This window comes from Juglans microcarpa x Juglans regia, chromosome 3S (assembly GCF_004785595.1).
Source record: "Juglans microcarpa x Juglans regia isolate MS1-56 chromosome 3S, Jm3101_v1.0, whole genome shotgun sequence".
In the NCBI taxonomy this organism is placed as follows: Eukaryota; Viridiplantae; Streptophyta; class Magnoliopsida; order Fagales; family Juglandaceae; genus Juglans; species Juglans microcarpa x Juglans regia.
The window spans coordinates 8,507,559-8,579,647 of record NC_054599.1 but is presented as its reverse complement, the minus strand read 5'-3'; the positions used below and the strand labels follow the sequence as shown (position 1 = coordinate 8,579,647).

The window sequence follows — 72,089 nt, the reverse complement described above, 5'->3', positions numbered from 1 at the left end:
TTTAAGAATAGAGTGGACCAGCATGCTGATCCATTCCAGAATTCATAACCCCTGGTTATGCATGGGGGACTTTAACGAGGTTATATTCCAAGAGGAGTACTTTGGCTCCAACATATGCCCCTTTAAGCAAATGGAAGATTTTAGACTGGCCTTATCAGACTGTGGACTTATGGATATTGGTTTCGAAGGATCAAAATTTACTTGGTGCAATAAAAGGAAGGGGATTGAATTCACTAAATGTCGATTGGATAGAGCCCTATCCAATGTTGAATGGCTTAACCTCTTTGACTCTAATAAGGTCCTAGTTCTTCCTGTACAATGCTCTGACCACAACCCCTTGTCTATTCATTGCTCAAATTCTACTCAAGATGAATCCTCTATTCACAGAATATTCAGATATGAAGTGGCTTGGGGTAAAAGAGAATGGTGCACTGAACTTATTAAAGCTACATGGATACAGAAACCACATCAGGCTTCCAAACTTGATGATACTCAAGGTGGATTGAAGGCATGCAGGGATAAACTCAAGATTTGGAGTAAGGAGGCATTTAGACAACAGAAGAGGCTTCTAAACTACAAGAGAGAACAATTGAGAATTTTACAAGAATCCAATGCTGGCCAGTTTAATAGTCAAATCAATGTTCTTCAGAATGAGATAGATGGGTATCTCGAAGAAGAAGATCTGAAATGGAGGCAAAGAGCTAAACAACGGTGGCTTAAGGATGGAGACAGGAACACTAAATACTTCCATAAGTGTGCATCTCAAAGGAAACAGTTGAACAGAATCAAACATATAAAAAATGGTAACGGAATTGTGACCTTCAATAAGGATGAGATTGCAAGGACCTTCCAAGAATATTACCAAAGCCTTTTCTCTTCCTCTAAACCAAGCAACATCGAGGCAGCCTTGAATAATTTCCCTCCCTCAGTCACTACAGAAATGAATTGCTCCCTTGCTAGTCCTTTCTCTGAACAGGAAGTGGAATTTGCAATTAAAAACATGAATCCCCTCAGATCTCCTGGTCCAGATGGATTTCCAGCTGCTTTTTACCATCAACACTGGTCATCAATAGGCAAGGAAGTGACAGATGCAGTCTTAGAAGTGTTACAAACCAGACAGGGCTTTAAAGATATTAATCAAACTTTTATATCCTTTATCCCCAAGAAGAAGTGCCCACAATCTGCTTTAGATTACAGACCAATCAGTCTCTGCAATGTCTTCTACAAAATCATCTCTAAAGTAATTGCAAACAGACTCAAACTGATTTTACCTAATCTCATTTCACTCACCTAAAGTGCTTTTGTGTCAGAAAGATTGATCTCAGATAATGTAATTGTTGCATATGAGTTGCTGCATTCCATGCAATCAAGGCTAAAAGGGAAGCATAATGGCTATATGGCCCTTAAGCTCGACATGAGCAAAGCATATGATCGAGTGGAATGGGATTTTTTGAGTAAAATTATGAGGAAAATGGGCTTTGAAAGTGAATGGGTAGACTTGGTGATGCAGTGTGTTACCACTGTCAACTACTCTATCCTTGTTAATGGTGTACCCCAAGCAGAATTTACTCCTTCCAGAGGCATTAGGCAGGGAGATCCTTTATCTCCCTACCTATTCATCATCTGTTCTGAATTCCTCAGCCATAGCTTAAATCAAGCTGAGATGCAGGGAATTATCTCTGGGATTCCAGCTGCTCGAGGATCCTTTCATGTGAACCACCTTTTCTTCGCAGATGACAACTTGGTATTTTGCAGATCTAATCCAGATGAATGGTGTAGACTACAACAGGTATTAAGCAGTTATGAAAAAGTTTCAGGTCAGAGACTTAACCTTGAAAAAACCTCCATCTTCTTCAGCAGGAACACCAAAGTTGAGGTCCAACAAGCAATCCTTCAACAGTCAAGAATCAAAGCTTTAGGATCCTTTGATAAATATTTGGGATTACCATCATATGTGGGAAGGAACAGAATAAAGGCCTTTCATTCAATACTTGATAGGGTCAAAGCCAAGATTACTAATTGGAAGAGTAACCTGCTGTCCCAAGCTGGGAAGGAGACCCTCCTTAAATCTGTGCTGCAATCAATCCCAACTTATAGTATGGGGATATTCAAACTCCCTAAAGCAATTCTTAGAAAACTCAATCAGCTCCTACAATCCTTCTGGTGGGGTCAAAGCAACCACAGGTCCAAAATACATTGGCTGAGCTGGCAGAAACTAGGGAAATCCAAGCAGAAAGGGGGTTTGGAATTTAGGGACTTTGAACATTTTAATTTAGCTTTACTGGCGAAACAAGGTTGGAGGATCATACAGAACCCTCATTCCCTTGCAGCTCAGGTTCTCAAAGCTAAATACTTCCCTACCTCGGATTTTCTATCAACCAAATCAAGACCTCAAGATTCCTATGTGTGGAAGAGTTTCCTTCTAGCCAGACCAGTAATTAAGGCAGGTTTGATTTGGAAAGTTGGTAATGGAAGAAAAATCAAAATTTGGCAGGATCAATGGCTGCCATGCCCATCTACTTTTAAAGTGCAATCTCCTATCCATATTCTAGAGGCTAAAGCCCAAGTTGCTGAGCTCATTAACCCAGTTACCATGCAATGGAATCTATCTCTCATTTATAACATATTCTCTGTCTCTGAAGCAAAATTAATTAGCCAGATCCCTATTAGCCCTTGCAGGAGTCAAGATATGCTGACATGGAGGTGCTCGAGCAATGGAAAATTTTCTGTAAGGAGTGCTTATCACCTTCAAGGCTCTTTGATAGAAGACAGAGTGGGGCAATCTTCAGCTCAAAGTTCAAGCTCGAGATTTTGGAACAAAGTTTGGGGTATCCAAGCACCTCAAGCGATAAAATCTTTCCTCTGGAGAGCTGCTTGTGAGTCCCTTCCCACTAAGCTGAATTTGCATAAAAGAAAGATAGTAGATTCACCCCTCTGTCCAATCTGCTCTTTAAACCCAGAATCAGTCTCTCATGCTATTTGGTCTTGTGGTGCTTCAATGGATGTATGGTCTATGAGTTCAAAAAGAATTCAGAAATCAAGCCTGCATGAAGGATCTTTTAAAGATATTCTATCATTTTTATTGGATCACTTTTCTCCATTGGAATTCATAGAATTTGCTGTTACTGCAAAAATCATTTGAAGTAGGAGGAATAATTGGCTCTTTGAACAGCAATTCCAATCCCCTTATCAGTTATCAAATCTTATCCTATCAGAACTGAGTTCTATTAAATTGTGGATTGAGAATGGTACTCAACAGAAAGTAACCCAAGCTGCTAGAGTTAACAGATGGATTGCTCCACCATTAGATATGTTCAAAGCCAACTGGGATGCTGCCATTGATAAAATCAATTCAAGGGTGGGGATTGGTGTAATTGTTAGGAACTCAGAAGGAGCTGTTATGGCATCCTTATGTTCTTTGATGGACCTGTTCCCAGATCCACTTCTTGGTGAGGCCATAGCAGCTCGAAGAGCCTCTTCCTTCTGTGCAGATCTGGGTTTTCAGCATGTCATACTCGAAGGTGACTCTTTGCTGGTGGTGAAGGCAATCCAAATCAAGGAAGATAGTTGGAGTGATTCTGGCCTTGTCGTTAGAGATATTAAGATTTTGCTTTCTAAGTTCCTCTCTTGGTCTGTCTTACACGTCCATAAGGAAGTTAATGTAATTGCACATCACTTGGCAAAATTTGCTCTTAGTTGCCAAGAGGATTGCATAATGATTGAGGACTGTCCCCCTTGTATCAAGCAACTACTATGATGAATGAAATAGTTTATTTTCAAAAAAAAAAAATGTGATATGCTTGTTCATGCATACACGGCATTTCATACGTCACATGTCTTATGTAAGGAAAAGCACGTCTTAAGTCTTATGTCACATGCATTTAGGTAAATGATATTTTTAAAAGTCAAGTACAGGTTTTATCATGACCCCAAATGCTAGGACGAGAGAATATCTTAGTGAAACTACTATGTCCATTCTGGAGTACTTAAGAATAGAGTGGTAATCTCTAGGTCGACAAAGAACCGTCAGCATGCCTCAAATGGATCTTTTTTTAAAAGATGTCAGAGAGAGGTAGCACTTAATGCTAGTGGGTGTCATGACTAAGGCAAATAACTCGGTGAAGTATTCACCATAGTGTACGCATCGTTGGTTATGCAGTAACTAGTAGGAACATGCGGTGCATAGGGGAGCCATAATGTGTCCACCATATGTTATATGAAAGAACAAAGCCATGAGATCACATGAAATGATATGATATGAATGTGTAAAGATCAACATGAAAATGATGTCAAAGATGTTTCTCTAAAAAGTCTAAGGATCTCTGTCTCATGTTTTGAAGAAGGTCAAGTTGCATAATTCAAGTTTTATGTCAAGTACATGTCCATACATGCATTTCATGATCTACCATTGTATGTTTATGTTAACTGTTGTATGTTGTATGTTTACTTGCTGAGATTTCTCGAAATCTCATTGTGGTAGTTTTCACTACCATTCTCCACCCGGAATGGTAAAAGTTGTAATAGGGCATGAAGAAATCCCTCATGGGGAAGTGCAAGAGCTCGGTACTCTCAATAGTCAAGGAGACACCAAAGAGCATTGAGAACTCATTGGAGCCCTCCTTGGTTGATAGACTAAAGGCCGCCGACCAGTTTATTATCGAGGTTTTGCAGCCCTTCGAGGAGCTGAGAAGGTTGCTTAATCAGGGTAAGGACAATTGGAAAAAAAAAAAAAAAAAAAAAAAGGTAGCCCTGCTATTTTGGAAAGGGACCATGTTGCTTGTTCTAGGAAAATTATTAAAGTTTAAGCTTTTTTGGAATGGTCTCTTGTTTTGGGAATCAATACTTACATTTTGGGAGACAATGAATATATTATCTGGTACTTTTGAAAAGCATGTTATGTTAAGACAATGTTTGGGCTATGTTTAGTTTACAATATCATGTGCTAATGCAACTGCTTTAGGTGTTACTTAGTTTTACACGAACTTTACAACATTTTTTGCTACGATATTTATTGCATACTGTTAGTATAGATAGGTGCATTGCATCTTATATGTCATATACGAGGGGTATGTAGCCTTGTGTTGCTTGTCCCAACGCTTCAGTCACTGTCTAATCCCAAGCGAGGGTTAGGGGCGTCATAAGTAGAATATGCTATAATACAAAAAGGATACTCATGGTGAAGGCGTGGGAGCTACCTTAGTACTTCCATTTCTTAATCAAAATGCATAATTTCATGTTCATGTCATTTTTTAGTTCATGTCAATTTTTAGTCCATGTCATTTTTCAAGTTATGTCAGCACAAGTCATGCTATTTTTCAATTCATGCCATGCATCATTCATGTTCACATTAGATTTCATGTCTTTTTACTGTCATGCATGCATATGTAAACTACTAGTTTAAGTTAGTTGTTAAATTGATGAAATTTGTAATCAAATCTCACTTGATAGTCTCAACTACCATTTCTCCAAGAATGGTAGATCATGTGTCAAGATCTGGAGAACCAGCAGAGGATCATTTGGACAAGATCAATTAGACCGCGACACGACAACGAGGAGCTCATCACGTTGATGCTCCAATTTTTAGAAAAGGTTATGAGTATCTTGGCCGAGTTGTCCAAGCTACATATTGGGCTAGCCTAGTAATTACATCCATTTAATTATGTACTTAAGGAGCGCTATTGCCAGTACTCATATTCTTACAGACATTTTGGACAAGTACTGTAACTTTTGAACGTCAGTTATTATATGATTATGAAGTATGCTTACATTATTTTGGGATATGTCATATTTGGTGCAAAATATTGCTCAAGAAAAAAAAATTATATGTTGCGAATGTTGCATATTGCTAGATGCGTGCTAGGTGCATTGCATCTTTATCTATCATAAACAAGGGCAGGTAACTGTGTGTTGTATGTCCCGATGCTTCATAATGCACCAAATCCCCAGCGAAAATCTGAGGATGTCACAATTATTAACCCAAGATTGAATATAACTGAGCCATAATTATATGAAGAATACATCAAATAATCAAGCATTTATCAATATGCTCATTCTTTTATCTTTATCTTGTCTTATCCCAAATTTACACATTTATCACTATTGATTATTCATAGTATTCTGTAACCAACACGCATGAGAGTTGTGCGCCCTTTACTCCCTAGGGTTGTCCTCTCACAAGATTTAGTGGCATGTTACCTTGGGGTATGCATCCCCCCAAAGACTACATCCACACCATTGGATGTATTGTGATGTCCTATAATCAGATCTGGAACCAATCTAAAAACCGGAACATCTCTAGTTGAGTCTTTTAATTATAAAAAATTGGTCAACCTTGTCTCCATAATTCCACCAGACTGCTATGGGGACATGTTTAGAGCAATGTCATTTGTGAGAGTATATAACTTGTTATAAAGACATACCTGAAGTAGTGCCTTTTGTATTTTCAATTTAATGATGGATGGAAAAAGGGACACAAGCTTGCCAATTTTACCATTTTCTATTATTCAAAAATTAGCAAACAGATGCGATAATGAAAAATAATTACCATCACAAAAACAATTAATATTTCAGCAATTAGTCCATAATCCAAAAAAAAATCGGCAATAAGTGATTAGTCGGATCCATAATATAATAACAAATAATGAATAAATAATCCACATACTTGTTCATAGGACTCGTATTGTTCCCTCTTGCATTGATCAGTAAAATTTAACTGTAACGCCCCGTTCTCAGAAGTCCGGAGAGTTAGCTCTTGTAACCTAAAACCATTTACCATAACATATTAATATACTCCAAATTCCCCATAAAAGAAAACCAATTCATTTATCCAAACCAAATATATATGTTCCTCCATCAGGACACCAACTACAAACCTCACTGAAATAATTTAAAAACTCCACAAAGACTCGGAAACATCCATGACTCAAAATATCCAAAATAACATAAAATCATAAACCTACTAAATAAGACTCTCCAATAAATATTTGTACCCCTTTGGCACTTACTCCTTTATGATCATCAAACCTTTGTTGACACTTCCTACCCTTGATTTCAGCTGAGACATCAAAAATTATATGAAAAATATTGTGGAGATAAGGAGTGAGTTATCAATAGCTCAATAAGCAGAAAACATATACTAGTATGTAAATATGAGCATTTACAGAATTTGGAATACAGAGCAAAACATTTACTTTCATAACACAGAATTAGAATATTTGTTTTCAGAATGCGTAATCAAAACATGTTATCAAAATATCAGAGCGAAACTTTCATGAAACTTTCTTATTCAAAAATCCTTTGGCATATCAAAATCTAAAACATCATCTTCATATCATATCAGAGCATCACATCGAGACATATACCATGTTTAAGCCTCATGTTAGGGTTATAAACTACCATTACACACATGGCGGAGCCGTATCCCATTTTTAACCTCAATAGTAGGGTTATAAATCACAATTATACCCGTGACGGGGTCATATGCCACTATTATACCCATGGCAGGGCCTTAACGGAGACAAACAGAGGCAACATTGGAACTAGATCATAATTAGATACAGAATCAGACATTCATGCCAAGGTTTTCAGATGATACATCATATCAAAACAAAGTACTGAACAAAATCAGATCATTTGACATATTCAAAAATAATTTCAACACATCTTCGCATCACATGAACAAATTTTTCATAAATTTCATATTCGTTCTTTTTGCATAATTCAGTAAACAGCATGCTAAAAACAATAAGATCATGTGTACTCCAGTCATGACAGAAAATACTTTCTTCTTATACAGATTTCATGAGTATGCAGAACAATTATCTGAGGTTTTTTTCAGGTTTCTTTTTAAAACAAACATGCACATTTTCAAAATCAACATCGTTTCATTTTTTTTATGCAAAGTCTAGTATCGAAACCCTGCTTACTTAGACTTCTTAGCTTTTCAGATATTTTCCTCAATAATGTCAAACAAATATAAATTGTCACCTATAAAATAATTAGTTATTTCCGTAAATTTTCAATCGAACACGTATCCCGATATTTAAACCTTAAATGCTAAAAATTGTCCTATTTTAATTCATCAAAACCTAAAATTCTCATAACCCTAAAATGCCATCATCTTCCAAATCCATCAATATCCACTTAATATACTTAATCTAATTTTAACATAAACCCCAATCCATTTAAGAAATCGAACCTAACTCACCTAAAATAATGAAAAGTTGTTCTAATAAAATATTACCTGGCCAAAAATAATTTAGAACCCGAGCCCAACCAAAAAACATTTAACTTCAAAATAACTTAACGTAACACACTAAAAAATAAAAATGGGGTCCAGTAGAAAACAAGTCCATGTGGCCCTAAGTAAAGACAACCCACTTTTAAAACCCTCATGTTTGGTTTTACAACTAAGAGGGCAAAATTATAATTTCATAAACAACCTCATACTTCAAAGATATGCCTTGCAGGAAGCCAACATACTTGTTCATATTTTGAAACCTATGAAAACACAAAGTGGGTTATATGGCCAAGGCATACCGAGAGGGACGGAGGCGCGACGAAGCTGGGGTGTGGTGGACAGTGGTGATCGCGACAGTGGAGCACTGAGAGAAAGAGAAAGAGAGAGAGAGAGAGAGAGAGAGAGAGAGTGTGTGTGTGTGTGTGTGTGTGTGTGTGTGTGAGTGGGTGATGAGAGAGAGAGAATCCAAGAGAAAATGGAGGGAATGGATCGTCATGGCTTATCGGGAGAGACACGGCAGACCTGGGGTGGCACGATTGGCGTCTTCTGCTTCATTGTGAATCTCGAGCCTGAACCAACCTGGCAACATCATGGTTACTTTCCTCTGTTTTGGGGAGTTAAAAACATGGGACATGCAGTGGTCTTGAATAGTGGCTTGATGGTGTAGGGGCAGCGGGGTGGAGGAGTTCTTGGTTGTACGGAGGCTGAGTAGCTGAAGGGGGGTTGCAGCGTGGTGGTTGGGTGGAGTTTATGACGTGGGAGAGAGAGTCCTCATGCTGCTGGGGTGGTGAAAGGGTGGTTCACGGCTTGGTAGTTATGCCTTTTTGTGGAGAAAGAGGCTCACGGTGATGGTGGTTTGAGGGTTGGCAGTGGGGTTAGTGGATTCCATCTTATAGGGGTGATCTTGGCATGTGGGGGTGGTGTGCAAGAAAGGTATAGAGATGGCTTTAGGTGGCGTCATCTTGAGGCTCACTTGACATCTTGCAACCTCTTGGTAGGAGGTTTGTTTTCTGAAACCTATGAGGAAGGCGGCAACCCTAATTTGTAAAACTAATGAACAACTTGCTTACATAAATATATATCTATGTATACGAAACTATTGCAGTGAATGTAGTGAGAAGGAACGTGCATGGTGTGGTGAACGTGGAAAATGGACAGGGTGAAACCATGTATGTAAAGGAGTCTGTGGGGGGTTGTGCATGAACTTGTAAATATAAAGTGTTGCCGTTTATCCTAGCAGAAACAAATGTGCATGCAGAAGACAACGGACATGCATGCCTTGAGGGGCGATACCAGATCTCATGGGTTTGGGCTTTTAGCCCATTTCAAAAATTTGGGCCATGTTTCGTAGTGAACAAAAAAATTAATAAATGGGTTCTTCCTTGAATTTTGGGCCTTGACTCATCCTTAAAAAATATATACTTGTTCCATAAATTTTTCTCGACCTATAAAAAGATTTTCCATCCGATCTAAAAATATTTAAGGAAATTACTAAAATAGCAAGCCATTTAAAAAAAATTCAATATCCGCCATAATACAATTTGGACCACAACCAATATAAAAAATAATAATAATACTCAAAAATTAATTGGGCTCTTCATATGTATAAATCCAAAAATAAAAATTTTAGAAAATGGCTTGTTGCTAGACCCGAGCGTTACATTAAATTTCATTGAGCGTTTCCCTCTTTTTCTTTCTTTTTCTCTTATCCTCGCTTATTGGTACTTTGCCTGTTTCTCACTTTTCACCCTTACTTACACTATTTATTTCCTTGTTGTTTCTCTCTTTTTACTCTTCACTTTGTGTTTTCTCTCTTTTCACTGATTCTTACTATTGAAGTAAGAGTAAAGTCGGCAAAGTTGACTCATGTTACTCTAGTGTCTAGTTTGACATCCTAAGAATTGGTTGAATCCACTATTTTTGTTATTTCCCCCAGACTCTCTCTCTTCACACAGTCCCTTATCCACACTCACAATCCTCGTGTTGTTAATCATCTTCAGTTTCCAAGCAAGTTGCTCGAGATTCTTGGTGAGAATGCTTGGCGCTTACAAGCAATATGCTCAGTCATTCCGAGCAAGTATGCCTCATAATGCTCGATCTTTCCGTGCTTGACATCTTCTAAGCAAGCATGGCTTTTTCCAGCCATTATGCATGGGGTTTTCGAGCACTCCCTAAACCTGAGCTCCGACGTGGCATTTTATACATAAAAATAAAAATACTAAATTCTAGAAATGAAAATTTATAGAATAATTATTATATATCTATATTCATGTTATTAGTTTTAAAATAATATTTAAGATGTGATTTTAATCAAGTCGGTTAATAGGCATTTATTTATTAATTTTAAATCATTTTCAAGGTATTACAATTCCCCCACCATTATAAAAAAAATTACATCCCTGAAATTTAAAATAACAAGGATAGAATATTGGCATTACCTAGTAGTTTAAATAAGTGTGGATAAATCTTTCGTATTTCATTTTCTAGTTCCTAGGTTGCCTCCTCAATTGTGTGACTTCTCCATAGGACCTTGACTATCGAAATCTTTTTATTTCTCAGTTGCTGCTCTTTGAAATATAGTATTTCCATAGGGTGTTACTTTCAAGCAAAATGTGATACTCAATCAAGGGTTCATACTCAATGATATGTGTGGGGTCGTGGACATATTTCCTTAACATGAATATGTGGAATATGTTATGGACCTTGGATAAATTTGGGGGTAAGGCTATATGGTAGGCTAGTTGTCCTACTTTTCCCAATATTTCAAATGGTCCTATGAACCTTGGGCTTAGCTTTCCCTTTACTCTAAATTGCATAATGCCTTTCATTAGTGTTATTTTGATAAAAACTCTCCCCCGATGTCAAGTTCTAGATCTCAATGTCTATTAATCGCTCTTTGACCAGTTGGACCTTCTTGTTGGTTTGTTAGATGATTTCTGGTCCAAAAATGCTTCGCTCACCTACTTCGTCCCAGTAGAGAGTTTGTAACATCATCTCGTCCTTTTATGGCTTGTAAAGCTAAAAGAACCAAATGCTACTACCCTTTAAACATACATTCTTTGTGCCACACAAAAGATTCCATAAATAAAATTTTCACTTACTTTATTAAAAAAATCTCTAAAAATAAACATTTATTCCATCATTTATTCCATAACACTTATTTAAAAGAAAATAGTCTATCTTGTGATATGCATTGCGAGAATATAAATATTTTAAATGTAAAGGTAAAGTCAAAATCCTCTCTTAAAGCCCCGAGCCTCATTGTAAATGTTGCCTTCCAAGATAACTTCCTCCTCCACAGCATCCTCAAAATGTTCCTGGCCTAGGTGGGTAAGACATTAAAAATAACTAAAATGAGCTGAATACTCAATAAGAACCACATTATGCAATAAACATAACCTATAAGTATAGGGTTTTCAATTAAAAAATCATCATTCTTTAAGAAAGAACTTACCTTTAAGCATACATAAAGCATTTATAAAGAAAATAAAACCTTCTTTTGCTCAACCTCAATCATTAATCATTTGTTACCTTAATTTCATTCTTGGTTGCCGTTTACACATTATTAAACCCCATGTGTTAGGTTTTACCCGTCGCTAGCGGTATAGAATCGAATTTTAGGAATGGATCATCACTAGGTGCACCACCGCTTTCTAACGTTTCCATCCATCGAACCTCATGGGACTGTCTTTATATGGCCAGTTCATTAACCTCATCAAACACATGCAGTCATACCACTCATTTTCTTTTCTTTACATTAACCTGGTCTTACATTTCCTTCTTTAAAATAAGTAGTCGTACTATATAGTATTCAGTCATACATTAGTCATGAAATTATAAAAATCATATAACATTGTTCATCATAAATAGGTTTCATGAAAATGAACTATCAATGAAAGGCTTATACATATTATAATTTTTTATAAAACATTTACTACATATATACTTTTAGAAAAAAAAAAACTTTATAGTATATCAGTGTGTAGAAGAACATGATCATAGTCACTTACCTTGGTCCTTATGAAATTTAGGCTAATCATGCGTGTCACCAAATATTTACACAACCTATAATAGTTTAGGCAGTAGTGTAAGTTTTCTTAAAATTATGTGCAATATGCTACACGTGTGGTTCCTCAGGATATCAAGGTCCCTTGGCTGTCACTATTCCTCGCTTACTTTGCTTGCCTATCACAATATTTACTCGGTACAATGCTCACCAATTGTTGGCTTGTTCGATATAGTGTTAATCATTCAATACTTGCTCGGTTTAGTGCTTGTGAGCAATACTTTGCTCAATTTTAGGGTAATGTGTGTTGGTTGATCCTAGTCCCATAACTCTTTCTTCTTTCGGTTTATACTAATATGCGATGATATGTTTATGGTTTTTAATGCATCTAGTGAAGGAATGAGTGTTTTACTTAAGGCCAACCAAAACACATAAGGAAAAAAGGGGAGGCCTTAGGGTTTGTAACCCTAGTTTCGCATGGCTTGAGGGCAGTTTAAGAGGTACTCCAACAAGCCTAGGTGGCTGGGACATGTAGTGGATGTGGTTAAGACATGGTGTCATGATGGTAGTGTTGGTGGTGTGCTCGGCCAGTGTGTGAGTGCTCAGGTATGTAGTGGTTCAACTTGTTGCATGTGTGTGTGAGGGAAAACAAGTAGACTTAACGGTGGTAGTGGGATAGCACAAGGCATGGGAGGTTGGTTTATGGTGGCCAAATGAGTGAGTTGCAAAGGGTACAAGGGTGCAACGCAACTTGGATAGTAAAGTGGGTATGCTGACTTCTAGGGTCCAATATATAAGGACAGAGGACGCTTTCAGACATCAACAAGGCTGAGGTCAAGCTATGGGCCTGCAAGAAATTTGTTAGGTAAATTTCTTTAGACCTTAGAAATATCGTAAGATTCCAATAGGATTTCACGAATCAAGTGATCGATTGGGTTTTAGTTCATTAGCATAGTCGGATTCCGATCTATTATGGCAACAGAGTTGTCTTTTTATTTAATTAAGGCACTTAAGAGTAGATTTTCGTGAAAAAAAAATTGCACCTCTAGACTCATAAGAATATTTAGGATTTTATGGTGCAATAAAAAGTTTTGAGATTTTTTGAGTGGATAGTAACACCAGGGAGAATGCCATTAGGCAACTAATTTGAACACCTGTCTAATCACCATGTAGGATGTCCAAATCTACTTAAGATTACTATAATTACTTTTTAGTTCGACATATAGCACAATCATAGCCACTCATATAAATAGTGTTAGGAATATGTCAAGTGGAGGACAAATGTGATGAAATGGAATGTGATCCAACCTCTTACACCAAATACTATTCCATCCAACCAAAACATTATTTGGTCAACCAAAAGAGGGTTTCAACCCTAATGAAACCTAAAACTATTGGAATCCAACCGATATCCTAAATCACATGTGATGCCCGAAACCATAAACTTGGTTTCCAAACGATAAACCACTCAATCTTAATTAAGTGTTTTATCACTTGGTTAAATCACTTCCTCATGAAATTAGCCACTCAATACACACTCATATACCTTAATCACTCCCTTACATCTAGGTAATTTTATTTAACCAAGAAAAGTTTGATTTGAACCAAGCATTGACCAAATCCCTAACTAGACCCCAAACTAAGTACATTTCAGGTAGGCCCCAAAAAGTGGCTTAATGAGAAGTCAAAGCACCACATATCTCACCACACCCACTTGGCTAGACTGTAGCAGATTTGCAGTTGCACTTTGCAGCCCCTTTCTTCCCCCCCCCCCCCCCCCCCCCCACACACAAGCAACCTCTCCCAATAAAGTGTCATAACTTAACCCCTAAGTCAGCCCCTCCTATACACCCCATGACCCTCAAAATTTCATTCCACACTTTGCCACTTTCACTTGTTTTTCTAGAGCAAACCAAGAGAGAGTTGAGAGGCAATTTTTCTGGGCAGTTTGGTTCTTGCATTCCAAGCCCTTTGTGAGTATTTCCTATGGCTAAGTCCTCTTGTATTTTGTTCTCTATTAAGTCTAGTTTATTTGGGTGTGTGTTGGAGAATTTGCCATGGAGTTTTGGTAGGTGAAAGTTTGGTTTGATGATGAAAGGTATAGGTGTTGACATTTTTTATGTTTGTGTGAAACTTTGAAAGGTTTGTGGAGATTTTGGTGAAATTATGGGTATATCTTGCCATGGTGGAGTTTTAACATGTTTATATGAAAATTAGGATTGGATTCAAAGTATGTTAGTGTTTTTATAAAAGAGTTATGCATGATTACAAAGTGATAGAAACCGATTGGCTCAAAACAGTTTCTGTTTTGGAATAGTTTGTGATTTTGGCTCTAGAAACTTGATCTTATGGGTTTGATTTTTGTATATGATGTTTTTTGGAGAATAACGGTTTAGATCTTTGTTAGAATTATGTTGAACATGCAAGAGTTCAGTTTAAGCTCAATCTAGAGGCTTTTGGGTATAATGATTTGTTGTTATGAAAGTTTTCCATGACATGCTAGCGTTAATGCGTAGATCTAGTTGGGACTTGAATGTCAGGTATATGATTGTAAGACCTCAAGTTTTATTGTATAAAATCAAGGATCTAGTCACTTTGTTTCAAGTCCAAAGCATGCTACACTCAGTTTCTTGGTCTTTGTGCAAATTAGTTGTGTTGAGTTGTATTTTTAGGTTTTTGGTTGTTTAGTCAAGCATGATATCACTTAGATTTGAATGATGAGCATGTTAGGAGAGCGTTTGTTGACTTTTGGAGTCCTTGGATTTGATTTGGAAGTGTTAGATCAAGAACATCAAGAGTTGGTTTATTTGACCTTATCTTGATGTTTTGGCATTTTCTTTGGTGTAGTGAGTTAGATTTTCATGAAACATGTAAATTTATATCTTAGCATGATTTTAGAACCAAGGGTGAGATTTTTTAAAGTTGATAAGATTGGTTTAAGCATGGTATTATGTTGGATGGCCAAATAGCAACAAACATTTGGTTTTTGACGAGTGTTTCAGCTTAAGCATGTTTCTCATAGTTGTGTTTTAAATTTTTCTTAGTTTATATTTGGATTTAGGACAAAACTTAAATGAGGAATGTAAATTTTGATAAATTTTAGAGTTTGTATGCAAAATCCTTATTTTAGGGGTAAAAGTATAATTTCTCACAAGTAGAAGGGTAACTTTACAAGTTTAGCCCTAAGTTGGTAAGTTTTAGTTTTATAAGAATATAGTGAGATATTCTAACCTTAGAAGACAGTTCACACTCATTTTCGTTTCGCTTTACGTTATGCGACATAACTATAAGGTAGCTTCTAACTTACTCTGTGTTGTTAAGTATGTGTGGTGGTAAAAATTTATATTCGTGTTTATTATGCTTATTATAAATTGTTATAGTATGCCATGCTATGTCTTTCATTACTGTACATGTTATCTGTTACATGCCAAGAAATGTCATGCCATATGTTACATGTTTATTTGTTACATACCATAAATGCAAGTCACATGCATTGTGTATGTCATTAGATATTTTTCAAGTCATTTTTAATAAATCATGGTAATCCCATGATATAAGACTATATACTATCATAGTAACCCCATGAGACAAGACCCTCGTGGTAACCCTTGAAACAAGAAATTTTCATGTTAATTCTATATGTGTCATGTTCTCTTTTATGTCAAATCATGTCATTTTTAGAGTCATGTCATGCATGCTCAAGTCCATGCTATGAAGCATACATTTCATTTACTGTCATGCATGCCTATCTATACTGTTGGTAGCTTAGGAGCTTTACTTGTTGAGATTTTGTATATATCACTTGGTAGTCTCAACTATCATTTTTCGAAATAGTAGAAACTATGGCAAGGACCAATGGAACCAAACTAGACGAGGATAAGATTAGGGTGGCCAAAACCAAGTGGTACAGAGTTCACTATGGACAAGTGTTTCCAGCTGATAGACTTTAAAATGGAGATTATCATTCCTTTAGTGAGTGGTATTGAAGGAATTTTGAGGGGGAATCTTGAGCCCTAATGGATGCCATATTGTGAAGAGTTTCTCACCGTTGAGAATCGCTTTGTATTAGGTAACCATTTTATGAAAGTCAATTCAATGCTATTGATGAGATTGTGGAAATTATGGAACATACAAGATAAGGAATAGGATCTCAGAATATGTACAAAGTATTTATCTTTTTAGGTTCAAGTGGGTCATTGTTTTAGGAACCCTACTTTTGTTTATGAATGATCTAACTTAGGGTAGGTTTGGGGGATGGGATGAGACACAAAATTCTCATCTCATCTCATCTCATCATTACACATTTTTCAAATCTCCATACAAAATATAATAAACAATTCAACTTTTTCAAATCTCAATTCACCTTTTTCAAATCCCAATACAATAATAATATTAAAATATAATATTTTAAACTCTCAAACAAAACACAAAATTCTCATCTCACCCCCCAAACCTACCGTTAGTCTTTTAAACAAATTATGTGATTATTGGTTTATGTGAATATGATGGAGTTATGATTATGTTTTGGGATATGGTGTTCTGGTATATTGTGTATTGCAAAAAAAAATATGCGTTACGTTTATTGTATAATGTTATATGCATGCTATGTGCATTGCATATTTAATTGTTATGAACAGGGGTATGTAATTTTGTGTTGCATGTCCTGATGCTTCCTGCAAATCCCAAACGGAGTTTGTGGACGTCAAACTATAAATAGAAGTTTTGTAGGGTGAAAGTCCAAGGGGAATGAGACTTCTAGTGTTGTGACCTAGTAAGGCATCAGAATTGGACTTGAAGTGCCAACCTAGGATTTTTTATTGGGTTAGGAGTTATGAATTGGATAGGAGTTATGATTGGGTTATGAGTTGCGATACAAGTAGGTTTTTGTCCTAATCTAGATGGCTTACTTCGGTGGACTCCCAATTGGCTTTGGCGAGCATAGTGCTTGGGCTTCCTTGCCCTCTCTTGGCCTTAGCAAACTCAGGCCTAGTGAACTTGGCCTAATTGCTTAGGTTTATTCAATTTTTTATTTCTAGAAATGCAAACCCTAATTCTAATATATCTAACTTTCCTAATTTAGAAACTTAAAGATTCAAGGTGTTACAAAGGTGTGCAACATCTTTTTCCCGTACAGAGCCTCGTATGGAGTTATGCCTATGCTGGAACGGAAGCTATTATTGTAGGCAAGCTCTGCCTATTGTAGGTGAGTGATCCAATTCCCTTCTAGATCTAGGATGCAAGCTCTTAGCAAATCTTCCAATATTTGGTTAGTTCGTTCAAATTAGTTGTCCTTTCTATGGACAAATTGTGCAATCTCCCTCTTCATGTTATTCAACCAGAAACTCAATTTTAAGTCTCGATACATTTTTGTACTTCTACTGAATAAACAGATTGATGGGCTTCATCCAGAATGGTCTTCTTCATCTCTTCATCGTTAAGGATGCAAATCCTTCGTCTGTATGTTAAGATTTTCTTCTCTGAGAGTTGGAAATCTCTATTCCCTTCCTTGTTCTGGAGCACTATTGTTCCTTGTGTTGCTTGCCGAGGGCTACATTTAACTTGTGTGTACAACTAGAAGAGATTAGGCGTAAAAATTACGTATGCCTAGATGTAACAACTAGGTGGAACCGAAGTTTTAAATTTTGTTCCATACGAACCATAATGATTGAAATATTTCGTGCTAGAATAATTGTTGGTATAAGGTATCCCATGTTTCGTCCTGGCTAGGATTTTGGCCTATTTTGGCTATTCTGGCCTAATTTTGGTATATTGGCCAAAATTGACATCTCAGTCAGGTCTTAAAAATGGCATGTGACGCTTCCAACCTCCGCTTGAGATGGAATGGAAACTTAGAGCATCGGGATATGTAATACAATGTTACATACTCTCGTTCATGACTGTTAATATGCAATGAATCTTATAAATGCATCTAGTAGTATGCAATTGATGGTCCCTAAACTCTATCACAAGTGTACGAGTCGTGACAAGTAGAGCAGCGCAAAAAGAATATCATTTCGACAAGAAGTAAATTCAAGTACCAATTTATAAAATTTACTATATTACTTAGACAATCTCAAATTGATGTGACTGATTGCTAATTCTTAACCTGAAAAATCAAATATGAAAGGTTCCTTATGACTTGAATTTCATCAATTGAATTCCTTTAATGAGTTTAAACCTGGTTGCTTGCATTAATGTTTTGCTAATTACAATGACCGAATTTCCACTTTTATGTGATATACTCTTTCAAGATATAACACCTATACCTATATTAATCCTATGTCTATTGTCATGATCACATAAATTAATATAAATTCATTATGCTCTATGGAATTCTTGAATGTAGGTCAGAATGGTGTGTATTTATTTCTAAACTACAATGCCAAGGTTTGATGAATTTACGAACTAATATTAAATTTCAACTTTTGTTACTTTATTCAACATCTTAAGCATACAATTCATGGCCAGTAAATTACAAGAATGGAAATTGAAATCATCTAATTGCAATTAACAAATGGTATTCAATACAATCATACTCAAATCATATCCAAAATTTAATGACTACATCATAGCCCTAGAATAAGAAAACTAGCAAATCATAACTAATAATACAATTTAATTATTTTTCAAACATAAATTCGAATTCAACATTCTTAATAATAATTCAGTAACTAAAAATTAGAGAAAGAAAAAAGAACTCTATAATTGTAGAAAATCGTGAGTTCCGCTCTTCCTCTCTGAAATTTCAACTCCTCCTTCAACCCTTATTTTTTTCCTTAATTCCTATAGTTTTTAACGTCAACTTCCCTCCTTTTTTCTTTTTCAACTTCAGTATATTTGACAAGTAATATCTGCAGGCTATCCAATCAATTCATATTCGATTCTCCTTTCAATTTTTTTTTTTTAAAAAAGATTTTCACCATATCTGTTGCTGAAATTCAGAATTCTCAGTTGATTTTATTACCCAACTTCCAGTTAGATTTAGAGCATCAAAACGACATATTTTGGAGTTGGGCCTTTCACAAAACCTTTAGATCTCGTTCTTAGATTTCCAATGCAGCTAAGATTGCTTTATTCTAAATTATAAAACTCTAGATACAGACCGAAAATTGAAATAGTGTCTAGGATACAATAAACTTTTGGACAGATTCAGACTTCTCTGTTTCTGCTAAGTTTCGAACTTCAAAATGGCAGAAATGGATTTGGAACTCTTCATAAAAGTTTTAGACCTATATCTTAGCTTTCCACAAGCCAAACAACACTTGAAACCGAGATCTTTAGCTCCAGTTAGAACCCAAAAAATGAATAGTGTTCTGTTTTGACTAATCTAGCCCAACTAGGATTTTCTCTCTAGGCCTATCCCAAATTTTGCATTTTCACATTGCCCAATTTCAACCTAATTCAATAATTAACCTCTTGCAAAAAACTAAAATTTTCCAATAATTAAATAAATGTAAAAGACACAAAAAATTCTAGACAAACAAGCTTAGAAACATACAAAACACCTTGAATCAAAACAATTAGGACTAAAAAAAAAATATGAAATAAATTCCAACATCAGCAATAACCACAACGGAATAAGGGTGACTAAATAAAACTTATGTCAGAATAAACTAAAACATCCTAATTTCATTCATAACCATCATTAGTTCAAATCATAATGTAGCAAAATCTTAGTACAATTATTCTTTTTAAGAAGTCTCTATGGCTAAATCAGCTGCTTCATGCGTTCTGAAGCACAAAGAGTTAGAGTTATAAACATCAAGATGAGGTCCAATATTTTTTCGAGATTCGGCTCCTCTTCAATCAATTGGGTCCACTGGTCCATTTGGTCCATCTTTATCAAGTCCTGACACAACTTCTATCATTCCACGATGGTGGGTCCACAAGGGGTGAGATTTACTTGAAATCTCAGTAAGTTAGACAACCAACATACACAAAGATAAATTATGCATGATGAATGATAAATATGAAATGGATACGATGTAGAAAAAAGTTAGTATATGTCTCCCATTCAGATTCCTCAACATTTTCAGAAAACTGAGACACACATTTTCTTACAAATAACATTTTTCACTTCAACTGTCAAAAACATAATTTCATTATAACGTTTCATCATTATTAGCAATTCTCATTTAATCATAACATTAACATCATAACGTATGGTATCGTCACAGTTCCCCTTATGCATTACGAGTACCTGCTAGTGACCGTAGTACAACTCATGTTGAAATACTTGAACATTGTACTAAGATTATACTACCTTCATGTTACATAGACCCAAGTAGTATATAATGCAATAGTAAGATAGACCCAAGTAGATTATCATACCTTTATATCAAAACTTCATGTTACATAGACCCAAGTAGTATACAACGCAATAAAATCAAGATGCAAGTGTTTTAGTGATCCAAGAAGACACAATATATGCCACCATATATCACTGCTGACTCAATCCATGCAAACCAATGTTCAAGTACTTCTAATCATATAACTCTATGTAAATTGCAAAAGGCTCAACATTCAACAATCTCAACAATGTAAATGTAAAGGGCTTAACAACAATGGACTATAAACTATAAAGGAAATATTATAACATAAACACCAAATGGCTCAATAACTCACCATTGGCAAGGTCAGTAGAGAGATAGAGAGGGGGGGCTTGAATCTGAGATTTTAACGATGGGGACAACCATGAGATAATGCTTAGAGAGATGGAGACGACACGAAGAGGGTGGTGTGAATCTGAGATCGAAAGATTGAGGATTGACTCGCTTGAGAAGACCAAGAGAGACAGTGAGGCTGACGTCGACAATCGTGAGAGGCTTGCTGTGAGCAATCAGAGACAACGTCAGTGAGACAAATAAATGAGAGAGGGAGACTAAGGGAGGTGGGAGAGCAGTGAGGGGGGCGACGTGAATCTGAGATGTAAATGGGTTATGGTTTTTTTTTTTTTAGGTTTAAGGTTATAAGTATAATTTTGGCTCCTTAAACGAGTTGATAATGGGTCAAAGTGGGTTGACAAGTTATCAACCTGTTTAGCAATTGTATCTTAACGGGTCAATCAGTTATAACCAAAATCCGTTAACATCAAATCCAAACCCACTAATTTTGTGTTGTTTTCATGTTGGGTTCACAGGTCATGTCACATATTGCAACCCCTACTTAAGAGAAGAATCTCGTACGAATCATTGATTGGAAAGAGCAAAGATTGCGATATAAAGCCATACCATTGGTGAAGGTGCAGTGGGGAGATGTGGGAAATAAAGAGTTCACTTGGCAAAGTAAGCAGGTCATGCGAGAGCAATTTTTGCATTTATTTGATCTATAGTAGATGTAATGCCCAACGCAAGGGTGATTGGTACAATTTCAAAATGAAGGTGTGTTTATAAATAAGCCTTCAACTTATTCTCTTCAAACACATAATTAAAAACTTGTAGAAGCACAAACATGGTGAAAGAGATGAGAACCGCCCGTAAGGCAGCAATGCCACCCAAAATAATGCACCGATTCTTAGAGAAAGACGAGAGAGAGAGAGAGAGATAAGAGGTGCAACAAAAGAGGTTAGAGGAAGAGCGTCGCCGAGACAAAGAAAGTACTCAGAAGACTATAGCCCTAATAACGAAGATGCTGCAACACGACGGCACCACCGTGGCACAACAAGGGGATAAACAAATGGTGCCGAAATGTGACAAGCAATATGAGGACAACGGTAAGGATTCCCTAATGCCTTATAAGACCGAACCTAGCAAGGAAGCTAGAATCCGAGAGAACACAACCAGCGGGCAGCGGAAAACCCTTATCGAATTCCGAAGATGAAATTCCTTATAAAGAGGGGAAGATGTGAGGATCCCACCAATGCAAGGGGACATACCACCAATGTGGTTGAGTGGGAAGAAATATGAGAAACACTCCAATAGTTGATGAACAAAATTGATGCGGGTGCTACAAAGTGTAGCTAATCCAACATATGGATGAGCAAACACCATGTAGATAGCCTGACATATATGCCCCAGAGCGAGGTGGAGATGAGTGTCTCGCCCCATGGTAGGCGAGCTAGAAAAATCGCTCGCTATGCAAGCGAGAACGTGGAGCTGAAGAAGCTGGTGTCTCTGATGAGACAAGAGCTACTCGCCAAAGGCGAGCAACAGTCTAGGAGAGACCAGATCGAGTATGGGAGCTTTCTGAAATAGCATGGAAGAAGCTTAGAAGAGTAACATTGTTGTACGCAGAAGCCCACATTCCACTTGAAATGTCACATCCAGAGTGGGTCTGCTAAAGAGGTTACGACGCAAGAAGTTATATCATCTAAACCCAGAGGTATGGCTCAACGCCACATGGAAGACCTTCATTCAAGAATGGACTGAGGAGTTGGCAGGCTGTAGGGAAGTGCAGCCATGCCCTGGCCATCTGTCTCTGTCATCCTACACTGCGACAGTCAAGGCCAATGACTCCTATTCAAGTATACCTAAAGTCAGAAGGATGTCTGATAGTCCATCCTTATTATGGATTTAGATATGAGATAAAATCTCACTTTTAAGATCTTAGACATTTAAGTCGTGGAGTCAAAACCTTTAAAAGGAGCAAGGAAGGAGCGATGCAACTAAGTAGCGAGCCCGATGCTATGAGGTAGGTTAGTTTCTAAGACAGGAATGGAGAATGTGGGGTGAATGTTGTATGTAAGAAGCATTTACATTTTTTGTAACCTTTCCCTTTCTGAACATGAATAAGTTTGCTCTTAATCATTATGTTTATCTTATGTTCATTTCCTATTTTTCGAGACTTTGAATGTGTTTACTATTTTTCACTAAGTCATGATCCTAGTGTGAATATCTATATCTTTGTGTGAGAAATGTGTACCGTATGTCAATAATCATAGGATAGGACGAAGTTACTCGGACCAATCTTGCGAGACATCATCACGAGCTTCAAATGGATAGAGGATCCCCTATAAATGATTGGAGTGGGGCAGTATCATATTAGTCTCACCTGATAGTCGGGATTTTTTTTCCAATTGTTTGTTGGAAGATGAATATAAGGGTATTACTTGCCTTATATGGGCGGGTACTACTCTCCCCAAACCCTACCTTTACCTGAACAGGGTGTCATTTTTGGGCCAAGCCTTGCCCCTGCATTTCCAAATCCTCGTCTATCCTCACTGTTTCGGTAAGCAAATTGGCATCACCATCGCCTCACCACCCCTCCAACAACAAAAATTTACAAAAACTAGCATATCCAACAAAGAAGTCTCACCATAACAAGCAACAATCTTTCGAGCATCGACAATCAACCTAAAGCATCTCAAATACAAAACAATCAACAAAAAAATCGCAGATCTAATCAACGGGTTGGCGCCTTTGCCTGATGGTCCCTAGACTCTACCACAAGAGCATGGGTCATGACAAATAGAACACGACAAAAATAGTTTCATTTCCACAAGAAGGAGATTCAAGTACCAATTTGTAAAATTTCCTATATTATTTAGACGATCCCAAATTAATGTGACTGACTGCAAATTCTTAACTTGAAAAATCAAATATGAAAGGTTCCTAGGGCTTGGATTTCATCATTTGAATTCCTTCAATGAGTTTAAATCTGGTTGTTTGCATTAATGTTTTGCTAATTATAATGACCAAATTCCCTTTTTTATGTAGTATTCTATTTCAAGGTATAACACCTATACCTATATTAATCCTATGTCTATTGTCGTGATCACATAAATTAATATAAATTCATTATGCTCTATGGAATTCTTGAATGTAGGTCACAAGGGTGTGTATTTGTTTCTAAGCTACACTATCACGGTTTAATGAATTCACGAACTAATATTGAATTTTAACTTTCGTTACTTCATTCAACATCTTAAACATGCAATTCATGGCCAGTAAATTACAAGAATGAAAACCAAAATCACCCAATTGTAATTAACAAAGGGTATTCAATACAACTATACTAAAATCATATCCAAAACTCAATGTCTACATCCTAGCCCTAATTGCAACTAAAAATTAGAGAAAGAAAAAAAAAACTCTGTAATTGCATAAATCGTGAGTTTCGTTCTTCCTTTCTTAATTATAGCTCCTCCTTCAATCATTCTATTATTTTCTTTATTGGTCTTTTTTTTTTTAGACTTCTCTCAATACGCAGCTAGTTAGAAGTTTTGCACCCTTTGGTCTCATCTATTTTTAATTTTAAAATATTTTTGCTATGTGCCATCTAATTAGAAAACCTGTCGTCCATATCTACAGCTGAAAATTGAATCAACTCAAAACCAATTCTCCTTTCAAATTTTAAAACAGATTTCCCCTATATTTGCTATTGAAAATCTGGAATTCTTGGCTGACCGACTTCCAGCTGGATTTAGAGTATCAAAACGACACATTGGAGTTTGGTCCTTCACAAAAGTTTTAGATCTCGTTATCAGCTTTCCAACTCACTTGAGCTTGCTTTATTCTGACTTCTAATACTCCAGATACAGGCTGAAAACCGAAATAGGGTCTGGGCTACAGTAAAATTTTGGACAGATTCGGACTTCTCCGTTTCTACCAAGTTTTGAACTTAAAAATGGTAGAACTGAGTTTTGGACTCTTCATAAAAGTTTTAGGCCTACGTCTTAATTGGAATGCTAAAAAAAAGCTGAAACTGAGGTTTGTAGCTCCAATTAAAACCCAAAAGCCGAACAACATTCTGATTTGACTAGACCAGACCAACTAGGCTTTGCTCTTTAGGCCTAACCCAAATTCTGACTCTTCACATCACCCAATTTCAATCTAATTCAATAATTAGACACTTCCAAAAGATCAAGAATTTCCAAGAATTAAATAAATGTAAAAGACACCTAAAATTCTAGACAAACAAGTTAAGAAACATGCAAAACACACTGAATCAAAACAATTAAAACTAATAAAATGTGTGAAATAAATTCTGATATCAAAGACCTACGACCATGGGTCTTTGTAGGAGTAGTGACCCATGCTGTGTGTTTCTTTGTGACAAAAGTTCTCAAAGTAGAAAGACAGAGAGAAGGAGGAGAAGATTCGGGGGAGAAACTTTGGAGAGAGGGAGGTAGCTGGGAAGAAAGATAAGATTAGGGCTGGTTTAGGATGCTTTTATATATATATTTATATATAGATATATGGGCAGATGGGTAAAATTGAGTTGGTGGGTATCTCACCTTCAACTCATATGCTCGTCCCCTAGCGGGATGAGTGGATGAGGCGGGCAGGACAGGTTTGGGTGAATTGCTGACCACCACTAGATGAAGATTTGAGCAACAATGATCATTTCATATAAGATACTAGAATTCAATTAACTATCATGCACCCTTGAAAAATTTATCATGTTAAGAGAAGTAAATCATGTAGCTCATAACCTAGCAAAATTCGCCCCAAACCTACATATAGATAGAGTTCTTATTGATGCTGTTCTAGAATTTGTCCAAGCATATAATTGCTGAGTCTTTATATTCTTGATTAATGAGAGTCTTGTCTGTTTATGTTAAAAGAAAATTGATTAAGCTGTAAGTGTACGTATGAAAGCTTATTAGAAGAATAATAATCACTAAATGTGATATCTAAAATATTATTCTAGAGTTTTACTATCCTCAATTTGAATTTTTTGAATGTTGCTTGCCCACAGCTTGGCCTTTTCAAAATGAGGTCATTAGAATATAGATTAAAATTTCGTTTGGTTACACAAATTAAATAAGATGAGATGAAATATGAAATATGAAAATTGAAAGTTGAATAAAATATTGTTATAATATAATTTTTTAATATTATTTTTATTTTAGAATTTGAAAATTTTAATTTTTTTTTTTTATATTTTGTTTGAGAGCATAGAAAAATTGTAATGATGAAATGAGATGAGATAATTTTTGAAAAAAAAATCAAACCTAAAATAATCTATTTTAAATTAATTTTTTTAAAAAAATTTTAAAAATAAATATTTTAATTATAATTTTTTATAAAATTAAATATATAAATGAAAATAATTTAATGTATCACATTAAATTATAAAAAAGTTATTATAAATAAACATAACCTGTCGCATCAAATCAATTTATCAATTTAATTTAAAAAAATTTTTGTGTATTTTTTGCGTACTCTACTTATATGATTAACTATGCATTAAAAAAATTTGATGCGGCCAATCACATCAGTAGAATGTACAAAAATGACTATATATAGCAAATATCTTTAATTTAAAAGCAAGAGTTTAATTTGTCTACTAGCAGTAATAAAATTTTAAGTTCTTGTTTGGATAATAAGATGAGATGAGATGTTTTTAAATAAAAATTAAAAATTAAATAAAATATTATTATAATATTTATTTTAATAAAATATTATTTTGAAATTTTTTTATTATATTTTATATAAAAATTTGAGAAAATTATAATGTTAAGATGAGATGGTTTAAAATATTTATTTATCCGAACGGACCTAAACCCTCGCCAAAACCCTATACTTACGACGGTCCGCTTCCCTCCTTGTCTCTTTTATTTTCTCTATGAAACTCCCCGCTCTCCTCACAATTTGATTTTCTCTCACCAAATCGATATTTCCCTCGTTTGGTTCCCTAGAAAGCGAGGGAAGGGAGACCTATTCGAGCTCGCAATTTCACAACCCTAGGCCATTCCGGGATTCAGAAACAATTTCGCTTTCTGCGTCGGCTCTAGGGTTTCAAACGAGATGTCGCGGGAAGAAGAGATTGTGATGCGGGATGTCATGAATGCTGGTCTCGTTGTAAGTGACCGCATTGGCCGAGAAGTTGCGTCGCAGCTCGATCTCGAAGAAGCCCTAGAAGCTTCGAGATACGCCAGCCACCCGTATACGACTCATCCCAGAGAGGTGATTTCAACTTTTCTTTGGATACTTGAAGAGAAGTGAATTGTATGAATTACCGTCTATTTTCTTATTTTTATGAATTACCATCTACTGGAAGTCTTGGAAATGATTCTTTTTATTCCTTCTTATATAAGAATTTTTCATTCTTATTCCTTTGTTTAAGTAGTTATAAATTTGCCGAGAGACTGAACAAGATGTATTTCTGAATGTGTATATGTATATGAATGTATGTTCCTATATATAAATAGAGTGAAATTAATTGGTTGGGTACACGAGATTTTTCCTCCTTTTATGTCTCACTGTGAGCGGTTTGTCAATTCAGCTGGGGATGTAGACTTTATCTTCTTGTTTTGGTTTCTCCATTGTATGCGTTCTGTGAATTTCTTTGGTGATGTAAATATATGGTTCAGAATTTCTTTCTCTTCAGAATTTCTTTCTCTCGCCATGTTGAATTTCTTTGCCCTTCCAATGAAAATCCCAAAACGCCTTCATGACTTCATCCTTCTCTACATCCCAACATACTTGGAAAAAGGCCCTGGAATAACCATCTGGGCACATTGCCTTGTCACCTTTCATGGCTTTTGCTACCTCCCACACCTCACATTGCTCAAATGTGGCATTTGGTTTGTGGACTCTAATATTTCATTCATCATCTTCATTCTTAGGAATGTAATGCTTGGGAATCTAGACTCCTAGGAATGTGATTAACTTTTGGAAATAACTAGAAATATGATGGGATTCACTGTAACATGACAGTCCGACGTTTGGTTTATTCCTAGAGGAATACTTTTTTCTCCAAAATATCCATATATTATTTATTTGAGCTATATAAGGTTTTTTTAAATATTTCTTCTGTTTTTATTTCATCGAGTAAAAAAAATAAAAATAAAATATTAATATAAAATTTCTTGGTCAAATATTTGCTTAAAATTGCATTAATTGAAATGATGTCCAACAAAAACCGAAAAAGTTAATAAAAAGTTAAAAAGGTTATTGACTAAAGATCAGTGTCAGCTATACCATATAGAGTGGACTCTCCCCTGTATCTATGAGAACCTAAATCACATGTTCATATTTTTAGATATCAATCAAAGTTTACTTATAAAAAAAAAAGATATCGATCAAAGTAAAAAAAAAAAAAATCAGACTTACATGTATTAGCTATAAGTAAATCTTCTGCTTTGATTCTTTCTGGCCTAATAAGTTTGGTTTCCTGTTTGGGATTGTTGTAGGTAACAAAGCTTTAAATTGTAAAGCTTTGTTAAAAAGTTCTACCTTTGGAAAGCTATCTATTGTTTGGGAAACATACACCTAAAGCGCTTATAAAGTTGTGGGTGGTTTTCAGTGTTCTCTGCAAGTGCTTTTCAACAAAAGTTTCAATTTGGTGTTTTTTTAAAAAAGTTTCAATCTGGAACTTTTTTGTATCTTCTTTGGTCCAATGGTTTCTGCAATTGTATTAAAGGGAGGGAATGTTCATGAGTTTTTACTTTCTTTTCAACTTGCTAGAGTGTAATTTGGTCTCTTCCTGTGTACTTCCTGTGTACATGGGCTTTGCCTAGTTGCATTTGATCAACAAAGTTTATTAATTATAAAAAAAAAAAAGTGGATTTTCAGCCTTTTTAGGTTCTTAAAGCACTATTTCAAATTTTACTAAACATATCATTTTTCTTTAAAAGAGTTTTAGGCTATGAAAAGTACTTTTTAAGCTCTCAAACTCGAAACCAAATAGGCACTTAGTTTTATATATAAATAAAATTACTTGTAATTTAAAAAATTAGGGTATATATTCCCATTTAAAATAAAAAGGAATCCCCAAGGAATTAGGAATGTGGATTCCCTCTCATTTAGAAAGGGAAAATCCACATTCCCTTCAAATGGGGGTTGGGAATGGAATCCGGATTCTCATGGGCATTTGGATTCCCTCTCATTATTCCATCCAAACTGGATCATCTTTTAGGATTTCGAAGAATCCTACAATATTAGTCCCATCCAAATGCTAAAAGGGTTTGTCCAGCCATCAGGCTTCATCCTTAAGCAAAGTAAAGGAAAGTCCATCCAACATAGGCCTCCAAGTGAATTATTCCAATTACAAATTTTGATAAAACTACATGATGTGATTACTAATCTCCAAAGGATCAGAAGAAACCATTAATAGATATTGAGTCAATGGTATTGTTCCTCCTAATGAATTGGCCACTCTACAAAAGAACTTGTACATTGATCCCCCTCCTAAAACCATAGTGCTCTCGATTTTTGTCTCCATCATATCCTTTCCAACAAGGTTGTTCTTTCCAAATCACCGATAAGTGTTTCCTTCCTCAACTTCTCTTCAACATCCAATAGTCTTTCTTCCTCAATCACTTCAATGCCCTTTTAACTCTTCAAACAGAAGCTTCTCTCGTTTACCAAGATCAATGAATATTTCTGCATTCCAAAGTTGTAAATCCGTTTTTCAGAGCTTAGCTTCTAGTTTACATGCCAAACTATAACTTGGAGTTTCTTGAAAACTATACCAATCCCACCATTAAATGTTTTCCTTAGGATTCTGATTTTAGCTCACATATTTTTAACTTGAAATATTGTTTACCACCCTGAAGCTGCTCACAATCAAGAAGAATGGGAATAGTGGTCCTCAATAGTGTAGAGCCCTCTATTTCTACATTCCATGAAAATTTTAGCACTTGTATACATCCGTGTTTCATCCTCTTAGTTATTAATATAACCTTATCTTACTTGTCAAAGAAAAAAGAATGATCACTTTGCAGCTAGAAAAAGGAGTGTACTGTAAGAACAATGCAATGTTGTAGTTTGAGCTGATCGTATATGGTTGAAGACCAATTCCAATATTTATTTACATAATTTGGTGGACTGCATTAGTCCTATATCACTAGAAGCTTTGTGATTAGTGTAGTTTTGGAACTAAATTGTTTGTTTTGCAGTTCAAATGCATTTATTCTTCTTTATTGACTTTTGTGTTTCATGGCTTGACAAAACAAAAAATAGATGTGAAGTTTCCGATCAAAAAATAGATGTGAAGTGCTACATTTTTCCCTAAGCTATAGATGTTTTTTTTTGTGAGTAAGAAATATTTCTTTAAAATGCAAAAGGTACAACGCAAGTACGTGGGCTTTCCTAGAATGTATTTAGGTGTTTTCTTTTGTATACTTCATGTGTACATGGACTTCACCTATACATTCATTTCTAATAAAAATTTTTCTCATAAAAAAAGGTACAATGCAAGTATAGAGAGTAGCCTCAAAAGAGAAACTTTTGCAATGATCTAAGCATACGATAATCATGTCTGTGCAATAGTCTAAAAGGACTAGTTACACTTGGCATGTAATACCTTGTAGAGCCTAGATTAATGTAATACATACTTAACATGAGGCTTGACACACATCATCCTTATCAAGGCTCGTGTTGCGCTGTTGTACCTTCACGCACATCTTTATTTTGATATCTTTACGTCATCATCCGGGGATGGAGTAGTCACGGAATTTTGTTTTCAAAATGGACATATGGCAATGGTGGCAGGCAGAATTTTATTTTTATACCGGATAGAGGAAGAGGGCCAAAGTGAGTCGGCGACCTGATTTGACACAGTTGGAAGTCCTATAGCTGTTGTGCTTGCACGAGAGCCTCTAATGGAGACTAAGATGCTGATGGGGGACAGTTCTGAGGCTGACAACCAAACAGATGCTGGCACCTTGGTTATATTTAAGCCCAGAGTCTCTAAACACAATAATAACATGGGGGAGTTTTAGCTGGCGGAGGTAGCAGTAGGTAGGAATATTGGAGCTGATGATCATTGGGTTGAGCCTACTTCGTTGAATTCAATGTCCCCACTGAAAGAACAACTAGCATCAAATTGGGTTTTACTTAAAGCCTAGGAGATTCAATTGTGTGTCGGGCTCCCATGTATCAGTTATGAAGATCAGTTCTTGGCCTTACTTGCTGCTATTGAAGTTGGGCAGTCCAATGCAACCATGAAGAGCCATTCAGCCAAGAAAAGGGAAAGGGAATTAGAGCGACTTGTTCGGTCAATTATGAAGGAAGTGCGAGTCGTGGTGGGATGAAGGGTACGGCAAAATTGATGGTTTTATGAAGCTCAAAATAGTCTCATGGAATGTAAGGGGGCTGAACGAATTAGAGAAGTGCATCAAAGTACGAAACCAGCTTCGTAGTTGGAGAGTGGATGTTGTATGTTTACAAGAGACAAAACTGGAACTCATCTCCCATAACATCATACGGAGTTTGTGGAATTGTTGTCATGTGGGGTGGTCATATTTGTCGTCTAAGGGGGCTTTGGGAGGCATCTTGGTAATGTGGGATAAAAGAGTGGTGGAAAAAACTGATGAGTGTGTGGGGGAATATACGGTGGCTACTTCTTTCACGAATCTGGAAGATAGTTATCAATGATCCTTTGCTGGTGTTTATGGTCCCAATACTAATTCTGAGAGAAGAGGCATGTGAGATGAATTGGCTGGTCTTTCTAGCTTATGGAGCCTTCCTTGGTGCATTGGGGGAGATGTTAACGTCACTTGCTTCCCAAGCAAATGACTAGGAGGTCCTAGCTCTAGCTTAGCAATGACGGATTTTTCAAACTATTTATGAGTGAGGTCTTTTGGACATTCCTCTAGTGGGTGGCACATTCACATGGTTCAGTAATAGAGAACATCTAGCTTGGTCAAGACTTGATTGATTCCTCATTTCGTCCGATTGGGAAGCACTAGGGGTGAAAAAAAATTGGTGAACCGGTAAACCAGATCAGACCGAACTAGTTGGTTTAGTTAGGTACCAGGTTCGGTCCGGTCCAGCTCCGTTTCCATTTTTCTCAAAACCGGTAGAAATCAATTCGGTTCCGGTTTTCCTTTTTCTAACACCGAACCAGACCGTTTCATATATATATATTAATTTTTTATATTGTATAAAATAATATTTATATGATTTTTAACATTATATATAATTTTTATATATAATATATATAATTATATATAAAATAATTTTGTACTATATGATAAATTATTAATTAACATAATATTAAATTTTAAAATCCTATATAAATAACTATATATTATTACTATAGTCTATCGTATTAGTAGTTATAATAATACTATATCACTATATATTATAATATACTACAATATATTATCACTATATTATTATATACTATAACATATATTATATTATATATACTATATAATATATCGGAAAAACCGGACTGAATCGGACCGGAATCGATAAAACTGGAAGTACCGATTTAGGGGTATAACCGGTGCGGTATTGGTTCTTCAAATCTCAAAACCGGTATATACTAGTTCGGTTCTAAAATATGTCCAAAACTGGACCGGTTACACCCCAGGAAGCACATTTTCTGGATCTAATCCAAAAACGGCTTCCAAGATTATGTTCGGATCACTTCCCCATTCTCATTGATTGTGGAGGCATACAGGGAGGTAAAAGATATTTCAAGTTTGAGAATGTGGCTGAAATCCGAAGGCCTCGTTGTGCGAGTAGACAATGGTGTTCTTCCTATCTCATACAGGGCAAACCCGAGTTTTGTGCTAGCTTGTAAGTTAAAGGCTCTCAAGGAGGACTTGAAGAAGTGGAATGAGCAAATGTTTGGGAATGTGGAACACCAAAAGAAGTCCCTCCTCGACGAATTTTAGGGTTTGGAGGATGTGGAGGAGGAGAGGGGGCTTTCAGAAGAAGAAAAGGCTCGCAAAACGCAAGTCACCTCGAATATTGAAAGGATGGCTTTAATGGAAGAGATCTCATGGAGAAAAAAATCGAGGGCTTTATGGCTAAAAAAAGGGGATCAATGCACCAAGTTCTTCCATCGAATGGCTAATTCGCGTAGAAATTGAGTCCTTGTTGGTAGATGGGAGGATTTCATCGAATTTGTCTGAGATCACAGATCATATTACCAACTACTATGCGCAACTACTTTCAGAACAATTTTCTTGGAGACCTTGTTTGAATGGCCTTGTTTTTAAGTTGATCAATCAACGAGAAACAAGTTGGCTAGAGAGGCCTTTTGAAGAGGTGGAGATTTGCAAGGTGGTGAGAAGTATGGCTGGTGACAAAGCTCTTGATCCTGATGGGTTCACCATGGCCTTCTTTAAGGCATGTTGGGAGGTAGTTAAAGACGACATCATGAGCTTCTTCCATGAGTTTCATGAACGAGGTATTTTTGAAAAAAGCATAAATGCTACTCTCATTACTCTTATCCCAAAGAAGCTTGGGGTGGTGGAGATTTAGGACTTTTGTCCTATTAGTTTGGTGAGTGGAATGTACAAAATTCTTTCGAAGGTAATGGCTATTAGATTGAGTGCAATATTGGAGAAGATCATATCCAATCCCTAAATGCATTCATACGAGGTTGGCAAATCCTTGACTCGGTTCTCATTGCCAATGAATGCTTGGAGAGTCGCATTAAGTTGGGTGAACCCGGGTTATCATGCAAAGTTGACATGGAGAAGGCATACGATCGTGTAAACTGGAATTTTTTGTTACACATGCTCAAGAGGTGTGGACTTGGAGCGAGATGGTGCTCTTGGATCAAATTTTGCATCTCCACTGCACATTTCTCTATCCTTCTGAATGGTACCCCAATGGGTTTCTTTGAAAGTTCGAGGGGTTTGAAGCAAGGTGATCCCCTATCTCCATTACTCTTTGTTTTTATAATGGAAGCTTTTAGTAAAATGATCGCAGGTCTTGTGGAAGGTGGATTTCTATCTGGGTTTGTTGTAGGGGATGCAAGAATCGACACACTTGAGATGACTCAACTCTTATTTGCAGATGATGCTCTTGTCTTTTGTGGGATAGTCATAATCATATTCAAGCCTTGCGGGCTCTTTTACTTTGCTTTGAAGCGGCTTCGGGTTTGAAAGTGAATCTCACTAAGTCAGAATTAGTTCCAGTTGGAGATTGTCCAAGTGTTTTGAGCTTGGCCAATATTCTGGGATGCAAAGTTTTCATCTTGCCAATGAAGTATCTCGGTCTTCCATTGGGTGCCTCCTTAAAATCGTTGTCTGTTTGGGATGGAGTGTTGGAAAAAATGGAGCGTAAACTGGCGAGTTGGAAGAGGATTTATTTGTCCAAAGGTGGTAGAGTTACATTGATAAAAAGTACTCTATCCAACCTGCCAACTTACTTCGTATCTTCATTTCCAATACCATGCAAAGTGGCTCACCGGATATAGAAATTGCAAAGAGATTTCCTAGGGGGGAATAGATGAAGAATTCAAGTTCATTTGGTGAATTGGGCTACGGTTTGTACCCCTATATGAGAAGGCGGGCTGGGAATTCGAAACTTGTTGGTTTTCAACAAGGCTTTATTGGGTAAATGGTTGTGGAGATACCACGAAGAAAGGGGAGCCATATGGAGGGTGATTATAGAGTTAAAATATGGTGAATTGTAGAGAGGATGGTGCTTGAATAAGGTGAGTGGATCACATGGGGTGGGGCTTTGAAAACAAATAAGAAGAGGTTGGATCAATCTTCATCGATACACATTTTTGCAGTTGGGGATGATTCCATAATTAAATCCTAAAATGACCTATGGTGTGGAGATCGAATCCTCAAAGAAGTCTACCCAACACTATATGGCATTGCTCGAAGAAAGGAGGCTTCCGGGTTTTCAACAAGACTTTATTGGGTAAATGGTTGTGGAGATACCACGAAGAAAGGGGAGCCATATGGAGGGTGATTATAGAGTTAAAATATGGTGAATTGTGGGGAGGATGGTGCTTGAATGAGGTGAGCGGATCACATGGGGTGGGGCTTTGAAAACAAATAAGAAGAGGTTGGATCAATCTTCATCGATACACATTTTTGCAGTTGGGGATGATTCCATAATTAAATCCTGAAATGACCTATGGTGTGGAGATCGAATCCTCAAAGAAGCCTACCCAACACTATATGGCATTGCTCGAAGAAAGGAGGGTTCCGTAGCAAAGCACATGGATCTCTCTAGTGGCTCTCCTTAGTGTAATATCACATTCCTTAGAGCTGCCCAAGATTGGGAAATTGACACATTTATAGATTTTGGGCTCGTTTGGATAGTGAGATGAGATGTAATGAGATGGTTTTAGATGAGTTGAATAAAATATTGTTAGAATATTATTTTTTAATATTATTATTGTTTTGGATTTGAAAAAGTTGAATTGTTTATTATATTTTGTGTGAAATTTTGAAAAAGTTGTAATAATGAGATGAGATGAGATGAGGTGATGGTTTTTGTATCCAAACAAGCCCTTTTCAACCTTATGTATCCTTGTAGAGTGACTAGAGGAACAGATAAGATTATGTGGTCACAATCCAAGAAGGGGAATTTTACTGTACAGTCATACTACAAGTCCCTCATGACACAATCTATAAGAACATTCCCATGGAAGAACATATGGAAGACTAAGGCTCCCTAAAGGCTTTTTTTTTTGTATGGACAGCTTCACCTAAGAAAACGCTAATTGATTGTATTGGATTGGTGCTACATGTGTAAGAAAAGTGGGAGTCTATTGATCACCTATTATTGCATTGTGATGTAGCCATGACCTTATGGAATGATATCTTTGCTAGAGTGGGACTCGTTTGGGTAATGCCAAGAAGGGTTGTTGACTTTTTGGCCAGCTGGCAAGGCATTCGAGGTAATTCTCAAATCACAATGATGTGGAAGATGATACCAATTTGCTTATGGTGGTGCATATGGATGGAGAGGAATGGTCGGAGTTTTGCGGATCGTGAATGGACAATGGACAAGATTTAAACTTTTTTTCTTCATACATTATTCCATCGGTCAATTATAATAGACTTTAATGGCATGAACATACATGATTTTCTTATATCTTTAGACAGTCATGCATAGATGTGGTTCTTGTATATGTCCCGTGTACTTGGCTTCACCTAATTTTAATAAAATTCCTATTTATTGATTAAAAAAAAACAGTAGTCATGTCTAAGTGATATCCTAAAAGTACTAGTTATTATTGGGGCCCATCTTTGTTCATATAGTGCAGATCTGGTAGCTCCACGAGTAATGTGAGGACTTTGCACATGTCCATATAATATCTTCACAATTCAGTTTAAACCAATCCTAGTATCACAAACTCTTTTGTAAGTTAAAGGAACTAATCAGGCTTGAGAATTACAGATCGATATAAAAGTTGCCTTTAGTTCCTTTTTAAGTATTTTCACAAATTAGTTGTTCTATCTGATAATTTTTTTTTAATTTTTTAAATTCCGCATCTACTCTACACTTGTTTCTAGTGGATTGGCACAGAGAACATGTATGTGAGTAGCTTTATGTATCATACGTCTGTCATAGTTGTTTCATACAGCAGCTTTGCAATGAGACTGACTGGTGGCTTTACCATAAAACATTCATTATATGGTAATGTCTCTGATGTTATGTGACAAAAGTCATACTGCATTACAGTTGTTGATGCTAGTTGGGTGGTATCCTTTTCAATATAATGACAGGCAGTAGAAGGGAACTAGAAAGTCTCTATTTTCAATTTTTCTGTCTAAAAAATATTTGATGCTTGTAAGGCTTATAAGTTAATTGAACGGCATGTTCTTCAGCTAAATAAAGGCATGTTGTGGCTGTATTGGAAGAACATTTCTGATATGCGCAGATTATAATTAGTGAAATATGTATAGCCGAATTATATGTGAGTAGTTAGTGATTTTAAGAATAAATAACCTGATTGATATTGATGTTTTTGTAGTTTTTTAATTCATATAAAAATATTTCCGAAACAATAAGTCAATTGTTAGGATTAATGATGTTCCATGCTTGATATGATCCCATTAACTGCATGGATGCTTAATCTTTTACGGTTTTGAAGAAGCCTTTCCTTTTGTAATGGAGTAATGCTAGAGAGAAGCCACTGTAGCAGTGAACACTTTGCACTCACTACACGGCTGCTTTTAGTTCTCTACTTTTTTATTTTAGACTTGGGAGATGTGTGGTCTAGATGATGCCACATCATGTGTGCAAAATGGTTGCTCCCAACAGTGGCTTCTATCTATATTTATTCTTTGTGATGTAGTTACTGCAGTCTGCCATCAGTATTTAATGAGTAACATATAGAAGTAACCCAATTTTAGTGTCTTGTAACCTTTTATTGTTATTGTCATCGCTATCATTATGTTTATGTTCATTTTCTGGTCATTCCTAATGCTTGCTTTCTCTTTACCTTGACTTTTTGATATTTTAGACAGTAAAGATTGCCTCTATAGACATCCTGGATTGTTGGAAATGGATTGTTTACTCCCATCTCCACGTAGTCTAATGTTGTGTAAATTCACTGCAGTGGCCTCCCTTGGTTGAGGTGGTGGATACTTCGGAGCTACCTCCAGTACTGATTGAAAGATATAATGCAGCTGGTGGGGAAGGAACTGCTTTATGTGGAATTTTTCCCGAGATTCGTCGGGCATGGGCATCGGTAGATAATTCTTTGTTTCTTTGGCGCTTTGACAAGTGGTGAGCTTTTCTTGACTTTCAGTGAATTATATACTTTAATAATTTAGCTGCTCTTTACATGGATATGATAATTATCCTCTTGTCGGCAAGTGATTTGTGCAGTATTGGTGATTAGTGAAAGCGAAGCACTCTTAAAGCACAAATGCTGTCTAGAGCCCAGGTGCAAGGCTCAAAGCACAAGCACAGGCCTAGTTGAAGTAAAGCACACATTATAAAAATGATGTATAACTTACAAAAAATCCATAAAATACAATAAAGAAAGGTTTTAAGAGCAAGATGGTGGTATCTTTATTAGAGTAATATGTTTTATTTTTTTATAAGTAAACGTTTATTAGAGTGATATGTAACATGACTTAAGAGTAATATGTAACATGACACAATTAAGTTATCTACTATCTACATACAATATAAAGAAAGCATTTTATACAATTCTCTTGTGCTTTAGTAAATATACACATTTATGATATTTTATACATTAGTCGGATTAAATTACGTGGTTGAATCAAAATTTACCATAAAGGCCATGATCAGAAAAGCACAAAATTGTAGGTATTGACTTTTATGCCAACATAAGCAATCAAATGTCATTCCATCTAGAAAGTCATTTTGGACTATTATAATGGGATCAAAGCATAACACATGATAACATTTGGCACTGTAGTGCATGAATGATCTTCAGTATAAATAAATACTTAAGAATACTTGTTTTCTGGGTCTTTGAATTAATATTTGATATTTTTTCCAACCAAATTACAAAAGCCTGCATTTCTACACTTCAAGCTAACAAAAAAACACTAAAGAGCCTCTTTTGTAAATGCACTTGCTTTTGGTATGCAAAGCGCTTCGGCCTTGGTGTTTTGCACTTAAGGGTTCCTGTTGCTCATTTTTTTCTTTAGTTCACGATTGACTCAAAAGGGTTCCTGTTAATGGTAGGGCAGGGCTGACACACAAAATGATAAGACTTATTACAAAAAAAAGGTCTTCTATCGTGGTACTCATTTTGCTAGTTTAATTATTCTATTAACTTTTTTTTTTATTAGAATTCTTGTATAAGTTTATATATCTCTACTACAATGGTTATGGTGGTATCAACAGGAAGGGGATGCTCCATGGAGGAATCTCATCGACACCAAATTTGGGAGCATTTGGGGAGGGTGGTGTTCACATGAAGTGAGAGGTGTGTACGGTGTAGAAGTGTGGAAATTTATTTGGAATGGATGGGGGGATTTCATTAGCAATTTCAGATTTGTTGTGGGTAGGGGATCTTGGATTAGATTTTGGCATGGTATTTGGTGTGGAGATGCTGCCCTAATGAATGCTTTCCCTTCTCTTTTTAGGATTGCATTGGATGTTCTGTGGCAGATTATAACTCCAATGGTTCTTCTTTTGTATAAGTAAACGATTGTATTAACAAGAATAGGCATAGCCCAAGTACACAAAGGGGTATACAAGAGGTATAACTCCAATGGTTCTTTATATTGGAATGTGAGTTTTATTAGAGCTGTACAGGATTGGGAGGTGGGGGATATCTCAGATTTTTACAGCATGTTGTATGCTTTGAATATGGAGAGTGGTGGGGAGGATAGATTGCTTTGGATTCATCCTGGGAATAAGAACTTCTCAGTCAGATCATTGTACAAGGTTATGTCGACTCAACCCCCTAATGATTTTCCTTGGAAGTGCATTTGGAGAAGCAAAGTGCCTCTTAAGGTTACTTTTTTTGGTTGGTTGGCATCTCATGGGAAAATTCTGGCTATAGATAATTTGAGATAGCGTGGTCTATGTATTATGGATTGGTGCTTTATGTGCAAAAGGAACGGTGAATCTGTGGATCACCTACTTCTCCATTGTGAAGTGGCAAAGGTTCTTTGGGATGAGATATTTAATAGGCCTAGTATTGCCTGGTGATGCCTAGGAGGGTGGTGGATCTACTGGCTTGTTGGAGAGGAATTCAGGCTAATCGTCAAATTGCAGCCGCTTTGAAGATGGTTCCATTATGTCTTATGTGTTATGTGGTGTATATGGAATGAGAAGAACGGACGTTATTTCAAAGATAGAGAATGTTCGTTGTGAAGGATTAGAGATTTTTTCTTCCATAAATTGTTACTTGGGCATCAGCTATTGTACTGGATAGGACTTGTTTTCATGATTTCTATGTTGCTTTTTCCAGTTCTTAGCTTGTAATTAGGTGTTCTCTTTTATAGTCCCTATGTACTTGGGCTATGTCTAATTATGTGGATTAATAAATTTCTTTTTACTCATAAAAAAAATATATATCTCTACTACTTTTTAGTTCTATAGTCACCGTCTTATTCTCTCCTAAAACTGGTTTGCTTTCTGATCTTGTCTTTTTCCCTAGTTGATTCAACCTTGAGCCTGTTAAACTTACTAAGAATACAAAGCACTTGCTTGTGATGCTTATGTGAGGTAGATGCACTAGATACTTTAATATTGAGAATCATTTAAGCTTTTCCAAATTAGTTTTCTTTTGTATTGAGCTTTGAAATTTGATCCAATGATTTTTTTTTTTTTTTCTGCATACTTCCTGATACTTTCTTTCTAACGCTCTCTTGATTAGGGATGGTCAATGTCCTGAATACAGTGGGGAGGAACAAGCTATATGTGCTGTTGGCCTTGCCAAATCTAAACCTGGTGTTTTTGTTGAAGCTATCCAATATCTTTTAATTTTAGCAACACCCGTTGAGGTAGTAACGATTTCTAATCCTTTTCTCTCTCTCTTCCAGTATAATAAGTTCCAAACAGTGAAATTTCTCCTGAAGTTAGAAACATAATTAACATGTTTGCTTGAAATTGACTAGCATTCTAAGATGTTGAGATGCTATTAATGTGCCTGTCACAGTAATGGTTCTGGGAGTTTTCTTTTTTAATCCAGTTAATAATTATGCATTAGTTACGGGATAATTTCACACCATTTCCTGTTTTCTTTACCTGTAAAGGTCGTTGCTCAAGTGCTTAAAGGAAAGATTTCCATATCTTATATCATTCCTTTACACATTCCTTGCAAGTGTTATTGATTCTCTTCCTCAGAAGCTATCAATAATGGCGAAACCATGAATATTTAATGTTTATTTGGACCTGACCTGTTCCTGGAATGAGGTGTATGATGAAGTAGGGTATATCTGTAGCATTTTTGTTTTTGAAGTCCCTTGGCCTTCATGTTTACCCATTTGAACTCGAGATGAAACACATCGAACTTCTGTATTTACATAAGTGGATCCACGTGTTAAAGATTAAACACTTAACTTGATTTTGGTGACAACAATGTAAGGTAGACACATGGAACAGAGGCCATGCCTACTTATTTTATCATTAAAATTCCTGTTCTACTTATAAAAAAGAAAGGATATAAGATCAAGCATAGGTGTCACTCTTATATAAAAAATCCTGCGCACATGGGCTCTGCCTACTATTTTCATCAATAAAATTCTTCATTACTTATTAAAAAAGAGATATAAGATGCCCCTTCCTGTAGGTCAGGAATGTTACGTACATTCATAACATAATGCCTAGTGAAGAGATTCGAAGTTATGAAATTACCTGGTTCATTGAATCATAAAACTCATATAGTATGACAGTCTTTCATAACATAAAAGCTGAGAAATAAAAGAAATGGCATAAGCTAGTTCTATGTGAAACCAACACTACTTAAATGTCTAGATCATATACTAAGTCTCTGGGAATTTATTCCACTCCTGCTCTGTATCCATGAAATCATCATCTAGGACATTAAAACATAAAAACATAGAAACAAACAAATGAGTCGAAGACTCGGTAATAGCACATCATATTGTAAACTTAGTTTAACATTAGGCTCAATTTTGAAACCTTACATATATCGTCACACATTCACATAACGAGTGTAGACTGTGGAAGGAACCCAATCCAATATAATCACTATCTCAAAATAGATCTTAAAAATAATAAAAATACTAATAATAATAATAATAATAATAATTCTAAATCCTAATTTTGGACCCGTATGTTACAATCTCCCCTCCTAAAAAGGAATCTCGTCCTTGAGATGATACGTCAGAAGGTCCTAAATATCTCGGACTCCACATGCCTTTCTTGCCAAACCTACTCATTCCCTTCATTGATACCACCTTCAGGAATACTTCACAAATTCTATAGGAATCGGTCTGCTCCTAACAAAATTCTTCTTAAGAAAACGCCAAATCCAAAAGGTTCCATAAAAAAAAAAAAAGTCGATCTTTATTAAAATTCTAAAATCCAAAAGAGAGTCTGCGAAGCACAAAAATCAAGCAAGTCTCTTGTGCTGAATAAAATAGCTTATTAAAATAAAATCATAAACGAGCATGTCAAAACTTCCTAGGCCTCTGTCTTGTCTCCTTGGTTTAAGTCCTTTCCTGCAGCTCCATCCTCGCAAATATCATCACCTGCAACCACATCATCAGTAGTAAGAGCAAACACTCTAGCTGGTGCTGTAACCCTCTGACCACTCCCTGTAACTGGAGCTGGTGCGTTCCTTTTTGGGCAGTCCCGAGCCATGTGGTTTGGCTGTCCACTCTTGAAGCAAACATTCTGGTCCACTAAGCAATTTTCTGGATACCTTTTTCTGCAATTCTTGCAAACTGGATGCGATGGACATGCCCACTCTGAGACAGTTGAGGACGGTAACTAGGGGCAGGCTTCTTGTTTCTATTGGGCTCTGGTAGTAGTTGTTGGCATTTCTTTTGATTGAATAGTTCTGTGTTTGGCCTCATATCTTCTTCTATTAGAGTGGCTCGAGTAACCAAGTTAGTGAAATTACAAATCCTGAGTGGTATAAGGCTGTCAAAATTGTGTGAATGGCCAAATGAAATTGGCCTCTGAGTGACCGAGAGAGAAAAGAGATGCAACTGGGTGGCTGGAAGTCATGGCAGCACAGCTGGAGGTTCCCTTGGAATAGTGTGAGGTGGAAGGAGGTGCCTGGTCGGCGAGTTTTGTGGCTGCAATGAGGTGATTCGACGTCCTCTAAGGTCGACGGTGGGCAGCGGCAACAACACACACGGCCTGTTTGGTTTTTGACAGTGGATAGAGAGCGATGGAGGGGGTTTAGGAGTCGACGCACATCGTGAGGGGAGGAAGTGTTAGGGACCTCGGTCAAGTCCCTAAACACTATGATCTCCACGCCAAGGCTCTCCTTGTGATGACCGAATCTCCGTTCCTCTCTTGCTTAATTCTCAAACAATGGTGGCCAAGATGACCACTTTGGTAAAATGAGGTTATGTGTTTAGGCTAGGATTGGTGTATGGAATGGTGGGAAAAGGGTGATGGAGTGTATGGGCTACAATGGTGTAAGGGGCGCACAGCACTAGTGAGGAACTAGGGTTGGCGCCACTTGGGAACTAGGTTTAGGGTTTGGATGATGATGATGATGGACGGCTAGGGTTTGGAATTAGGGTTTTGGTGATGGGCGGCTAGGGTTGGACGAGATAGGTAGTTGAGTGATTTTAGGAAAGTTTCCTAAAATCTTGGAACTCAAATGGGAAGTGTATATGGCCGGCTATAGGGATTAAGATGGAGCAATTAGGGGTCCTAAATTATAGGAACACTAATATGAAAAGTGGAGTGGGCGGCTAGGGCAATTCAAATAAGGCAAGTGATTGCTGAAATTTTAATTTGAATTAGAATTAGCAAGGATAATGTGTTTCGGCTAGGGCAAGGTTTGATGAGGCAAACAATTTATGGAAAGTGACAAACACTAGGGTTGGTCGAGATTATGGATTGGATGGATTGGAAGAGCAATTGGAATAAAGAACACTAGGAACACAAAGATGAACACTCAAGAACAAAAGCAAAAATACTTAAGAACTTGAATGGACAAAATGATAATAATTCAACAAATGATTCACAGATTGCACAAGTGTTGAATAAACCTCACATATTGATCAAATGATAAAAACAATGATAACCACAACTTGGATTCACGAATTGCACCAAGTTGCAAGAACAAGATAAATGAATCACATCTATTCAAAGAATTGCAAGGTGTGATCCTCTCTTTGGGATTCACGAATTTCACCCAAAAAGCCCAAGTGCAAAGACACCGTTTATGATCCCTCAAACAATAATCCTCCCTCTAGGGTATTTGCCAAAAGATTCTAAAGTGAATGATGTCCTATTTATAAGCAATGCAAATTGGAAATCCCTAATAGGTCCCTTGAAAATAAATAAATAAATAAAATAATAAGATAGTGGCATGGACCCAGCTTGGTTGTGGCATGCATGGGCCCATGGTGAGCTAGGATGGTGCATGGTGGTCTTCGGACTGGTCCATGGCTAGGTGACATGGCATGGCTTGCTGATGGTGAGTCATGTGTGTGCGCTGCATGGCCCAGGCTGGTGGCCTAGGTGCTGGCTCTGCATGGCACAAGCTGGTGGCTTGGGCGTTGAGGCTACAAGGCATGGGCTGGAGCCATGCGCTAGATGGCATGCCACTAACTTCGTTGGTGTGCGGCAGGTGGCCTGGGGCGTGTTGCTGAGTGGCATGGCCTAGGCTAGAGACCTGGGCGCTGACAGTGCTACGCTACACATGGGCGCACGCAAGGGAGCTGTGCGGCGCATGGGGGCGTCAATGGCCTTGCTGCACCTGGGCTCGCGCAAGGCCACGCAGTGCATAGGATTGCGTTGGGGCATGCGCATGGGCGCATTGCCGCGTGCATGGATGCGTGGCGCATGTCTGCGCGCATGCCAGGGTCACTAACCTCGCTGGCCCGCATGCTGGGCTCCCCGTGCATGCCATCGCGCTGGCCAAGGCATGCATGCATGCTGGGCGCCCTGTGCATGTCACGACACGAGCCAAGGCATGCTTGTGGGCTAGCCAAGGGGCATGTCCCCATCATGATTAGGGCATGTGCAACATCTCTAGAGGCAACTCAATGTGGGGGTCTAACAGGAAGACTTACCGGCAGCATCTTCTGTGGTGGTTTCCGGCGGGGTGGCTGTATGGGTAGGGAAATTTTGGTTTTCACATGGGGAGGTTCTGGCCATGGGGGTTCTGTGAGTTTACTGAAGGGAATATTATGAGGAAAAGAGAGAGGATTTATGTGAGGGTTTTTTATGTGTGAATTGGTTTCCAATTAGGAAACTATTCAAATTAGGAAATCAAATAGAGGGATATACGGGTGTAGACTGTGGAAGGAACCCAATCCAATACAATCACTATCTCAAAATAGATCTTAAAAATAATAATAATAATTCTAAACCCTAATTTTGGACCTATATGTTACAAAGTACGAGTTTTGTATTTAATAGAGGAAAGGGAGATGTTCAGATTTTATTTTATTTTTAAAGAAAAGTAAAAAAAAAAAAAAAAACAATTACAGTACCTTTTCAATGCATGCTGGTCAAAGTTATTGCTACATGGTTACTGTGCCATCCTCGTTTATGTCTGCTGATTAAGACTTTTCCTGAGTATTATTTAAATGCCTAATTACTTTCTTGCAAAACATTGGAGGATTCTTTTTTTTTTTTTTTTAATCAGGTTTGTTGAATTTTCTTTTCTTTCTAATATATCATTTTATTTTCCAAGATTGGGATTAATTTATTGCAAGCCACCAACTTCATATATTGTGCTAATGAATTCTGGCTCAAATGGCACCTCCTCCCATTGTAAGAAAAAAGAGTGGTGTGATAGGCTCAAGACCTAGTACTTATTCTCTAGGTTGTGATGATCTTACCTTTTCTTATCATCCTTTCGTTATCAGTTGATTCTTGTAGGTGTATGCTGCTCTGGAGGGGAGGTTAGTACTGATCCGTTTGCAGAGGTTTCATTGCAACCTTTGCCAGAGTACACAATACCATCTGATGGAGTCACCATGACTTGTATTACATGTACTGATAAGGGTCGTATTTTCTTGGCTGGTCGCGATGGCCACATTTATGAGTTGCATTACACAACTGGTTCGGGCTGGCAAAAGCGTTGTCGTAAAGTCTGCCATACTACTGGTTTAGGAAGTGTTATTTCAAGGTATGTTTTGTTGTTTAATGCTTTAAAAGTTGTATATGGTCAAAGTTTCCTGTCATTGATGATCAACATATAATTTCTTGATATCAAAGTGCGTTGTTGAGATTTGATTTTCTATATATTAACTAGAACATACCATTGGTTTTCAGGTGGGTTGTACCAAGTGTATTTAAATTTGGAGCTGCTGACCCCATTGTCGAAATGGTTTTTGATAATGAAAGACAAATTTTATACACACGTACCGAAGAGATGAAACTTCAGGTTTTTGTTACGGGACCAAGTGGTGATGGTCCACTCAAGAAAGTGGCAGAAGAAAGGAATCTTATTAATCAGAGGGATGCACATTATGGAGGTAGACAATCAACCGGAACAAGAGCGACAACAAATCGGTTGACAAAACCATCTATTGTCTGCATTTCAACTCTATCTCTGCTGGAATCAAAGGGGCTACACCTTGTTGCTGTTTTGTCTGATGGAAGAAGGATGTACCTTTCCACTTCTCCATCTAGTGGAAACTTGGGTGGATTTAATTCTAACCATCATAAACCAAGCTGTTTAAAAGTTGTGACAACTAGGCCTTCTCCTCCTTTGGGGGTCAGTAGTGGACTTGCTTTTGGAGCCATGTCTCTTGCTGGTAGACCTCAGAATGAGGATCTCTCACTAAAGGTTGAGACTGCATATTATTCTGCCGGAACTCTTCTTCTTTCTGATTCATCGCCACCAACCTTGTCTTCTCTTCTCATTGTAAACAGAGACTCAAGCACACAATCGTCACTCTCAAGTAGTTTAGGGACAGGTACAAGGAGTTCTCGTGCATTACGGGAATCTGTCTCTTCTATACCAGTAGAAGGACGAATGCTTTTTGTGGCAGATGTCTTACCCTCGCCAGATACTGCAGCTACTGTGCAGTCTCTGTTTTCAGAAATTGAATTTGGAGGATTTGAAAGCTCGGGGGAGTCCTGTGAAAAAGTATCTGGTAAACTTTGGGCCAGAGGTGACCTTTCCACCCAACACATTTTGCCCAGGAGGGGAATCATCATTTTCAGTACCATGGGCATGATGGAATTAGTTTTAAACAGGCCTGTGGACATTCTAAGGAGGTTGTTAGAATCCAACTCACCAAGATCAATCTTAGAAGATTTCTTCAATCGTTTTGGCGCTGGCGAGGCAGCTGGAATGTGTTTAATGCTTGCTGCAAGAATAGTCCATTCTGAAAATCTTATAAGCAATGTTGTTGCTGAGAAGGCAGCTGAAGCTTTTGAGGACCCAAGACTTGTTGGAATGCCACAAGTTGAAGGTAGTAGTGCATTGTCAAACACTAGAACCACTGCTGGGGGATTTAGCATGGGTCAGGTTGTACAGGAGGCTGAGCCCATGTTTTCAGGTGCACATGAAGGGCTCTGCTTGTGCTCATCAAGGTTGCTTTTTCCTCTGTGGGAACTTCCTGTTGTGGTTCTGAAAGGTGGTTTAGGTTCATCTGATGCCTTATCTGAAAATGGGGTAGTCGTATGCAGACTCTCTGTTGGGGCCATGCAAGTCATTGAAAACAAGATCCGCTCTTTAGAGAAGTTTCTAAGGTCTAGAAGGAATCAAAGGAGGGGACTTTATGGCTGTGTAGCTGGTTTAGGAGACTTGACAGGCTCTATCCTTTATGGAACTGGTTCGGACTTTGGTACTGGTGACCAGAGTATGATGAGGAATTTATTTGGTTCTTATTCACGCAGTGTCGATTCCAATGGTGGTGGGACATCTAATAAAAGGCAGAGATTACCATATAGTCCTGCAGAATTGGCTGCCATGGAGGTAGGTTGAAGTTGCTAATGTAGACATTGGTCTTTATACTTGTTATTTCATTTGCTAACTCTTTGGTTGTTGTGCTAAAGGTGAGGGCAATGGAATGTATTAGGCAGTTGCTTCTTAGATCTGGTGAAGCCCTGTTTTTACTCCAACTTCTCTCTCAGCATCATGTCACACGCTTGGTTCAGGGATTTGATGTTAATCTAAGACAGGCATTAGTTCAATTGACATTCCATCAACTAGTTTGTTCTGAGGAGGGCGATCGCCTCGCTACAATGCTGATATCAGCTCTAATGGAGGTAATTGGAAGTTCAGATGAAACCCTTTAATGAAGCTCCACTTACACAAGCTCTTCCACTTGCCAACAAGTTTCTTCATATTCTTGTCTGACAATTTTAGTGGCTAATTTTGGTTTTATCTGACATAATCTTCAATTTTAAATATTTTTCGTAATTTGACATTCTTCATTTCTTCAGTATTATACTGGTCCTGATGGCAGAGGGACGGTTGATGATATCAGTGCAAAATTTAGGGAGGGTTGTCCAAGCTATTACAAGGAGCCTGATTACAAGTTTTTCTTAGCTGTCGAATGTCTTGAGAGGGCTGCTGTAACTCCAGATGCTGAGGAAAAGGAGAACCTTGCTAGAGAGGCCTTTGACTACTTGAGTAAAGTTCCAGAGTCTGCTGATTTACGAACTGTCTGCAAGCGGTTTGAGGATTTAAGGTCAGTTGATCTTTTAAGCTGAGTGCTTCAGGCCAGAGTCCTTTTTGATTGCTTGATTTCTCTATTAGATTATTATGTCAAGAACCTGATCTTTAGAGGGGCATTGCAGATTCTATGAAGCTGTTGTTCGTTTACCACTGCAGAAGGCACAGGCTCTTGACCCTGCAGGTGATGCATATAATGATCAAATTGATACAGCTACTCGAGAATATGCACTTGCTCAGCGTGAACAGTGCTATGAGATAATTATCAGTGCTTTGCGTTCTTTGAAGGGTGATGCTTCTCAGAGGGAATTTGGGTCTCCTGCTAGGCCTGCTACTGCAAGATCTTCCCTTGATCAGGCCTCTCGGAAGAAATATATATGCCAGATTGTTCAACTTGGTGTCCAATCACCTGACAAAATATTTCATGAGTACTTGTACAGGGCCATGATTGAGTTTGGCCTTGAAAATGAGTTGTTGGAGTATGGAGGTCCCGATTTGGTGCCTTTTCTGCAAAGTGCTGGCCGTGAACCTATGCAAGAGGTTTTCTTAAATTAAAATTAAAACTATTTTTATTTCTATTTATTTCATTGAAGACCTGATCTAAAGCATTGGTAATTGTTGTCATTATCTTAAATTTTGTTTGTATATACATTTGCAGCCATGTGTTGAAAACTTGCAGTTCTCCGAAAATACTTGGTTTGTATAAGCATCCTTCTGGAGGATTAGTATCATGTTTCTACTATCTGTCTTGTAGGTTCGAGTTGTTTCTTCTGTGACATCAGCTACTTCTCTTATGGGTCAATCAGGAGCACCTATACACTCTAATCAATCCAAGTACTTTGATCTTTTGGCACGGTACTATGTCTTGAAACGGCAGCATATGCTTGCAGCTCATGTTTTGCTGAGACTGGCTGAGAGGCGTTCAACTGATGTGGGGGATGTTCCTACTCTTGAAAAGAGGTTGGCAGCTTCACTTTATTATTATTTTTTATTACCGAGTTTTGATTTACGGAAGAATGGTTCATTGTTTAATTTTGCAACTTGCTTTGGTTTAAATAACCTAAAATTGAATGGACCCTTGGCTTTAGTTTACCAGAGAGAAAAATGCATCTGTACGAAAGCAAGTAATCAAAGACAGAATCAAATACTGCAATCAAGAACTCCACCATTCTAAAACTGTCCAGGAAGGGTACTGCTAAGTGGACAAGAAAATCAACCCTTTAAAAGCATGTTAATTAACATATGATAATGATTCTAAAACCTCAAGAAAATAAGTGACCTGTATAACAAATGGAGGGCTTCAAGCAAGCAAAAAAGGGCTCCATAGAAAAACAAAACTTAATTCATGCAATAGCACTTGTTTTCTTTGGAACAAGTGTCCATTCTATCCTTTCAAACACTTGATACCAAACATAAGAATCTATTTTCTTACCAGGCATCTCTTCTTATTTTCAAATCTCCTGTTCAGCCAAGGGCATGTGCATCCCCGGGATTAGTTGTGACTTTGTTCTCGGACACCCGGGTGCCAATCAAAAAAAAAAAAAAATCTCCTGTTCAGCCATCCAATACCTTAACTACAATTCCCACCTTTTTTATGAGACAAATATTTATGAAAAAGCGCAAAAGATTAGCTCTTGCCACCTAGCAGATCCATAATTCTTTCGAGCATGACCCAAGTCAATCGAACTTGACCGAAGAAGTCCTCCACGGTTCTCATCTCTTGTACACCAAGAAGGTACATAAAGCCCCTGTAGCTTCCATTGAATTGGCTCTCACCTCTTGCATTTGTACATATAGCACTATTTTGGGATGAATATTCCTCTCTCTATTTGCTCTGCCCATTCCATGTGTGAACTTTCCAAAATGAATGCCCACTTTCTTAATTTAGTATAGAAAATTTTATAACCTTGTGAATTACCCTCTAAAGGTTGTCTCGTAGTCCAACTCTTCCATAGTAATTTCTTTTCAAGAGACAAGGATACGAAGTGTTAAGTTGGGTTTGCAAAAATGGACACTTCATATGGGACGGAGGGAGTAATAATCATAGTGAGAAGTAATAATCATAGTGACGATAGTTCCTGCGAAGCAGCAAAATGAAATTGGATGCTTTTGAAGGTGCACAAGTTGCCAAATCTCCTTCCAAGATCTTTTTCCCTGACATCATAGTAAAATTTCGGAGAGAGAACTTACCAGAAACAAATTCAGAGAATATTTTTGGTCTATCGACACCTCTTACTAGACACCCAACTCTTGCCCTTCTGTGGAACATTTACTGATTCCACTTTCTGACCCTCAAAATGCTCGAATAAACTTGGACTATGAAATGAAGACAATCTAATGTAAGTTGTAGCTTCCTTGTTTTTAAGTAATGGTCACTATGTCTATCTATAAAGATGAATTTGAAAGGCTCCTGCCAAAAGAAAAGATCCTTCTAGAACTGCCATTCCCCTCAATAGAATAAATTTGTCGGATAAAATTGACCCAGCTGTGTGTAAATGACACTTTTTACATTTTGTCAAACACAGGTATCAGTACCTTAGTAATGCAGTTCTACAGGCAAAGAATGCAAGTAACAGTAATGGTTTGGTTGGATCTGCACAAGTTGGTTTTGACAATGGACTGCTAGATCTGCTTGAAGGGAAGCTTGCTGTTCTTCGGTTTCAGATAAAGATCAAAGAAGAACTGGAAGCTATAGCTTCCAGGTATGCTTCACCTGGCACATCTGAGTCTGCTCAAAATGAACTCCCTGAAAGCAGTTTGACTGCTGATGCTGCCAATGTTCCAAGTGCTGCACGTGAAAAGGCTAAAGAGCTATCATTAGAATTAAAGAGCATAACTCAACTATATAACGAGTATGCCGTTCCATTTGAGCTCTGGGAGGTACTTTCTTTATGTTCCTCATCAATAAATAAGCACTATGGAATGAAGTTTTCTGACATGAGTTGAATTGTTTTTAATATCATAACTATTTAAGAATACATCTTGCTGCATTAGACAAAACGAGATAATAATGAACCAAAGATAAATGCTAAAAAATACTTAAGTTCTGTATTCTATCGTTTTTTACAATTTTAGTTGCGCTTGCTTTGGTGTTTTCTAGGTTTTGTATAATTTCCACAGTACCTTGAGAGTTCAAAACATGTTAAACTGAAGATATGCCGTTCCATACAGCTGTTTCTTCTTTATCTGAAATTTCATTATTAAACTGGTTATTGTGCAAAATAGATTTCAATGCATCATTAAGTTTTGTTGGAAAATCATATTTCTTGCTTAGGGGTGGAAGATAAGTATGAATTGGCCATTTATATTTGTTGTTGTTCTTGTGTCTTTCTATCATCCTCTTTGCTCTGTCCATTCTATCGATATAGAGGCATTCTTTTCCCCTTTTTCATCTTCTCTATTAATTTGTTTTTATTTAAGAAGAAAAACTGTACATAGATACACTATTAAATCCACCTAGGCATTGCTTTGTAGTTGCACGAAATTGTTTAGTTTTTTGGGTTAAATACAAAAATAGTTCTTGTGGTTTGTTCCGAAATCAATTACTCCCTGACTTTTTATATTGAACTTTTTACTCAGTTTTAATAAAGATGAAATTGATCCCTGCCGTTGGAAATCCATTAGAAGAGCCATGTCAATCAATCAACATTTGTCGCCTGCCACTTAAATAAAAGAATACAAAAAATAAAAGAACCCCCAGGAAAGGTGGTGCTGCGGAGGTTGGAGTAGGGACCCAGAGGTAGCTCACATTGAGGGTGGACTGGCTTAGAGCCACCTTTGGGAGGCCTGGTTTGGGCCACCCAGGCACTCCCCCACCAGCCAACCCTTCCTGAGCAGGGAGGGGTTTTTATCAAATTGTTTTTAAGTTTTGGAATTTTCTTTACATTTTTTTAGTTTTTTTAACTCAAGTGACAGGTGTTGCAAGTTGATTGGCTGATGTGGTGTTTCTAACGGACCAATTGATCTTTATCAAAACCACACTGAGTAAGAAGGTCAATAAAAAGAAGTCAGGAGCAATTTGATTTCAGAGCAAACCCCAGGGACTATTTTTGTACTTCATCCTATTTTTTTATGTGTCATGCAATTTTATAACGATGCAAAGGGCCACAAATGAAGTGCACAAGAAGTATGCAAAATAATGCACCCAACTAGTAAGAAGATAAAAGAGAGCAAAAATCCTTAAGAGTCTAGAAGACTAGATTATTGAGAGCTGTTTTGAGCAGCCATCCAAACATTGAGGGAGTGGAATATTATGGCTTTTAATATTATCAGAGTCATTGAAAGTTTGAACATCACACTCTTGCTAGATACACCACATAAGCACCATTAAGCCCATGGGGGCCAGCCTCCAAACTTATACCAACAATTTAGGATATTAAGTTTCTAGGGATTCCATCAAACTTAATAATAGGATATTAAGTTTCTAGGGATTCCATCAACATGCCAACAATTCGACCACCCATCAGGGCATAACCTAATTTATACCAAAAGTGATGAGTAATGCTGTCAATAAGTTCTTGGAAAATTCACAATTTAGCAGAAGATGATTAATATTTTCCCATTCTACTTGCACATATAACACTGATCCATTGTTATGATATCTCTTTCTCAAGTTATCCATGGTTAATATCCTATTATTTTCATCAATAAAATCATTATTACTTGTCAAAAACATATCCTATTGTGTCTCACTGAGCCAAGATGTGCTCTCTGATTTCTGAGGGAGGCTTGAGGGTTTGAAATTTACTTTGTTCAATAAAGCTCTTCTAGGGAAGTGGATTTGGCCTTACCAAAATGAAAGGGAAGCCTTGTGGAAAGTGGTAGTAGATTCTAAATTTGGTTATGCAAGGCTGCAAATGAAAAGAGCAGTTCGTGAACAACTCAAGCGCGTCTTGTGTATACTCTGTTCGAACTCAGTTCATTTAATGAATGAGATGTTCGTAAATACTAATATAAGTTTATGAAAGTTGATGAATTTATTCATTGCGAGTTGAGTTTATCTTCTCTTGTTCCTGAATGAACTTTTGAACTTATCAAAGGCAAATCACAACTTTTGTGGCATTCCTCATTGTAATCTGAGTTCTTGAGATAGGTTTTTCAAAGGGTCTAGATTCTCCATCCATTGACTTGATTTTGGTTTTCTTAGGTGAGTTTTCAAATTGATTGTGGGTTCAAGGGATTCCATTCCTACGGGTTCATATCATTACATCTCATCGAGCCAAGATGTGCTCTCTAATTTTTGAGGGAGGCTTGGGGGTTTGAAATTAACTTTGTTCAATAAAACTCTTCTACGGAAGTGGATTGGCCTTACCAAAATGAAAGGGAAGCCTTGTGGAATGTGGTAGTAGATTCTAAATTTGGTTATGCTTAGGGCTGCAAATGGATAGAGCAGTTCGTGAACAACTCAAGTGCGGCTTGTGTATACTCAGTTCGAACTCAGTTCATTTAATGAATGAGATGTTCGTAAATACTAATATAGGCTCGAATATTAAACAAGCAAAACTCGTATAAACTAGGCTCGACTCGGTTTAGGCTCGTGAACAAAGCTCATATAAGCTCGACTTGATTTGTTTGAGCTCGTTTTGAAGCTCGTAATATGTTTTATATATGTATATGTTATATTTATTTCATGTTAGTTATATTTTATATATTTAATTATATATTACTAATTTATTTGTAGTTATTTAATATATATAGATATATTATGTTCCCAAAAAGTGTGTATAGGATAATTTGTATAATAATATATCATACAACTAGAACTTTTGATTTATGATATTATCTGTATGTATTAAATAGTTTAATTTATTACATTTATCTTATGTACTATTTTTTTAATTTATAAGTTATTTTATAAAGAAAAAGTCTATCCTCGGTCCATTTTGCGGACACCTTGCAGACGAACAACCTGACATGCCAGCTCAAAAATAAAATGGAGCATATAAGAGAAACAGAGGGCGGGAGTGAAAATTGCAAGGAATGCGGGCGAGAGAGAAAAATAAGAACGAAATGGTGCGTTTGATTCGTGCATATGGTGCGTTTCATGATCCCTTTCTTTCCTCCTCCATTCTCCTCCATTCCCCCGATCGATTCTCCTTCTCTCCTCCATCTCCTCCCCCCATCTCCATTCCCCCGTTGGATGATGATGAATTCTATGGACTCCCATGCCTGCTGAATAAGCTTTTCCCAGCTGTTTTACAGCTCGAATATGATCATCTGCAACTATTACATTTACTGCTAGAGTTATTGTCTGTCTTCCATTCACATTGCAAGAGGGAAACAAAAATGCAATAAAATGGACGCAAGCTAGAGCACCAACCAGAGACAATGCGGAGTGGTGGCGAGCTGCGGAGGAGTGCAGCCGACCTTCAGATCTGACGAGGAGGTGGGTCGCGAAGAAGGAACCTTGTCTTCTTTCTTCTCCGTGAAGGATCTAACGCTTTGGTTCGAGGTGGGTTTGCAGTTTGCACACTGGTTTCTCACAGGAGCAGAACCAGCTCTTCTTTCTTCTTCGTGTTTTTCTCCTCATTTCTTCTTTTTTTTTTTTTAATAAAATATGTGCTGACGTGGCAGAATGCCATGTCAGATTCATGCGCGAAGTTGCCTGTATACAGAAGAACTATTTTATAAAAAGTTATACCATAAGAATTTTTTTAATCATAACAATTTGGTTGAATAGTTAAATGGTTAGAGTTTTTTGTAAAATTTAAAAAAAAATATTATTCAAAAGATAAAATTCAGAAATTTCCCAAAAAAAAAAAAGTTCGAGCTCAAGTTGTTTGTTTATTTTTAGTCAAGCTCGAGCCGAATTCAAACAACATTAATGGTTAACAAGCCAAGTTCAACAAGGATATTCGAGTTTTATTCGAGTTTAAGCCAAATTCGAACGAGTAAACATGTTAATCGAGCTCGAGTACCCTTGTTCAAATTCGACTCAAACTCGGTTCATTTGCAGCCCTTGAGTTATGCTTGTGGCGGTTGGTGTTCTAGTGAAGCTTATGGGACCCATGAAGCAGGGTTGTGGCATCGAAAGAGGATGGGCTTGAGATGGGGCCCCCAACGAAGCTTTCTCAGGGTATTTAGTGCAGTGTGTATAGGAGGCCTTAATAGCTTATGTATTAAAGGTCAGTAGTTGTTCCTCCAAGGGGAATGTTAGTTTTTTCAGAGTGGGCCATGATTTTGAGGTTGATGCCTTCATAGGACTCCGCTAGGTGGCAAGGGTATTATGGTAAGAGATATTCAGTAGGACTGGAATTGCATGGGTGATGCCTAGGAGGGTGGTGGATCTCTTAGCTAGTCTCCAAGGTAGTCCCCAGGTGGCTGCAGTTTGGAGAATGATTCCCTTAGGTCTTAATGTGGTGTATATGGGTTGAAAGTAATGATAGGAGCTTTAAAGATTGGGAGCGCACTTTGGAGAAACTTTGAAATCTCTTCGTGCACACCTTAGTTATTTGGTTTTCTGCTTGTACTCAATGGAACTAGTGTTCATGATTTTTCTGGTTCCTAGAATGTAACTAGGTGTTTCTTTTGTATACTTCATGTGTACTTGGACTACGCCTACTTCATTCATTTTAATAAATTTTTTCTTATTTATAAAATAAATAAATAAAGGTACTCCGCTAGATTATGGACGTGTGTTTAGGATTTAGCAGGGTTGAGTTTTGCTAATTATGGGGTGCTAGTGGTGTTTGGCCATTCGAGTCGGTATTTTGCCATGGGCTGTCTCTGGTTGTTTCAGATCAAAGATGCCCAGTTAATGGATTTGGATGTCGAGACGTTGATGTATTGTTTTCTTCGAGTTGTTATTATTGGTTTTCCCCTACCTCAATGAGGGCTTATTAATAATAAGAGGCTTTGGCCTCGCCTTTCTTGAAAAAAAAATGCATTTTGGGTATTAGTAGTAAATTTAATTTTGGCCAGATTGACAGCAGATCCAAGCTTAAAACAATTTGTTATATCTATTAAAAAATGGAATGTGCTGTAATTGAAATTATGTTTTTTTTTTTCTTTTCTCCATCTTATTACAAAGTCCCTTGCTTTTCCTTTCCTTTCCTTTGTTCAGATATGTCTGGAAATGCTGTACTTTGCAAACTATTCCGGTGATGCCGATAGTAGCATTGTAAGAGAAACCTGTGCTAGACTAATTGATCAGGCTCTTTCAAGGGGCGGAATTGCTGAAGCATGTTCAGTACTGAAAAGAGTTGGTTCACACATTTATCCCGGAGATGGAGCTGTTTTACCTTTGGACACTCTCTGTCTTCACCTTGAGAAGGCTGCGCTGGTAGATTTTTGCATATATTTTTGCAGCTTTATCTAATTAATGTTTACAGCAAGCAAGAGTGTTGCCTTTTTTTCTTTCCCTTTTTGAGCCTGGAAACGTGTGGAAATATTTGAGTTTTGCCTTCATGTGTCATCCTTATTTCAGGAGAGATCTGAATCTGGCATTGAATCTGTTGGAGAAGAAGATGTTGCAAGAGCTCTCCTTGCTGCTTGCAAGGGTGCAACAGAACCCGTGTTGAACACTTACGACCAATTATTATCAAATGGAGCTATTTTGCCATCACCAAAGCTCAGGTTACGCCTTCTCCGATCAGTGCTACTGGTACTTCGTGAGTGGGCAATGTCTGTATTTGCACAGAGAATCGGTACTAGCACAACGGGGGCTTCTTTAATATTAGGTGGAACATTTTCACTTGAGCAAACAGCAGTCATTAACCAAGGGGTTAGAGATAAGATCACAAGTGCAGCAAATAGGTAAACTCGTTATTTTTCATGTTCCTCTTATTATATGAATTGTTTTTTTCCTCTTATTATATGAATTGACTTATTATTTATGTTATATGGGATCATTTTGTTGGTTAGCCTTCATTTCCCAGTTGGATCCTCAAATTGACTTTCGAATGTCATGCTACTGTGTGAAATGAAAATTTTGGGTTATGGTCTCAAATGTTTCTTGCAAGTTCACCTTGCATGTTCTGTCTGATTAAGTAGTACACAAACGTAAAATGCTCACCCATTTCTAGTGGCATGTCATTAGTCATGGCATATTGATAGTCTATGGGCTGCTGCCCAAAATTGTTAATCAAGAATGATTAATTAGTGTTGCATATCTGGTTGGTATGCTATAAAATATCATGCTCCTTTAAACTAGAAATGGCCCGACACCACTCATAGATGTCATTTTTCTGTGCCCAGTTCCCTATATGAGTTAAGAGTTATGTCCTCCAAATGCATGTTAAAGTTATTTCTACATATATGATTATCATCCCGGTTCTTCTATCTAGATGAATGTCGTCAACAGAATTTTTTTTCATATAGTTTATTCAGTTAATTTTTATTAGGTATAGTTTATTCAGTTATTTACAAAACGAATAGAGAAAGAACTTATGAATTTGGCTGTCATGTCAGAGCCTCAGATTTATCGTGTTGGTGAATAAGTTCGATAGTACGAGGACCTGTTAAGCTGTTTTGCTTTGCTCAACGGAGTAATTAAAGAACCGATACAATTAAGATTGAGAAGCTTGTGAATACAGAGGTGGATGTTTGGGTGCCGAAGTAGTAACTTTGGAGGCTGATATGTTTTTTTATAATGTCACATTTAGTTATATTCTTTTTCTATTGCTTTATGGTTCTTGGGAGGGTAAGGATCCATTGGTTTCATGGGAATATCTTTTTTTTGTTATTGGCACCGGATGTCTGGGAACAGAGTTCCAACTAATCCCGGGGGTGCACAAGCCCTCGACAAGAAGTTTCCCGCAAGTGCACCTCGGGTAATTCAAGGGAAAAATCCCTTAATCCGATGGCCCCCTAGGTTTGCACCCAAGAGGATTCAAACCTTAGATCTGGAGGGAGCATACCACCAAGACCAAAGCCTTTACCACTTGAGCCAACCCCTAGGGGTTCTCTTGGGACTATCTGGGGTGTGCTGAATGTGGAACTGGCTGGATCCACTTCATTTGCAATGTATAAGTAGAATCAACTACTTTTGAAGAGCAAAATTTCGGTGAGATTCCCAACCACTGTTAAGCTTTCATAGAAACACATCGGTACCAGAGTTTCATTAGCAGCCTATCACAATGACTGCATCTTGGGGTTTCCTATAGTTCTGTAGTAAATTTTGTGCAATTTCTTTATGTTGGAATGTTTTAATTTGGAGTCCCAGTACAAACCTGATTGTGGAGATCTTCGAGTAATTTGTCTTTAATTTTTGCCTTCTTGATTCATTATTGTCTTCTGGTTGTTGGATGTATACTCAGGCTATATTTTAACAATTTTTTTTTTTAATTGTGTTCTTGTTTTTTCTCGTTGAAAGTAATGCTCCACTTCTGAATTGAGTTCCACTCCCACTACGACTGTTGGGATGTTCTTGCCTCTTTTTCTTTCTTTCTTTCTTTCTCCTAGTGCTTGAAATTACCAAAACTGAAAACACATGGGGAAATGGAGAATTCTACCTATTTGTACGATTGCTCTTGCTCTAGTATTTGTTACTTTGATAACAAATCTTCCTTCCAAGAGTTGACAATTTAGATGGTTATCAACTTCTAGCCAACTTTCATTTGGCTTGCATTTTGAATTGATAAGGTGGGATTTGGGATGTCACATGTAGCTGTATCTGCTCTGTTTTTTTCTTTTTTTTGGTTGCTAGGCCCATGCCTAATAGCAGTAGAGAAAAGAATATGAGCTCACAATTTAATGGTCCGTCTTTCACATTACAAGTAGAAAGATAAGCTAGGTTCTAAACCATCAAGTTTTAGTATATGCTTTAGGAACTGCATAGAAGGCATATTCAAGATTTACTTTTCGTCTCATTGAATTTGGAATAGCAGGTATATGACTGAGGTTCGGAGGTTGGCCCTTCCGCAGAACCAGACAGAGGCCGTTTACCGAGGCTTTCGAGAACTCGAAGAGTCACTGATAAGTTCTTTTTCTTTTAATAATAATTTTTGACAGTTTTCTTGTACGGTTTATGGTGTTGTATGAGTGTTATCTTTTAGATATTGGTTCTCTAAATGGAAATGCTATAAAATATTCAAATTGGATATCATAATGTTATGAGTACTTGGCACTTGATTATCCAATTCTGAAAGTGACGGTGTTAGGGCAGAAAAAATCATGGAGAATGTTGGTCTTGCCTTTGCTCACTTGGCTATTCGGGTGTGCTTGTGGGGTGTCCACCAGTGCCCGTCTCGTTATGTTGATCCAAGAAAGTGAAGTATTTCTCTTTTAGAGAATGCCTCAATATGTTTTGAATAGTTGTAGGTCTATAAAGAGAATTATAAAAGGAAATTCTACAAATTGGCATGGTTTGATATAATACGCTAAAGATAATCTATATCTTTAAATTATATCAATTTGTAAAGCAATTTTTTGTAATTCTGTTTGGGGATGAATCATTTCTCAATTTTTGTCTAGAGCTGCTGCAGGGGGACTCATTGATTCTTTACCCCGAAATTTCATCTGATTTTTATGTCATGCCGGTCTGTGTTGAGGCCGTATGATGCTTTCTACTCCCTACCCATCAATGGCAGTAGCGGGAGCGCCAGGTGTTCCCTGAAATTATGCTGAAAACTCCCTTTGCAGGAAAATTAGCAAGCACATTATCTTTTTTTTTATCCCATTTTGGAGTGCTTGGGATAAACCAACACCAATTTTGTTGGGCTAGAACTGTTTCAACGCCTGCTGCAGAAATCTGGCGTCATTGCTCAGACAGACAAAAGTAGCATCGATGACATTGGTTACAATCTCGATGCCTTGCATGATGTAAGATTTTTTGGGATGTTCTGGGAAGCCGGCCATCTTTCCTGGAAGACGGTTTTTCATTTCTAATGCCAGATGTTGAAAATGATTCTTTTCTTTTTCTTTTTTTTATTGAGATTTAAGACGTGCAAACTCTGCATGTCTTTTGAAAAAATGGCATCTGCCTTATAAAAATCTATTTTTATGATTGATTTTACTTTTTTTTCAAAATAATTACTAGAGATTTGCATGCTTTAGTATAAGTATACGCCTGCCCAAAGGGTGATTTCAATCGCATACTAATGAAGTCTATTCCGCCATGCTAGGAAGTTTAAAATGCTAGTTGGTTGCCAAATGTCTGTAGCCTAGTTGGCATAACTTCTAGCTTCCAAAATGGAGGATTGAAATTCGATATCCCCTGCCCAAACAAAAATAAAAATGCTAGTTGGTTTTTTTATTTTTGGATTAAGTATATAAACAGTTTTTGGGTTTTGCAATTTGATCTTTTCGCTTTTCAGGATTTAAGTTTTATCATTTTTTTTTAACTAATAACATAACGTCAGGTTTTCATTAAATTTTCCAACAGAAATCTGATTTGGCAAGCCAAGTGTCAATATATGAATTGGCAGGCGGCTAAAGTAATATTAAAATAATTTGAACTCTTTAAAATATTAGAAAATGTCTAAAATCATGTAGAAAATACTAAGAAATAAATTAAAATGTAAAAATAAATTATTAAAAAAATAAACTCACACAGTTTTTCTCTTTTTTTTTTTAAATTAAAAAATAGAATTGCGGAATGGGGAGTCCCAAGTTCCAACCTCCGCCATCACCACCCGGGGACAGACCTCGATCCTCTGCCTTCACATATTACAGTTGGGGATGCACAACACAGAGGCTGAGACCAAACCTTTTTGTATGTGTGTGGGCTGGTCTTCATCCCCTTTGCGCACGAGGGAGTTGGGTCTTAGCCCCTTCTGGCACAAAGGGGATTGGGATCAATCTTCTTGCACGCCTAAGGTAGGCTTGTGCATGGAGACAGCATTGTCCCAACCCTATTGACTCACGTAATTATATAAAATTATATACATCATAAAATTATATACGAAAAATGCATGTTTATAAATGCAAAAAAATTCTTAATTTGCTTGAGACTTTTACAAATGGGTGAATGGAGAGAGTAACAAGATAGGAATAATCCAATCAAAACTATAATTTGGAATCGTTAGAAAGGTGCAAGGAGGAGAAAATAAACAAATAAAAATATACGAGTAAGAGTCATTGAATATAGCATTGGAAATAGAAAATGTGATGTTTACATGAATACTTTTTTTTAGTTTTAGACTTTTAGATTAAATAATTTATTTATTCAGACTATTTTGAAATAGCGTGTGCCTAAGTGAATGGAATAGTTGTGCATGATTGATTGTGAAAAAATCAAATTGAACAATGGAACGAGATTAGATGATATAATTTATCTTGGGGTCAAAGCTGTAATTTAGGAGATGATTTTGATGACTTTTCATATCTCTACAGGTTTTAAAAAAAAAAAAAAAAAAAAAAATCTTGGACGGACAATGGCCCGCCCCAGTCTCAAACCCTATGCACACAAAGGGTTAATTTGATCTCAAAGCCCTTGGCGCCGTGCTAGGCTTGGTCCATTCTCAGTCGACCAATGTGAGCGGCCTTTCCTTCTGCTTTTACCTTGGTAGGCAGTTCTGTTTAGATACAGAAATTGTTTTATTTTATTTTATTTCATCTTATCATTATAATTTTTTTAAATTTTTATATAAAATATAATAAAAAATTCAATTTTTTTAAATTTTAAAAAAATAATAATATTAAAAAATAATATTCTAATAATATTTTATTCAACTTTTAATTTTCATCTAAAATTATCTCATCTCATCTCACTATCCAAATGGGTCTATATAAATTTTGTGCACTTATTTTTAAAAAAATGACAAATTTACGTGAAAAAATATTTTTCTTAATGGTCTCACTTTTTTTTTAAGAGAGTATACAAGATTTACATACCTTAAAATTGTATTTAACATTATTCTATATTTTTTTTTTAAAAAAAATCCTTGTTGTATATTTTGAATTTCGAATTGATTACTTTGTCCAATATCTGTTAATTTTATGGCTAGCATGGTACTCACTTGTCACATCTAAAACTAATTATACAACGACACATCACAAATACATAACCAACAAAAAAGGGATATAATTAGCATGCTAGATCATTAGCATATTATAAAATTAAAAAAAAAAAAAAAAAAAGAACTGAAATCAACTTCAAAATGAAAAAGAAAACACTTGGAAATGAAAAATAACTATAAAAGAAAATTACTGCCGATGTGGAAGCCCCATAAGCTATCTTTAAAAATAAGTAGTATTTTTAATATATCTTAAAGTTGATTATGTCCTACTTGTTATTGTCATATTTGTTATAAGATAAATTATATTTATAATCATAAAATAAGCAAACGTCGCATATTTTTTTAAAAAAAATAAATAAATATAAAACTCACATGAAACATTAAATTTTTTAAGAATAGATCACACTTTTTTAAAAAAGTGCACGATTACTCTTATTACAAAGGAAAAATCTTATTGCAAGCAAGTTCGTGCACCAATTCGTGTACCAACATTAATATATAATACATATGTTTAACGAAATGATGTGAATTAAAGACGAAAATAATTTTCATGATATAAGAGATTTTCTTCTTCTCTCAAAAATTTTTTTTTTCATTTTTTTTAAATTAAAAAAATTATCGATACGCAATACGGTGTACAAACTCGCTTGTACCTAACAAAACTCTATTACAAATAGTGTATTAATACACAAACTTGTATGTTGCAAAACTCTTGTGATAATAAGCACTCTCTAACCACCACCTCTACCTTTTGGGTAGCCCGTGAAACTACCAAATCTTTTTCTTGTTGCCAGTTTTAGTTGGCAACTTTATGCTCCTTCCAACCTATGACGTGGGACAAGAGTTCAACAGCAATCACCTTACTAGGATCTTCTATAAAAATGCACCTTCAATTCATGTTTGGAGTATCTCTAAAAAGTAATGCTATATACAATTTTAAGATATGCCGACTCTGCTTACTTTTTTGAAAAAAAATAGAGTTTATTATTATAAAAATAATTTTTTTTTATATGAATCACATATTTATTTACTTTTTTCGAAATAAGTATATGAAACTTACACATCAAATAATTACAAATATCATTTTCCATCTCTAAAATTATCCTAAAATTAATCATTTCTCATATAATTGTATTTTGTACCTCGTTTATTTTCACAACTCATTTAATCTAATCATTACAATTTTTTCAAATTATCATATAAAATAAAATAAACAATTCAACTTTTTCAAATCTCAAAACAAAATTAATATTAAAAAAATATATTCTAACAATATTTTATTTAACTTTTAACTTTAATATCAACTCATCTAATTTCATCTCATCTACGAAAACAAATAAGGCATGATGTGTTTGGTTCTTTGACCGGTTTAGATTTAAACCTTTTTTAACATCCAAATACCCAACTCTCAAATCATTAAACTCATCTCAACTCAAAACCTCTTTACACGTGGGAATCATAACTTTTATCAACTCAACATCTCTTTACATGCGAGATCCACAACTTTTTTTAACTTTTTATAAATACATCTAAATTCTTCTTAACATCTAAATATATTTTAACTCATCTTAAGTAGTCCTATAAAACTTATTCCATCATCTCAACTCATTATCATTTATAGAAAATTCAACTCAACTAAAGATCTAAATGCAGCATGAGAGATAGAAGAAAAAATAATAATAAAGAGCAAGCTGCTTCATCTGCATGTGGTCAAACTCGTTTTTGACCCAAAGGTCAAAGCTTTTCTACTAGACAAGTTGCATTATGGTGATGCCGTTTTCGGAAATACCATGATTCAAGCCTATTGCTCAAAATACATTTTCTGGTTTTTCTTTTAAAGAAAAAAAAAAAAAAAAAAAAACGATTCCTTTTGCTTTCTCTGGCCTTCCAGGTAGACACGAGAGATATTGGATAAGAGTAGTTATATTACTAGAGACTAAAATAAGGGAAATTTTTAATTGGTGCAGCCACACTTTTTTAAGTTCCATTTTAAATTATCAATTGAGATTTTAAATTGTGATTTATTTTCAATCTTTTTAAATCAGATTTTCTTATTATATGGTTAACTCATTTAATACTAAATCCCAACTCCTTAGGCCTTAAGAATATTTTGATATTTGAGATGATATTTTACCGTTTAAGTGTTTTTTTACTTTTATTCTCAAATATATTTACACGAAAGGTAATGCTTTGGAGGATAGTCTAGTTCATTTGCCTAAATATATATATATTTGGTAAGATGATTTGGATTGTGCAGTTCCTGGTTTCATTATTACAATTTTTTTAAATCTCCATATAAAATATAAGAAACAGTTCAACTTTTTCAAATCTCAACATAATAATAATAATATTAAAAAATAATATTTTAATAATATTTTATTCAACTCTCAACTTTTATATAAAATCATCGCATCTCATCTTATTATTATTAATTCTCACTCTTAATTTTTCTTAGGGGTTTGGCTTTAGGATTTTGGTTGTAACTCATATGCTCCTTTTATATAATATATTCTTCTGTTATAAATAATAGTTATCAATAAAATTGAGGTACTTTCGTATTTTAAAAAAAAAAAAATCTTTTTATCCATTATGAAGTGAATTGTCTAAAATACTCTCCAAAATCTCTTCTCTACCCTGAACTGAGAATTAATTAATAAATAAAATATCATTTTTAAGAAGAGAAGTTGAACCATCAGAGGAGATTTTGGATAATAATTTACTCGAAAGTTTGAAGATTTCATTATATTTGACAGGCATGAAATTTTCGAAATAAACAAATATAATTTTTTCTAAATATATAAACTTAATATAAATTTCACACCTGCCTTTGTGGCCCCCTCTCTCCTTTGTTTTTCCACCATTTCTTATACCCTGTGACTCCATCCTGCTTAGCTTAGGGTTCCAAATAAGGACAATGCTAGAGCCATCTCTTGGGGCTCCCGTTGTCTTTAACATGGGTTTTTTATGTCTTTTTATAAAGTTATTTTTTATAGATTTTTTTAACACTTTTAAATATTTTAAAAAAATAAAATAAATTTAAAATATCATTAAAAATTAATTCCTTAATCAGAAAGTTAAAAAAATTAAAAAATACTTCCTTAATCACAAAGTAAAATAAAAAAAAAATTTTATGATTTTTTATTTTATTTCATAATTAAAGAAATATTTTTTAATAATATTGTGAATTTTTTTTTAAATATTTAAAATTATTAAAAAAATTTATATAAAAAAGAACTAAAAAAAATGTATAAAAAAATACATGCTAGAGTCCAACGGAAACTCCTAACAGCGGCTCTAGTATTATTCTTCAAATAAAGATGGTGCTAGCGCCATTATAAAAGGTGTCGAATTCGGTACCGGCTGGGTAATTTTTTTTTTAAGAATTTTTTTTTATGTATTTAAAAAAATATAAAAAAATAAACAAAAAAAAAAAAAATCTGATCAATACAAATGATAGGTAGACTTCGTCGGTGTACCTATCATTTTCCTTCAAATAATTGGTCTCTCTCTCTCTAGAAGGCAAATCACAAGATGACAACTTTTTTATGGACAAAAAAAAAATATTAATTATAATAGCCAATATAATTAAATGGTGATATAAAGCAAAGAAATAAAATTAGGAAAGTTCAAAGAGTGCCTCGTCTACTACTAGTGTTCAAAAGAGCCATCATTCTTCGTCTACAAGGCTATAAACAAGTTACATCAACTATCAATTGGGAAATTGCCCCAATCATGCAAGACGTTAGGTATCTTCTTGCAGAGCATACAGATTGTTTACTTCCTCTAATCTCCCGTAGTGTCAATACAAATACGCATTAATTTGTAATAAAGGTTGCGTCTTTATCCTAAAGATGCATTCAAGTCAGCTTGCACCATACACCATTCTCTCCTTTCCATAATGGGAAACCACCCTTTTCATTATAGACACTAATTTGGAGTGGGATAGTACACAAATAATGCTCTAGAGTTGGCACTATTGTTGGCAGGGTGCATGTATGCTATTGGTGGGCGGATGGTTGTAAATCTAGCCTTTAAGGATTGAAAGCAATATGAAGAAATTTATAGAAAAATGAGAAAAAACTATGGAAGGAAGGAGAATGTAGGAGAGGAGGAAATCAAGTGGAATGGGAAGAGGAATATGGATCTAAAGAAAAAGATGAGAAAGTAGGGAAAGTAGGACAAGTTCGGAGAGAAAGCTAAGCTTCTCCCTTCCTCCAACGGGACTATTGAGGAGGTGGGGGTCTCAGTTTGAGAGAGTTTCAAGGGAAGAGGAGGAGGAGGAGGCAGGATTTGAAGGATTGTTTGCATAACCACATTTCTTTTTTTGAAACAAAAACAATTCAAGAGAATAAAGAAACGAAATCTTGAGAGTAAAACTTTTTTATATTCAACTTGAACTTGAAACACATCCAATCCTCTATTTATATACACGACTATAGACGTGGGAAAAGTTACTAAACAGAGCTAAAACTAACTACTTACAAGAGTTTAATACAAGTTGACTTTGTTAACTTTACATGTAAGCAAAATGAAAAATGAAAGAAGGATTAAAATTGTAATAGTCCCCCCTCAAGATGATGTGTATAAGTTATACACATTCATCTAGTCAGGAGAGTATGAAAAGGCACAAAACCTAAAAGTTTAGTAAGCATATCAGCAACTTGGTGAGCTAATGAAACATAAAGAGTTGTTAAGACACCAGCTTGAGTCTTTTTTCTGACCAAATGGTAGTCCAACTTAATGTATTTTGTTCTCTTATGAAACATTGGATTAGTTGCAATGTGTAAGGCAACTTAGTTATGACAGAAAAGTAATGAAGGTTGAGGATGTGTTTGATTGAGGCCAGAAAGTAAAGAAATGATCCAAACTATTTCACTCACAACATATGTCATTGAACAATATTCTGCCTCAGCAGATGATATAAAAATGGTTTTTTGCTTCTTAGATTTCCAAGAAATCAGTGATTCACCAAGAAATATGCAATACCCAGAAACAGACATTCTAATATCTGGACAACTTGTACAATCAAAGTCAACAAAGCCTTAACATGAATGGGATAAAATGTTGAGAGAAAAATGCCTTGACTAGGTGCATTTTTAATGTATCTTAAAATTTTGAGAGCTGCCTGCATGTGTCATACTCAAGGAGTATCAAGAAATTGACTTAAATGATGCACTACAAAGGTTATATCAGGTCTTGTATTAGTAAGATACAATAGTTTTCAATAAGTCTTCTATAACCAGAGGCATCTTCAAGTAAATCACCATCTGTTCTAACAATTTTACAATGAGGATCCATTAGAAATTTTAAAGGTTTGGATCCAAATAAACCACCATCAAATAAAAGCTCTAAAGCATATTTCTTTTGATAGATGGATATACCACTTTTTGATCAAGCATTCTCCATGTCAAGAAAATACTTTGCCAGTTCTAAATCTTTCAATTTAAACTGATCATTTTGAAATGACTTGATACAATCAACTGTTGCCATATCAGTACTTGCAATGAGTATATCATTAACATATACCAATGGAGCAAAAACTGAAGTACCTTCTTATTTATAAAAAAAAAAAGAATAATTAGACTTGGATTATTTAAAACCAAGTTGAAGTAATACTAAAGCAAATTTAGAGCTACATTATCGAGAGGCTTGCTTCAAGCCATAGAGTGATTTTTGTAGCTTACATACTCTTGTTTCCCCTTGCTAAGATAACTAGGTGGCACTTTCATATAGATATATATATAATATATATATATATATATATATATATATATATCATCTTCTAAATCTTCATATAAGAATGCATTGTTAACTAAATGTAGGGGTGTAAATCCAAACCAAAAAACCGGTCCGAACCGGACTGGACTGGACCGGTTTTGCCAGTTTTGAACCGGTCTAGTCCGAGACCGGTTTTTAGAATGTGAAAACCGGCCGGTTCTGGTCCTGTTCCGGTTCCGGTTTTAGGATTTTTCAAACCGGACCGGACCAGTTGATAAAAAATATATAAAAATAATAATATTTGTATTATTGTATATATAAGTTTTATACAAAATATTATATATATTAATATATATAAGTTTTATATATTATGTATAATTATAAATTTTTATGTGAAATTTTTATATATAATATATATAATTATATATATTCATATATGAAATAATTTCTTATTATAATTTATAAATTATTACATAAAATGTTAATACTAAATCACTAAAAGTTTATAACTAATACTAATAGTCTAATATTGACTAATGACTATAGTTATACTTATAATCAATACTATAAGTTTTTACTAAAAGTTTATAACTAATACTAATATTAAATATATAGTTTATAACTAATACTAATATATAACTTATTTATACCAATAGTCTAATATATTAATAAAAGTATAAAACAGATTTTTTTAATTAGTTTTTTTTTTATAAACAAATTTTTAATGACAAATTGTGAAACTTACATTTTAAAAAAATTAGAAAATCAGACCGAAAATCGGTAAAACCGGAAGTACCGGTTTAGGAGGGTAACCGGTGCATAATCAGTTTTGGAAAATACAAAACCGGTACTTACTGGTTCGGTCCTAGATTTTGTCCAAAACCGGACCGGACCGGACCAGTTACACCCCTATCTAAATGGATTAAATACCAATTGCATATTGCAACCAATGACAAAAAAATCTCATTGTTACCATTTTGCCACAGGAGAGAAAGTTTCAAAAGAATCAAGACATTCCCTTTGAGTGAACCCCTTGGCAACTAATCTTACCTTATATCTCTCAATAGAATCATCGTTATTATATTTGATTTTATAGACCCAGTTATAACCAATAGGAGTTTTGTTGGGTGGAAGATTTGTGAGTGTCCAGGTTTGATTGGATTCTAGTGTAGTAAATTTTACAGACATGGCATCTCTCCAATGAGAGTGCTTTACATCTTGGTGATAGAATTCTTGTTCTTCATGACATGAAACCAAAACACTAAAAATACGATGGGAATATGACAATTTAGAATATGAAAGGAAATTAGAAATATTGTATGATTACCTAACTATGTAGATGGGCTTGCAGAAGATGAGATAGGTGCAGAAGTTGCCAAGTTGCAATGAAAATTTTGCAAGTAGCCTGGAAATTTATGCTGTCGAGTTGATTTTCTAAGAGGAAAAAAAAATGTTTGCTACCTTGGAGAGGACGTATACTAGAGTTGTTTTCAGCTATAGGAGCAAGTTCATTTCTAGATGTAGGAATAGATTCTGTTGTATTGGATGAAGGAACATAATCAATTTTGGATGGAGAATGAGAAGCAGATGAACATTTATTGATAGAAAAAGTATTTGGAATAGGTTTGAGTAAAATAATTTGAGTTGATACAGGTAATTTTTTTTATTTTATTTTTTAGTGGAATGAGAATATGTTGTCATGAAAGACCACATCAATATCAAACAAATTATATCATTTTGTGCCAAAAAGATATCCAACAAATTTGCATTTTTTGGCAAGGAGAAAACTTTGATCTATTTTGATTTAGAGTTAATGCAAAACATAAACATCTAAAGACCTTTAGATGTTCATAAGATGGATTGGTTCCATGTAATAATTCATAAGGAGACTTATTTTGGAGAATATGGAAGGATTTTGATTGATAATATATGTAGCAGTAAGTATACATTCTCTCCATAAACTTATAGGAACATTAGACTAAAATCTCAAAGCTCTAGTTACATTTAGAAGATGTTGATGTTTACGCTCTACTATTGAATTTTGTTGAGGTGTTTCAACACAGAAAGCTTGGTAAATAATCCCTTTAGAAAAAAAAAAAAAAAATCTATCATTTTGAACTCAAGGCCATTATCAGATATCACATTTTGTATTTTTGAATGAAATTGTGTGTGAACTAGATTATAGAATGATGTGAAGATAGGCCTCACATCAAATTTTGATTTCATTAGATATACCCAAGTTGACCTAGAATGGTCATAAAAAATTGTTAAAAAATATCTGAAATTATCAGAGTAAGAATTGAAAAGGGGCTCCACACATCACAATGCACCAAATGAAATGAAGAAGCAGCCAATAGACATACATTACAATGATCAATGTTCACATATTTATTTGAAAATTAAATATTTGAAACAAATTGAGAAAGAAAAAGTAACCTAGATCTAGAAGGATGACTTAAACTTTCATGCCAAAGGGTAAGTTGATATCTAATACAAAATTGATATTTGGCAATTGAGAAATTCTCGATAGCATTGATTGATGGTTGTTGCAGAATATATAACTCAACAAATCTTCTACCCCTCCCAATCATCCTCCATAGGGTAAGGTCCTGAATATAACATTCATTAGAGGTAAAAAAATAAAACAACATTATTTATGAGAGGCTAGTTTGCTAATTGAAAGAAGATTATATGTGAAGGATGGTACACATAATACATCCTTTAGAATCAAATGTTCAGACATTTGTACAATTCCAATATGTGTGACTGAAACATTGTCACCATTTGGAAGTTTAACTAAAGTATGAACTTGTCTTGTAATGGCAATGAAGGATTTTATGGAATGGATAATTTGGTCTGTGGCACCTGTATCTATGATCCAGGTGTCATGACTCGAATTAGACATTGTGACATTGAAAGAAAAACTAGAGTAACAAGCATTTTAGACATTCGAAAGATTATCTGAAGAAGAGGAAGATAATGAATTCAAAGTAGAAGAAATGTTTGTTGCTTGATGAATATTTCTGTCAGATGGTTGTGTGTGAAATAAAGCTAGTAATTTCCAACAATCTTCTTAAGAAAAAAGCAAAAAATTATATGAATCAAGAGGGTTACTTTCAAGTTGAGCCATGACTTGATTTGCTGAAGTAAACCATCCCTTTTGCTTAAAACTTGGTGTATATCTATGAATCTTGTAGCACTTGTCCATTGTATGATTAGTCATTTCACAATGAGTTCACAAGAGTTGTCTTCTATCTTGTTGTTTTCTAGAATTTGTTCTTGAACTTTCTTCTTTTTGAGACATTTCTAGACCCAACTTCCCTTTATTTTTCTTCTAGAATAACTAAAGAATACACTTTAATTATAGGTGGTAAAAGGTCTATCAACAATATTTGTCCTCTAACATGAGAAAACACTTCATTTAGACCCATTAGAAATTGAATAATGTGTCGTATTTGTTTATACTCTAAGAAACCACGCACATCTCCACAATTACAATTCTTGAAGGCTCTACACGTGTAACTTTTTTGGAGTTGAAAACTTCTCGAACCATTTCCTTGAGAAAATTGATTCAATTCTTCTCATATCTCCTTTGTTGTTCTTGCATACACAATGATTCTACCAATATCCTTTGGCACAAAATTCAATATGTATGATAGGACCATATTATTGCAATGTTCCTATGCTTTATACAATGGGTGTGCATCATCATCATACAATGGATTTTAAAGCCATCTACGACGATCGGCACCAAGTATTATAATAAGGCTATGTTAGGATGTCAAACATCTACAACTTTTGAATAATTGGAGAACAATGGTCGAAACTATAATAAAGTCGAGGTGATTGCATTTTGAATAAATTCGGTAATTTCACATAAAAGTAAGTAAAACGGGGACGTTTTAATCACACGCATACAACCCCACTGTTTCGACGTCCTGCAACCACTCTACTTTAGCGCCTTCACATTACTGTGTCGCGGCGACTGCGAGGCCGAGAGAAGAAACTGTGACAGAGTCACAGACTCATTTTACAGACCAAAAATAAGAAAAGTCGGAAGGAAAAAAAGAAGGAATCTGTGGGAATTTTAATTTTAATTTCGTTTTGTTTAAGATCTGAATTCTCAAATTTGGGTCAAAACCCAAAGTTACAATTCCGATTCCATTATCAGTTTCGTCGATTCCGGGATCTTTGGAATAAGGAAAAACTTTAAGGACCCTTGAGAGAGAAATGTTCCGATTCGAGCAGGAGAAGATCCGTAAACGACTTTGAAATTCTTGGATTTCTTGGGGGAGGGGGCATAGTTCTATCGGACGGGTGTGCTATGGCCGACGTGTTCTCTGTGATTCCCGCCTCCGTGCTTCGAAATCTCTCCGACAAGCTCTACGAGAAGCGCAAGAAT

At 36.0% G+C, this 72,089-nt stretch overlaps 2 protein-coding genes across 3 annotated transcripts in view; both read left to right on the top strand.

The window, feature by feature from the left end:
• The first annotated feature begins 26,694 nt into the window (after positions 1-26,694).
• Positions 26,695-59,118, top strand: LOC121257257 (nuclear pore complex protein NUP155). The gene is made up of 13 exons (XM_041158200.1): positions 26,695-27,094; positions 37,407-37,576; positions 40,155-40,281; positions 45,307-45,569; positions 45,716-47,369; positions 47,450-47,662; positions 47,840-48,087; positions 48,197-48,611; positions 48,826-49,031; positions 50,597-50,951; positions 56,134-56,352; positions 56,497-56,825; positions 58,898-59,118. The coding sequence occupies exons 1-13, from the start codon at positions 26,936-26,938 to the stop codon at positions 59,016-59,018; spliced, it is 4,479 nt and encodes a 1,492-aa protein (XP_041014134.1). The 5' UTR covers positions 26,695-26,935; the 3' UTR covers positions 59,019-59,118.
• Positions 59,119-71,635: 12,517 nt separating this feature from the next.
• Positions 71,636-72,089, top strand: part of LOC121257572 (protein VAC14 homolog) — a 23,123-nt gene continuing 22,669 nt past the window's right edge. The window contains exon 1 of one of the 2 annotated variants that reach the window (XM_041158627.1): positions 71,636-72,089. This exon is cut by the window's right edge and continues 12 nt beyond it. In XM_041158627.1, the coding sequence (XP_041014561.1) occupies positions 72,012-72,089 (78 nt within the window). In that variant the 5' untranslated portion in view covers positions 71,636-72,011. The other variant, XM_041158628.1, reaches the window with a different exon arrangement.

Bases quoted from the DNA above. Each gene is read 5' to 3' on its own strand.
- LOC121257257 (XM_041158200.1), top strand. From the start codon at position 26,936: ATGTCGCGGGAAGAAGAGATTGTGATGCGGGATGTCATGAATGCTGGT. The intron at 40,282-45,306 runs GTAGTAACGATT...TTTCGTTATCAG, and splicing joins TTTTAGCAACACCCGTTGAG to TTGATTCTTGTAGGTGTATG. The intron at 49,032-50,596 runs GTTGGCAGCTTC...TGTCAAACACAG, and splicing joins GTTCCTACTCTTGAAAAGAG to GTATCAGTACCTTAGTAATG.